The 68,793-nt window shown below is 54.2% G+C and overlaps 1 protein-coding gene and 2 long non-coding RNA genes across 5 annotated transcripts; 2 read left to right on the plus strand and 1 right to left on the minus strand.

Moving 5' to 3' along the window:
• The first annotated feature begins 9,120 nt into the window (after positions 1-9,120).
• Positions 9,121-15,637, plus strand: LOC134145712 (uncharacterized). Of its 2 annotated transcripts, none has more exons than XR_009959668.1 (5): positions 9,121-9,295; positions 9,671-9,867; positions 11,412-11,552; positions 11,841-11,948; positions 15,159-15,637. It is a non-coding gene; the product is annotated as an uncharacterized LOC134145712 (long non-coding RNA). The 2 variants fall into 2 exon arrangements; XR_009959667.1 differs by lacking the exon at positions 15,159-15,637 and adding an exon at positions 12,451-12,523.
• On the minus strand, positions 14,027-26,012 carry GATA2 (GATA binding protein 2). Of its 2 annotated transcripts, none has more exons than XM_062585511.1 (6): positions 25,714-26,012; positions 24,706-25,195; positions 23,357-23,956; positions 20,455-20,600; positions 17,487-17,612; positions 14,027-16,644 (listed from the first exon to the last, which is right to left on the minus strand). In XM_062585511.1, the coding sequence occupies exons 2-6, from the start codon at positions 24,932-24,934 to the stop codon at positions 16,345-16,347; spliced, it is 1,401 nt and encodes a 466-aa protein (XP_062441495.1). In that variant the 5' UTR covers positions 24,935-25,195; positions 25,714-26,012; the 3' UTR covers positions 14,027-16,344. The 2 variants fall into 2 exon arrangements, with proteins under 2 accessions (XP_062441495.1, XP_062441494.1); XM_062585510.1 differs by having other exon boundaries at positions 20,455-20,633.
• On the plus strand, positions 24,599-34,462 carry LOC134145713 (uncharacterized). The gene is made up of 3 exons (XR_009959669.1): positions 24,599-24,813; positions 25,147-25,257; positions 34,354-34,462. It is a non-coding gene; the product is annotated as an uncharacterized LOC134145713 (long non-coding RNA).
• The last annotated feature ends 34,331 nt before the right edge of the window (positions 34,463-68,793 follow it).

A 68,793-nucleotide genomic window follows, 5' to 3' on the forward strand; every position in this document is an offset into this window, starting at 1 on the left:
CAGTGCACAGCCCTGCGCAGTGACTGACAGCATGTCAAGGGAAATTGGCTTTTTGGTGGGGACAGCCTGCTGCAGTGAAAGCCCATATGTTACTGAATTATCTATTTTGATTCCCCTGGTATTATTCCCATGCCTCTGTCACCGCCCCTGCCTCTACCCTCCCCTCAGGCCCCCACGCTGATGCAGAGGTGAAATAAAATATCGTTTCCTTCTGATTTAGCCTTTGTCTCTGGTAATCAAAATGCCTTTCAGGCCCCTGTGGATTCAACCTTCCAGGTCAGGGTAGGACATGGGAAACCCCTTCCCAGCCATTTCACTGTAGATGTCATGGCTGATTCATGAGATCATTCAAAGCACAGCCTGCCACCACCACTACTGCTTCATTTGGTGCTGATGCTTCTTGGCTTGGGTTCTACCTCTTCGCCCCCTAAATCACCTCTCCTTCTGGTGTCTGGTGGGATCTTTCCAACCTATTTCTGGGCTGCTGGGAGACACATGAGGTAGGCTCATAAGGAAAAGTGAAAAAAAAAAAAAAAAAGAGGAGGTTAGTTCTGTTGCAGCAGGCCTCTCTGCTCAGGGAATCAACAGGCTGGGTGAATCTCAGAGGAAGCGTAAAGGTCCTGTTGTCATTCTGCTGGGAAGGCATAGTGAGAAGTGGGGGAACATATGTATACCTGTCTATAGAAGGGAATGACACCAGTCAGCATCACTTATATGTCATTCTTCAGCCTGAAGGTGGAAGAAAAAATGATCATATATATCTTTATTTATTACAGCTCCTCTGATCCTCCTGCTCAGCATTGCCCTGGAGACTCCTCTGAAAAACACCCAATACAGGTCATGCTGGTAAAAGCTCCAGTACACCTCACTGGGGTAAAGGGAAGGTCTGTAAAGGTCAGTACATTCCCTTTCTTTTATTACAAACTCCTGTTACTGTAACCTCTCCTTCCTTGTGCAGTTTTACACGCTTGAGTTGAAAGTGCAAAGAGGCATCAGGGAGATGGAGAGCACTGACTTCACCCTGTAATGTGGAGCACTGGTGAAAGGGAAGGAGCAGGGACTGATGGTGTTTTTGTTATTTGTGCAGTCTCTGAGGTAGGTAGGAGGATTGTGGAAGGACAGGCTGCAGTGTTGGTGTCCAGCCTGTAGAGTCGTATGCTCAGCACTGGTGTCATATCACTGTATTTCGCTGGCCAAATTTGTCCATTGCTACTACGGCTAAATGCGCAAATGTGTGGTTGCAGGGTAGCACTGCTGTGGGTCACGGACCTGCACCAGGAATGCACTCCAGGTGAAAGGCTGTGTGTGCTTGGGGCCTTCACTCACCTTCCTGTCTGACCAAAACTGTTCAGGTTCAGCCCTAGGCAGGGATAGAGCTTAACAGAAAATCATGCAGAGGGCTGAGATGTTCCAGTTACTTAGCAGCAGCGTTAGCTAGCACTGTGTCCTAGTGAAAACTGTCAGGGAGCTGTCAGCCCTCGTTCTCAGACAAGTGTCTATTGGCATAGCTCAATTACTGATATAAGTGCCAGGTGTGTCCTCAGCCACTGCCCCAGTAACCTATGGACGATGAAGCTGGTCTGCTTTCTGTAGGGAATGGGGCAGGGATGCAGGTGGAGGAAAAGTCAGGCGGTGAGTGAAGGACAGAGGCACACACGTGTGCATACAGCCATCTTACCACGGGGCAACGCACGGGCAGAAGTACCATGCGTCTTCAGTGGATGGATTTGTAGGGAACCAGCTTACTGATACTGATTTGGCCTGTGAGGCCCTTCCCTGGATTCTCCTGCAGGAATAGAGTCTTGTCTTTTTTTTTTTTTTAAATCAACAGCATCCTGACTAGCTAAAGCTTTTCAAAACCAAACTGGTAAAACATGAAAATCAGAAGGAGATGGCAAGTAGTGGCGAAGGGAGCGGTAAGTGCCTCCAAGCTGGGAGTGGAGGACAAATGGCCCCGCCCTAGCAATGCTCCCAGCCCCCGTTCTCACCCCCAGGAACATCCCTCTCTTTGGTAAACAGGGACAGGCAGGTTGGCACCTTGTCTCCCTGGACAAAGGAGCTCACCCTTTGTTTTCCTGTGCGACTCCTTTGCAGATGGGGGCTGGAGGATGCCTGAGGGTCTACGTCCAAGGAAAGCCTCCAGTATGCAAAACGGGCCCATGGGCGGACAGGACAGTGCTAGATTTCCTCCTGGGAAAGACCTGGCTGAAATGGCTTCTGCCTCTTGGCACTTTTTTTTTGACTTTCAAAAATATTTTGTAATTTTCCTAACAGAGCCTCTGTTTTTAGAGGATCTGAGAAGGAAAACCTGGGATTTGGAGCCAAACTTTAATTCTGAAATGGGAGAAAGCCAAAATCCTGACTGCAGGAATGTTTGCACACCTGAAAGGTATAAAATCCTTATGCAGCCTTTCTTAAAAGGTGATAATTTGGCCCACAGCTCAGGGAAATAGCAATTTTTTCAGGGTCCTAATACATGTCAATCGCTGCTTCCAGACCCAAGGGATTTATTGGATTTTACTACTGTTGCTTTGCAGGGAGATGACTGTGACAGAGCGAGGAAACAACCTGGCCAAGGCCACAGGAGATGATGATGAGGTTGGTCTATTGGTCAGTTGGTCTATTGCCCACTGATGTGTTTTAAACAGGTCTTCTAAGGCAGTTGTACTGCATATGTGGGCCTCACCTCCACCCACATGCTTCTTGCAGCCTCTTACACCACAAAGACCTGGGCAGTTTCTCCTCCTTTGGCTCCCATTGTTTTGCTGTAGGAGCCCTGGTTTAGCTGAAGCAATTACATCACTGCAAATACTCAAACTGATTTCCGCAGGGTAGGTGTCAGGCGCTGCAGTAGGAGACTCGTGGCATCCTTCCATACCCAGCTCTGCTGTGATTGTAGCTCAGATTTGTCCCTGTGGGTGGGGGAGTCTCTGGGTTAAAACCAGTCTCAGTTGATGGAGACACGTCATGCTGGCTTGGGAGGTCTCCGACCAGCTGGTAACAGGAAGATGCCCACACGGCTGTTGGCATGATTTGTCCCCCTTGTTTCCATTATTTTCCTTCCCTGCTCTGACCTATTATTAACAGACCCACCTTCTACCTAGTCCTTCTGTTTCCCCTGATATATTTGTAAAAGGCCTCTTATTCTCCTTAATCCCTTTGGCTATAATTAACTCATTCTGCATTTTTGCTGTCCTTATCTTTTCCCTGCAAGCCTTAACTGACTGAATATTCTTGTTTGGTTGCCTCCCTGTTTTCCATTTCTACTAAAGGTTTTCCTTTAATCCTTAGATCGCTGAGCAGGCTTTGTACACTTTTATTTCTTGCATTCTTTTTTTTATTTACTCTTCTTTTTCTATTGCACTTTACTTACTGTGCCATGTAAGGACTCCTCTTTTCCTTGCACATTGGTACGTTGCAGGACTTCCTCGCATTGCACCTTACTTGCTTCATTTCTTAATTCCTCTCACTGCATTCACTTTTCTCCTTTGGCACCATGTGGGGGTTTTTGTTTGTTTGCTTTTTTGGGGGGGGCTGCTATAGTGAATTTGTCTTTCCCGCTTGTTAGGTTCCCATTTTCTCAGACAGCTTTTTTCTGTCACCAAGTACCTTCTGCTCTATACAAAATGTGCAAGGTAGATAATCACGCCTTTTTTAAAAAAAAAAATTATCTGTGTGGGATTTATTTTTGAACCAGAAGTGCTCCAAAACTAGGAGCTCCAGCCTATTCAGGAAGGTGGATCTGAGTTTTTAGTGCCCATTTCTTTAGAGTTTGGGTCTTTGTAACCTCGTGGTGCCTCAGTGGTAACCTCAGGACAGCGCTTTCCCTTGCTCCTCCGGCACCCAGGTTCCTCTCCGTCCTGTAGCGCAGCGGCGGAGCACCTCCCTCAGAAACGACCCCGGGGAGAGGAAACCTTTGCTGCTAGCGGGAGGCGTAAAAAGCAGCGGGCTTTTCCAGGGTTGTCCTGCCATGCCGGCCCTCTCCCTCGGCCCGGCCCCAGCCCCGGCACCGGCACCTTGGGGCCTGCAGGGACGCCAGGTAATTCGGCCGGTGAGGACAGCGACAAATAGCCCATCCTTTTGTCCCCACTATTTTGGAAGGAGATGCTGAAGAGACCCCCACCCCCCGGCGGCGAGTCGCAGCTGAACCCCTCACCCGGGGCCCAGCAGGCCCCGGCCGCCATCTTCCACCGTGAGGAAGGGGCCGCGGCGGCGGCTGGCCGGCTCCCCTCCTCCGAGGGGCGGCGGGAGGGAACTAGACGGACCGTTTCCCCCGCTTCCCCCTTCGCCAGCGGCTGTCACTCAGGCCCGGGCCTCGGCGGAGGCGCCCGGCCAGCGGGATGGCGGCGGCGGCGGCAGCGAGGGAGATTTACGAGCGGCCCGGTGGCCGCTTCCTGCCCCCTCCTCGGGGTCTCCCTGCCGCCCGCCCGCCTGCCCGGGGCACGGTCCTGCCGACGCCAGGCGGGCTCCCCCCGGAGCCGGCTGCCGGCGCTGATCCGTGCCGGCCGCCGCGGCTCCGGGCGCTGCGCCCCTCGCGGGCCCGGCGCCGCAGTTCGCGGGGGCAGAGCGGGGAAGCAAGGAGGAAGGAGAGCGGCGGGGGTTTGGCGGGGAAGGAGGGAGGGCGGGAGGGAGGGCCGCCCCGCGAAAGGCCGCGAAAAAGCAGTCGTTCGGGGCCCGGGCACGCTGGCGGTTTTGCAGCTTCCGCTGCCTGATGCACCTTTGCAGCCGCGCGCGAGGAGCCTTCTGAGAAACGGCCCCGGGCGCTGCCGCCCGCGCCGGAGCCTGCTCGCGCCTCCCGTCCCGCGCCCGCAAGGGGAGGCGGCGAGGGAGCTTCGGGGCCGCGAATCCCCCGGCCTCCCGCCGCCGGCCTCGGACGCTGCGGGGCCCGGGGGCTGCCCTGTGCCGCGGCGGGAGCAGGTTTGCCCCCGCGCGGACCCCCTCCTTGCCCGGCTCTAACCCGCAGAGGTCGCACCCGTCTTCATGCCGAGTGATATTTTTCCCCCGCGCTCCCGCAAAGGCCGAGCGACACTTGGGTGTTTCAAAAGGACGTTGCTGTCCAGCTTGTTGCAAAGCTGCGAGCCGCAGCCACCAGCGCAGGCAGTGGTACCCAGGCAAGCTGCGTTTGGTGCCCTCTGTGCAAGGTTAATCCTCAGCTCACAGAAGCCAGACTTAGTTTTTCTTGTGAGTAATTGGGACAAGCGCAACGGAGGCGGAAAGCCTAGCCCTAGCTCTGTTTCACAGTGTATTTGATATTTGCAGGTTCTCTCTTATTTCTGGAAGGTAGCTAGTATTGCTTCCCCCTTGTCATGGATGGAGACGTGAAGGTAGTGGGTAAGATCTTACTCTGATTTCAGCGTAGCTGCCAAGCAGCTTACACCAGCCACCCCAGGGCTGTGATGCTGGTTTTTAGCCTGTTCTGAGCACCCCGGTGCTGCACTGAGGGGGTAGTGTTGCTGGTGACAGAGGCAAGAGTCCGGCTGACTCTCCTGTTTTTAAGCCTGACACTGCAGGCCTTGAATGTGTGGTATCAGTCAGGAACTATGCCTGAAGGCAAGTAGATGTTGTGTTCTTCTAAAGAGGGGAAATCCTGTGCACAGAGATTTCAGGACCTGGTGGCTGGAGTGCAGAATGCGTGGAGAGAAAAGTCCGCTTTTACAGAACTTTTCCCAAGGCATCCAAGGACTCTCACAAACCCGCAAAGCCAGCCCTAAAACCACAACTGCAGCAAAAGAGGAAGAGTCCACAGCAGAACTCAGAGCATATTAAGCCTTGCAAAATAGGTTTCTTTCTGTGGTGAGGTGAGTATGTGTATAAATACATACATACATGCATATAAAGAGAGAGTAGGGTTTGTTCAGTATTTGGACTAAAAGTGAAAGCAGCCTGCAGGAACGCTGTGCAAGGGCGGTGATTGCAGACAGGACGAACAAGTGGAGGGGCTGGATCACGCGGGGGAACAGCCTCCAGAGATGGCTTCACGGAGGGAACGACCAGTCTTCCCAGGCCCTCTACAGTCTAATGCAGCACAAGTAAGGCAGTGCAGCTGGCGTGCAAGCCACAGAGGTAAATTCAGCAAGGAATAAATGGGAGAGTGAAACACTGAAAAGAGAGCACTGAGAAAGAGGAGATAAATAAAAAGATGTCCAACTTATCCAAGGTGATTGAGCCAAAAGGAGTGTAATTTCTATGTGGTACTTCGGAAGAACACAGGAAAAGGAAGTAAAAGGTGCGTGCGTGTTAAAATATAGCTAGCTCTCTAACATGCTAGTACCATCTCCGCCCTTCTCAGTTCCGACACAGCAATTGCAGCAGTGTTGAGTGCAGAGTTGTGCAGGCTCCCATGAAGGCGATATTCAAGGCTGGCCCCAGTGAGACCCCACCTGAGGTGGCTGCATTCCTGTGGATTGAGTCAGGAGCTCCCAACGTTTAACTCTTTCAAGGATGCAGGACCCTTGCCAAGCAAACACAGGTCCCTCATGGACAGCCTTACTGGAGTTGGAATGGCAATGACCAAAGGGGACTGCCAAGAAAAGGAAACTCAAGGAGCCCATGCTCGGACACAGCATCTGTAAGAGCTGCTCCTTCATTTGAGACAAGCTTCTGGCCCACAGTGCTGGTGCATACTTGTGAACATGCCTATGGCACGGTTAGCAATCACAGCTGCGTATTTTGGCTGCTGCCTGTATCCAGCTTCAAGCATTCGTTCTTGGGATGTAGCCACGTCTAAGGCCTTCACTAACACAGACTAATGCATCATCACAACCTTCTGCAAGGTAGATAAATCCTCTCTTTACAGAGCAGAGAGAGGCACTGAGCACCTTGGCCAACAGGTATAGAGCCCATTTTAGATCTCAGGGTTTTGCAGCTCCTGAGCACAACAAAGTCGCCAACTGGATCACTGTAGACAGCACAGCAGAACGAAATGCGCCAAAGATCCCTGTCACTAGCTCACTCTTCATGTACACAAGATGAACAGAAGAGCTACTTTATACTATGTCTGGACTGGAGGCAGACATGCTCTGCTTGGCAAGCCACAGAACTTTTTCCCTGATCATCCAGGCTAGAGATGTGGCTGGAGGTCCCCAAGCTCCTTTAGCCCATGCATTCAGTCTTTTTTCTCAGGGAGTCTGGACAGAGCTGCTGCAACCATCCAGATGGAAGGACCAAAAGATGGCTGAAACCAGGGGCCTCCATCTCCAGGATTATCCATCTCACTTTCCACTGGAGCAAAATTCACTTCTGCATCCTTCAAAGTCAGCCTGCTGTGGGAGAGATGAAGGAAGAGAGAAAAGCAAATAACAAGGGGAACATTTCTTTACATCTTTCCTGGATAGCAGCATCATTTCCATTCCTACTGCTTGCAGGACCAGCTGTGGTTTCTGGCGATGCTGGTCACAGCCATCACCCTCCAGGCTCCTTTCCCTTTCATTATCCCTCTGGAGAACAGGACTCTTGTTAAAAACCCTGGATGTACCACTGTGAGCCACCTCTATTATTCACCAGCCAGTGAAGCAAGACAAGCATACTCTCCCACAGCCTAGGATGCCTCTCTGATCTATAACCAATGGGGCTATCTTTAATGGGATCAGACCCTGCCCTTTTCCACATCCCAGCGGGACAACACCTGCCCACCAGAGAACAAAGAGGAAACCTGTTGTGATGGGAAAAAGACAGCAAGTTCTCCCCAGAGAGGGAGTGAAGCTGTTTGATTAAGAGCATCTTTCTCCTAGCCAGCTGGTTTGCTAGCAAAACAACCAGCTAAGCTTTACCTTCATGCATGAGAAAAAATCTCTGTGAAGCAAATGCCATGACTCCAGTTTTACTCTCCTACATAAACCATAGGATATCTGGGGAAATCAGTGCACAAAAAGATTGTAGAAGCAAGAGGAAAAATCTTTTTACCTAAAAGCAATACTTAAAATGTAATTTTTAAAAGGTAAATTCACAACAGTATTTGAAATGTCGATATGGATCTGCACCTGCAAGGAGATCTGACTAGAAGCTTCATCTCTAACTTGCCCTCCTCAAAATACCAAGCAACTGCCCCAGAAGCCTATTTGTGTACGTTTCTCCTGAAGCCAGTGTTTGCAGGTGTAGCATTCTGGTCAGGTGCTGGTCTCTGTTCCAGCTGTGCCTTCTACGAGGATGTCCTCTAGAGAGTGTCGGTCCTGCTGCGTGCATACGTGCCCAAGGAACGCCCTTTCAGCCACAGCACGCTCAGCCCTGGGGCGAGGAACCAGGACTGAACAACCCAGATCTTCTCCGCAGCAGTGCCAAACTTTAAATCGGACCCTGCCGTCTTTTTCCATTTTTCAAATCAGAGACCATATGGCCTGGCGGCTGGTGTTTATCCCATGACCTGCCCAAAGCGAAACTGGCAACCGAGCATAGGTGCAGGCTCCAAGGGTGTCAGAAGAAAGTTACTGATGGCCCACGGGCCACTTTGTGTGTGTGGTTCGTTAGCCTTGTGCAGAGCTGGAGTGGGAGGACTCGGGCACGGCTGGGGGGTTTGCACGTGTGCGTCCTGGTTTCTTTGGTGCTTTTGTGATTCTGGCAGAAGTGTAAATCTGAAGACAGCTTCAGTTCTAGTGAATCCAGCATGTAACAAGAAGTTCACTTGCAGTTAGAGAGGATCTTACTGTGACCTTCGGTGAAAAAGAGGCATTGTTTTGAATTGTTAAACAGCTGTTAGGTTCCACCCCAGTAATGGTTGCGTTTCAGTAGTGAATAATACAAGCCTTAGGTAAACAGCCGGTAAAATAATTTGGGATCTTTCCTGGGGGGAAAAGCAAGCAAGCCGCTCTACAAAAATAAATTATTCTCTCTGCCTAGGAAATGAAGTGTTCTCCCTTTTATCAGCGAGAGGGCTGTCACACAAAATCTTTTCCCGCCTTTCTGTGCTGGAAACATCCCGGTGCAGTTTGCGACACGCTTTTTGCCTTCTTCGCCTTTGTAGGAAGCAAGAGATGGCTTTAGTTTGGATTCACGCATCTTTTCCCCCTTTTCCTCCTCCTCCTCTTGGGTTCGGCTCCATCCCTTCCTCATTCCGATCTTCTTAAAAACGCCCCCGCAGCCGCCCGCGTATTGTTCTGCGCAGGCACAAACACCGTCCCCTTTCCCGGCGCGGCCGCAGCTTGACCACGGGAGAAGCAAAAGTTTCGCTAAACCACTCCCTCCTGCGCGAAAGGCCGCGCGTCCCTTCGGCGCGCGCTGCGCCTGCCTTGGCGCGGGCAGGACTGGAAAGCGCCGGGCCTTGGGTCTTGGCCTCCATCGGATGAACGATTTCCCGTCGAAGGTTACTCACTTCCTGTTTTCCGTATTTAGACAATCTGGGCCTATGGGGAGGCTTTGATTTGTTGTAAACTTCAGCTGGTTTAAACGTTAAGTCGCGGGAGACCGAGGCGGGGGGGAGGAGGGGAAAGGCCTGGAGACAAATCAGGGCTGCTTAATACTGCGCCTGTGCTCGCGCGCCGTTGTCTAGTGCCCGTCAGAGCCTGTGAAAGGAGGAAGGTCAGGGGCTGGCAGCACGGGGGACGGGGAGAGGGCTGTCCGCAGCGGGCCGGGGCTGAAATCAGTGCGCGCGTGCGTGTGTGTGTGCGCGGAGCAGTTGGGAGCAGCCGGGTGATACACTCCAATGACTAATATCTCCAATGTGTCATTTTTGCCACAGCCAGCTGTACGGAGAGGCTAACGGCAGCGCAGCAGCTCCGCGGCGAAGGCGGGGAGGAGCCTCTCGGCCCGAGAGGAGCGTGCCGTGCCCTTCCCCGGTGCCTATCGCGGCACACCACGCACCGACGTCTGTTCCAGCTTGCCCAGAAGTCTGCTAGGCTGGAGCAAGCCAGCACTCGCGCGTAGCTGATGGCACAGGTCATGCCTTTTTTATGCCTGTTTTGCAAAGGGGAAACTAAGGCACAGAGTGCCGTGACTTTGCTTGCGGTCGGAAGGTAAATGTGTGAGGCATTGAGAACGAGTCCTAACACTAGTGAGGCAGTGGTCTTTCTCCTGAGATGTGTTTTGTCGTGAAAACCACCTTGCCTGTGCTGGTGGGATTTCTGTTGGGATAGAGAAAAATAGCGCACAGCCACAATAGACCGGCGTGCTTGTGGGTGCAAAGTTTACGTGAATGGTTTTGCTCTGTTCTTCTCTATTCATCTAAGTCTTGTCCAAAAGATTGACTTTCAAAATGGGGTGCTTTTACCTTCAATCTTTATGAAGGCTGATGAAGAAAAGATTAGAGGAAGGATTGAAATGCAGCAGGAGATGGTAAACAAATCTGAATTCTACAGTGAAATCCTGTAGGGATTTCCAGGGACACCCTGAAATCACTCCAGCAGAACAGCTTGCTAGAAAGGGGAGCAAAATGCCAACATAGGCAGGTGGGAGATGAATGAAAAGACCAGAGATAAAGAGCCACAACGAAAGCAGCGATGTAATGCTCTTCTCCAGCGCTTGTATCCCAGGGAAAGGAATCTGCCTTGTCCTCTGCCCGATGCAGGGCAGGCAGGAGCAGAATCAACTCCAGAGGAAAATAAAAGCACTAGGGAAGACTTTTAAGTGCCTAGGAGAAACAAGAGTCCACGTTTACCCCCGGCATTGATCGACCCAAATCCAAATGGGTTAAACGTGCTCTTGACCCTCCTGAGCCAGAGTTAACTTTCCTCTAAGCAGCTCTCTGCAGCCTAGCAAGCAGAACCATACAGAGAAACAGGGAGCAGAACACACGCGGGTAGCCCTCTTCTCCCTGGCATTGCCACATAGCCTGGGTTAACATTATACTACCCTGATTCAGTTTTTATAGACCAAACAGTAGCAGTTCCCTCCCTCAGTGGTATGTAGATGCCTTTCCCTGAAGGAGGGGTTAGTTCTCTATTGTGTAACTACCTGTCGACTGCTTTTTTCTACTATTATCTCTTACCCTGCTGAGTTTTTGGTGCTCAGAAATGCAACATAATTCTCACCACAGTGTTTTCCGTGGGTTTCCACTGATGGGGCCCTAGACCTCTGCACCGCACCTTGGCGCAGTCAGAGCAGCAGGTTTAGAGCCAGCCTTGGATCTGTCAGGGACACAGCAGACTGAATCAGGATCAACTGCAAAGCCGACACCAAGGGGAATTGCACCCAAAGCTGTTCAAGCAAATGGTGTTTCTGAATCGGCACCAGCCAGCTGCCCTGATGCTGAGGTTTGATCTGTTAGATCCAGAGCAGCCTGGTTTGCACTCGTATCACCATGCTTAAAGAACAGTCACTTAATCTCACTTAGAAATGTTTACTTGCGAGGACCAGATGGCCCAGGGAGTTGGGCTAAACAAAGCGTTTTACTTCTAGGTCATGCCTTCTAATCCCAGCCAGGTTGGCGATAGATGAACGTATTCACCTGATAGCCACTTTCGGCTTCATTTTTGGTGGTTTAGGCCAGTTTCCAAGGAGAGATGACACACCACAAAATCTCCCCCCGTGTCCTGCCACACTTGGTACTGATTTGACTGTCTCTGTGGAGAAGGCAAGGATCAAATGCTCCGTGGCGCCAGACTGCTTTCTTTCACAGCCTGCAGGTAAGGGGAAGTTGTCCTGCGTCTGGCGGTGTTGTGCCTGCTCTGCAGATGGGCAGGATTTCATTTTGCAAGGCTGCCAGCTCAACTCCTTTTCCCAACATGAATTCCATTAAAAAAATAGGGAAATGTTTAATTGCAATTGACATATAGGCTCTCTCCACAATGAACTTTACACACAATCACAGATAACGGCATCAAAATTAATGCCTGCTTCCCACTTGTCCTGCTATAAGCAATAAACGTTTGGCAAGTCAGTAAATAACAAAATTCTCATGTGGCCATCTACAGGTCACCAGGATACTTAAGAAGTTTGCGTTAATTATACCATGTTTGCCATCAAAGAGGGGATATTAACCCCTTTGAGCTGTTCCAGGAAAGCAGTGGAGTGATTTGGAAGTAAGTAAACAAAATGTTGTCACAAAAAATGCAATCTTTGAAAAAAAAAAAGAAAAAAAAAACAGAAAAGATGTTTCAGGCAAAAACCTCCCTAGACATCATGGAAAATAGGCTACCTTTTCAGCTTCCCTTTTATTTATTTTGTATTTTGACATCAAACACTCCCTGTAACCTAATCTTCTTGGCTTTTGATGTGGCCGTGGAGACATGACAATTAAGCACGGCTTAAAACAATAATCCCGACAACGGGAACCAAAGGCAAGTAATGTCAGGGTCCCCCCCTCGCAAAAAGCCTGTCCCCCAGTGTCTGGTGGCAGTGAAAGGACCATAAATCCCAATTTGTTGCCTCGATATCTGCTCTGCAGATTCAACACTTTGCGCAGAACTTTACGCACTTGCTCCGTTTCCATTCCCCGCTGTTTGTTTTTCTTCCGCTATGTAAAATATCTGGAGACGGACGCGATACACGCATTGCAGAGAGATGGGCTGATCTTTTTCACAGATTAGTGCCACCTGACAAACGCGGGATTACTCGTGATCCGTGCCGCAGGAACCGCCGCCGACCCCGGCCGGAGCAGCTCCCCTTGGCAAGCTGCTGGGTTACGGCCCCGGTTCGGCCAGCGGCGCCGGCCGACCCAGCCGAGCGCCTGCGGCGGAGCGATCCCGGGGTAAGCCTTAATCAACGCCGAGAGCCCGCAGGGGTATGTAATGCGCAACCAAAGCAAATGGCTTGATTATTCTAAATTATTTAAAAGCGATGCTCCTAGTTCTCCCGTTCCCTCCTCCAGCGGCCGTCTCAGGCGTTCGGAGATGGAGGGAGGGTGGCAGAGTTTAGTTATAACTCTGTTTTAAACCTGTGTGAAGATGAGTGTGTTTCTTTTTAAAATGAAGCTTGCACCACAAAGGTAACTGGAACCTCTGCTGTAAACTGCTTTTTTTTTTTTTTTTTTTTTTAATCTATATAAAGGGGTGTTTGCACTGAGCCTCGCTAAGCAAGCTGCGAGAGCCGTTTAACTCGTCTGAGGCGCTGCGGGAAGGCCTCGTCCCGGTTGCGTGTGCTCTCCGGCGCGCATCGAGAACCGCTGCGGCCGGGGAGGAGGCTTGTCCCGCTGAAGAGCGCAGTGTGGAGAGGGCCAGAGCTTGCACGCGCTGAAGAAGGAACTCATGTTTTATATATATATATATATATATTTTTTTTTTTCTTAACGAGTAAGGAGTTATCCGCAAGTCGGCTTCCACAGAAGTGAGACGCAGCTCCCTGCAGGGTCGGAGGAGGAAACCCAAAGCTCGTTAGCAGTTTTCTTGAAAATACTGCTTTAGCAGCAGCGCAGCTCGCCCCCGCCGGGGCCGGGGGCACCGTGCGAGTCCTCACTGCGCGCCGCAGGGCCCCCGCGAGGTCCCGCGCGGCTCGCGCGCCGCCGCAGAGGTCTGGCCATGGGAGAGCGGCCGGGCACCCGCAGCCTCCGCGGTCCCCGCGTGCAGCCCCCGCGCCGCGGCTGCGCCCTCCCCGGTCCCCGCCTTGTCCCTGCCTTCGCGCCGCAGGTGATGATGCCACACGGCGAGACGCCGCTTGCAGGAGTCACAGCAGTGCCCACTAGCCAGCCAGCTGCTTTTGCACATCTGCGCTGCTTTTAAAACTTTTTTTTTTTTAATTTGAAAAATATTCCCCCAAACACTTAAAAAAAAAAAATTTTTTAAGAGTGCAAACTGCAGTTCATCATCCGCAACGTGGCTGCTGCCTTAAGATTTTTAAACCGGTTTAGAAACTTTATCGCGCTCAACTGCTTGACCTCGCTGCCCCAAAACAACTCTGGAGAATGTGCTTTTGTACCTGAACATTTTATACTAAATCATTCTCCTGCTGCTTTTTTTGTCCCCCTCTAGTAGGTTTTTGAAATATCAATAGCCTGCTCTGCATAAAGTTTAAGCTAATAATTCTACCGGCAACAATGACGACAGTAATTTTTCCTTTCTCCCCATTAAAAGTGGCCTGTATGACATGAAGCTGGGCACAGGTACTTTCACAAAAAAGGTATTTTATTATTCTTAGCAATATTCACCTTGAAGGAATATGAGGAAAGCATACACTTTTTACAGACAATATATAAACATGTTGTACATAATTAACAATAACTTAGTTCACTAATCCAAAAATAAGCAAAATTAAAAAATTAAAATAAAAACAGAAAATACTGCAGAATTTTTTTATGCTGATACAAGTACAAAATAATTTAAATCTCGACTGCCGTTGTCTATGCTGCAGTGACTGACAATATATTGCACTTTGTCAACTGTATCAGTAATCCCTGTCTTCCACCCACATCCCTTCCCCACCCCCTGCCCAATGCCTACAGAAATTTGCGTCGGGTACAAATAATGTACAACTGTACCATTGTAAAGGTAAAAAGTAGAAAGGACCCAATTTTTTACCTCAGTAGATTAAAAACTCTTATGATTTCTCCCAATCATCAGTTTTGTTTCCTGTTTATTTCCACTTCTTTACAAAGTGCACCTATATGCCTACGCAGACCAGAAAAAGAAGGAAAGCAGGATTTTCCATGGCTGCTTGGTCCTTAGTTCATTATCAAATATTTGAATTATATATTTAGAAAAAAAAATGAATGTACATCCATTGTTACTTGTTTCATTGAGGTTTTTTTTCTTTAAAGCAGGACTTTTGCAGTAAAGATATAATTGGCTTGATCCAAAAAAAAAAAAAAAAAAAAAAAAAAAAAAGATAACCCCCCAAAAAAAAAATAACCCCAACAACAAAAAAAGTTAAAAAGTTAAAAAAATAAAATAAAAAGCTTGTCACAGAGTTAAGCTTATGTGGTTTACATTATCAAACCCCTCTGCTCATTGGGGCATTTTCATCAGAAGTATAGCTAAATATGTACACTGTATGTTATACTGGAGCTTGTGTTCACGAGAGGCATCAGATCATAACAATCAATAGAATACACTTCACATTGGCAATAGCTTTGTTTTCGGTCATTTACGTACAACATGGTTTAATAATGGGAGATTTCTTTTTTTCTTTCTCTTTTTTTTTTGTTTTTTTTTTTGTTTTGTTTTGTTTTGTTTTTTCATACACAATGCGCTACGGAAAGCGGCCGCTGCGCTTTCCCTGGTCTCATCAGCTGTCGCCGTGTCTGGGGTTTGACGGATGTGTGAAGCTCAAACTGATTGTCTCTCCCTCTCCCCCTCCAGTGAGCGCAGCCTCCTTTCTGCCCTTCCTCCCTGGGAAGTCCACCGGGGCCCGGACGCCCGAGACGGCGCGCGCACTGCCAGGCTGCGCGGGGCCGTGGTGGCCACACTGCCGTGAGTTTACCCAAGCAGCTCATCTGCATTTTTAAGCAACAGCTGCCAACACAACAGAACAAAATGCTTCAACCTCCCCAAGTCTGAGAGTTGGATGTTTTTATGCCCTGCGATGGTTTTGGCCGTGCTCGAAGGTAGCTGCGACCCAGCCTGGTGACCGCCTGCCCCTCACCACTCGCTAGTGCAGGATCGCCTTCCCAAGAGTCTCTTCCCAACAGTTTGACGGCCCTAGCTGTCTGCTTTGAGGAACGATAGGGTAGTGGGGAGGGGGGGGCTGCTTTTCTTTAAATAAATCTTTCATGTTAGGGAAAAGAATGAAGAAAGTGTGTCAAAGTAATCACTATCTTGGGCACATTAAAATCCTGTATTACACCTATATTTTTGCTTTTTTAATCTCGCCTTTTCCCCTTCGTAGCAGATATTTTGGTATGAAAAATAGATGGAAGTTAATCCAGTCCCCCCTCCCTTGTTATGAAGGCAGGTTTTCTTGCAGGGTGGTGATTCCAAACAACAGCACAAAAACATGCAATCAGAGGGGCTGAGGCGTTTTGTGGAAAACAAGAGCAAAATAAATATGACTTTGTGTCTGATTTCATTTTAAAAATTAAGTTTTTATAAAGATGTCCTTTCTTTCCCTCCCCAAACAAAGTCCGCGATAGAAATCCAGCATGTGTGGCTTCCAGTGAGCCGATTCCAATCCTCCGAGGCTGCTAGTATCTCTTTACAATATTCACAGTAATAACAAAGAGAGAAAGGAAAGCCAGTTCCAGCCTCTTCCTTCAGCTTCTGCCACCTTTTGTGTTCTGCTGGACCACTAATTATCAAACAGGTGAGTTCTTCTTTTTCCTTATACCTGAGGGGGCAAAGTGCGTTACAGGCACCACTATGCGTTGCTGCAGAAGACCCATCGTTTGCAAGGTTTTAGTCCAGCATTAAGAGTTAAACCACAAGGAAGCAAAGATCTTCTTTTGCCATCCTTACGTTCTCCTCTTTGCAGAACCTTTTCCTACTTGGTGTTGTCTTAGGCAAAGCCCCATGGTCTTAATCTCTGGGTGGGTCTCTCGGTCATCAGGTTTTATCCCATGGCTGTAACCATGCTGGATGGGTGTGGATGTCCGAATGAGATGCTGGAAGAAGGGTGGATGGGGGTAGGTGTTGGTAGGATGTGTCCAGAGTGGCTGAAAGGGGGCAAATGCCCCATTGGCGCCATGTGACTAGCAAGGGCAGCAGCGCTGAAGGGAGATGATTTCTCCTGCATGCACTTGGACAGTTCCTCAAAACATTCGGAGCCTTTCTTACTTTTCTTTGATTTGTTGGACATTTTCCTATTCCTAGTCTGAATTCCTTCCTTTTTCATGGTCAGAGGCCTGTTCACCTGCAAGAAATGAGAAAATCAGGCTCATGCAGACAAAATGACCTTATTGTGCAAAAATGAAAATATTTGGACAGCCCCCATGTGTTTTTCCTGGATGGAGACCTTTTTCTGGCCAGAAAAAATGGTGTTTCGCTCTGCAGAACTTGTTTATATTGATTTGTTTAATAAAACCACACACACAAAAAAAAAAAACCCTAGACATGAAAAACAAATTGAACTGAATTTGGCAGCTGATGACTCTCTTTCCCGTAGGCTTACCCTCAGTCCTCATTCATTTCCTAATAGGAGAGATCAAACTAGGAGGCACACATTGACCCAAATTCACTCCTAAGACAAGAGCAATCTTGTACGAGTAACCTGTTACTTACAGTTTAAATAATGTTTCAGCATGTCAAGTGATTCCTGCTTAGGTTTAATTTCTTTAAAAAAATAAAAATAGAACAAAGCCTTGAATGTAATTGTTTCTTAAAAAAAAATCAACACAAAGATGCCCTATTGGGATTAATTTTTGCACAGATTGCATTTCAAGTGGCCTCTATGTTTCTAGAGGAAAACCGCACACAAAATGTGCTTAGTTAAAACCAAGTGTTGTAACTCTATTTTGCTTGATTTGCCCAAGCGTTAGAAGCCACGCTAATACATTGTAATGTCACTGAACTTAGCATCACTATGCCTACAAAGAATGGCTGTCACTTCCCAGGGGAACCTCAGAGATGGGGGAGAAGGAATAAAACAACAACCAAACCCTGAAACCAATGAAAGCCCAGTGTGCACCATGCAGTTAAGACATCAATCGCAGCTAGGCAAGCAGCGACACATGAGACGAGCAAATAAATACTCACATTGTGCAATTTATAGTAGAGTCCGCAGGCATTACAAACTGGGTCCCCGTTTGCATTACGTCGCCATAAGGTCGTGGTGGTTGTCTGACAGTTGGCACAACAAGTCCCTGCTCTCCTGGCCGCTGACTAACCAAAAGAAAAGGAAAATTAACAACGTACTGGCAGGAGGAGGGAGCTCAGAGGAAAGGTCAGGTTGGGCTCAATATTGAGGTTGAGTAGAATTAATCCCAAGATTTTACAGAGCATTAAGGCTGAAGGAAAGCTCCTATCAGTTTTACATTTTGTTGCTGCTAGGTTTTTGTTGTAAGTGCAAGTATTCTCCTATGCTGCCTGCAGCTCCAAGCCCCCTGGCACCGTGTGTGCCGGGCAGCAGGGAGGGAAACAATGCAGCTCTTTTTGTTGGGATTGTTTTTAAAAAGAGGGAATGATCTTAAAGAATGTGATTTTTTACCCCTACTCTGGCCCTTTAAAGATGGCCACAAAAGAGAACCAACTGCATTGCTTAACTGGGTGCAGTATTTATCGGAGCCATCACTGAAAATTCAGTTTCCATTTACAAGTGAAAGGGAGAAAACAAAACCGGCTCCAACTTTCTTTAAATATTTAGCAAACCAAATTTCATGCCTTGGAGCAATGATTCCACTGACCCGTCTGCCGCCTCTGTCCCTGCTCAGTTCCTACTCAGTTCCTTGGCTGACAAGCCCTCAAACAACCGTCTTAAAAAAAAAAAAAAAAGAAAAGAAAAAGAAAGAAAAAGGACCTTTCTAGTTCGTTTTGTTCTGCTGAATTGGAGGTGGGGGAAGGAAAAAACACCCAAAGCGTTCACCTACTCCCCAAAACAAGACCAGGAAAAGTAGAACAGCAGGCAGCCTGCGGTGTCTGGAGGGGCCTTTGCGTAGCAGACCCTGCAATAACACATTCCTTGTGCAAGGCTGATACTGTTGGAAGTGTTAAAGATGGACTAATTGCACTACATATTTTGGGAGGGAATTTCTTATTAGAAAGCTTCAGCCATGGCTCTGGAAGTGGTCAGAACACAGTCTGTTCTGTGCAACTGCATCAGTGCTGAGGACTAAATGTTTTCTTAAATTAGCACAATTTACTCTCTAATGCATATCAATTGCATGAATTTCCCCAGGGCCTTGCTCCCTGGGTATTTTTGCAGTTAGCCACCGAGGGATCCCCAGGGTGAACCGCCAGCGAGGCCAGTGCGAAAGCGGGGTGCGCCGCGGGGAGCCGGCCCCCGGCAGCGCGGCAGGCTTCGCGCGCCTCCCTGCCCGCCGGCGCGGCCCGAAGCACGCGCTGACCCCGCGCGGGAGACGCCAGCACCCGTTCTGCTCTCGCTCGCGCTTGATTTACGCCACCGCCCTGTAGCCGCCCCAAGGCTGGCGGACGGCTCAGCAGCTGAAGGCGAGAATCGGACCCTTGGAGACTCACATATATTTTAGTCCCTTCCTCACCTGTGAGAACAGGCCAAGGGCACAGGCAAGGGGACCCCCTGCTGCAAGTACGCTCATGCAACCCGAACGCTTGCCAGAGCTCCAAGCACTGACAGCCTTAATCTGACCACTCTGCTATTGCTCGTCAGATGAACAAACTCCCAAAGATGGCCATCTCCTCTCCCCCACAAACAAGCAAACTACAGCGGGAAAAGGGGCAATAAACAAAAGCCATAAATCAATTAAAAAGCAAAACATTTAAAAACAACAACTAAACCAAAAGCAGCCTCCCTAGTTCCCCCAAATCCCTCGCAGCGAGCTAAGTATAACAGTCTCCCAACACACTGGAAGGTGGAGACCTCTGTTTGCATATTTGAGATGGCTTACTGATATTCAACTATGCTGCTTAACTCCATGGCCTGTCCCATTCAGCCTGGAAAGCACTTGAGCCTGAGAGACGATAATGTTACACTGTTGTCTTAACTTTTTTTCTATATGTCAGTCACTTTAGAAGGCAAGTCATTAAGAAGCTTGCATAGTTGAAATTCTGACTCAGGACAGAAATCTTCTGTATCCCATCCCAATGTTAGAGCAGTGACGCCAAATTTCTGCTCTCTGCTGTGCTCCCAGCCTCACTTAAAACGTGCCCACGAATGGCCAAGAGATTTAGGCACCATAAATCACAAAGCTCCCAAAAAATATATTTATTATTCTTAGCATTTTACGCATTATTTGTGGAGTAGAGTGTATTAGAAATTTCAAAACAGCAAGCATGACTGGCAAGGCTTGCCTATAGAAACTCTCTAAAGCTTTTAGAGTCAGGAAACAGATACACAAAGTTTCCTTATCTTTAACGTACAGATATCCGGATAGGAAACTACTACCAGGAGCTTAGAAAGGACATTTTTTTAAAATCACTCAAATGAAAATACAAAGTATAGGTGACTCCATGGAAAAATAATAGGATTTTTTTTGAAACAGTAGGGGATTGTCTGGGGAGGGAACCAATATTAATATTGCCAGAGACTGTAAGAGTGAAAATTACTTCATGGCTTTTATACAAATAATTATTAAGTAGGGAGCAGTAGCTTTGACTCATCTGATTTGTTTTGCTTTTTAGAGCTGGAACCTTTTTTTTAGCACACAGTGGAGGACATTCTCAGTCCTAACCCTTTCACTACCAGCGTGCTCCCCAAACGTCCCGAGAGGCCGAATGAATGAGGAATTAAATTAAAAGCTGTCATCTGAGGATAAACGGGGAGACGGATACGCGATACAGCGCAAGCATTCCCGCCGGCCCGGAGGCTCGGCGCGCCGGCACGCTCGCCATGGCGCTGGGGAGGGCGCGCGGGAGAGCGGCCCCCGGCGACCTCCGCGCCACGGACAGACAGACGGACGGACCCCCCCTCCCTCCCAGGCCCCTAGGCAGTGCCGCGCCGGGGCTGAGATGCGACACGTTATGCTTGTGCCTGTGTGTGGTCCCCTTTGCCTCATTTATCCCCAAACCCAGCAGAGCAGGAGACACCTACCAGCCTTCGTTTAGGTTTAATGAGAGGTCGGTTTTGACCATTCATTTTGTGGTAGAGCCCGCAGGCGTTACACAGGTAATGCCCGGTGCCGTCTCTTCTCCAGAGAGGGGTTGCAGTTGCTCCACAGTTCACACACTCTCTGCCTTCTAAATGGAAACACGAAGAAACCGGATTTCTTTCTTTAAAAACAAATTCACAAAAGCTTTTTGCATTGTCCTTTAGGCATTTTCCAGAAGTCAAAACAGTGTGTTAATTCAAGCGCAATCAGACAGCAGTGACATCTACAGCGCATGCAGCAAGGATCTTAGCGTTTCGAGAACGCCCAGGCTCCAGCGAGTATTTTAGGTCATGATCGGCAAAAGGCAGCGCTCTCTGCCAGGTGAGAAAGAGTGACACTCGCATTGTGTCGGATGAAAGTTATCGTTTCAGGACCGAAAATGCCCCTAATCCGCGCCGGGCGCTGCTCCCCTCCCGTCCCCGTTTCACTCCGGCGGCTGGATCGTGCCTTCTCCCGCCGCGAATACGCACGCACGCGTGCGGGCAAGCGCGCACACACGCACACACACCTGCACACGCACCAAACGGCGGGGGGGGGGGAAGATTCAAGGAGAAAGGCTTTCTGGAACTAAATCTAAGCCAAAATCCTCCCCCCCCCCCGGGCCATTTTCTGCTTTCCTTTATTATTTTGCTAACGCTGCTGGTAAGAAAGTAGAGCCGAGCAGATCAGGAGTCAACGCAGAATGCCAAAGGCTCAGTTATGATTTTTGTTCTCAAGGCATAAAACTGAAGTTAAGGCTGATTTATATAAGCAAGTTCAGTTTCATCAAACACTCTGGAAATTACTGTGAAAAAAAACGGCTTTGATTCTTTTCTCTTTCCATGATTTTTTCAACAATACAGTTTGGTTTTCGTAGGGAGCAGTTTAGCTTACTACTGTTTCATTATTAGTTTTAGTAATAGACACGGGAAACACAGCGTTGTGGAATGGAGCTATTAAAACCCAGCATGTAACTCCTAGATATCTATTTCTGCCTCAGAAAGCTTTCTGCTAAAAGTTCATTTGCCTCTCTGATGGTTCGGGGGCAGGTCTGCTTAATATAGCAATCTCCCTTAGTAGAGTTTATGCAAATCCTACAGTATTTAACTGCAGAGGAAATTTGCTTTTTTGCTAATAACTGAAGCAGGCCACGTCGAGTTCAGTGGGGCTTGTGTCTCCTTTAATCTAGGGAGTGGGTGGCTTTTAAACAACGCAGCCTACAGTGAAAAATGAGGGGCGCTCTGCGGCGTCTGCGTTTGTAGCTTTTGTCCCTGCTAGGGCAGGAAGCTGCAGGAGTCATCGTGTCGTGAGTCTTAGTTTTCCTACAAAAACACTGAGTGGTCACGAACTTTCCCCAGTTCCTTGCACAGGGGGCTCCCTTACAGCAAAAAAAACTCATAAAACAAAACAAAACAAAAAAGCCCCTTACTTCCCCGCTCTAATAAAATCATTGGCAACTACAGAAATAAAAAAAAGCCATTCGAGATCCATTTATCTTCAGAGACCTAGGTCTTGAATCTATTTCCAAAATCAGTAGGCTTGGACTACTAATTGCCTTTACATATTTGCTGCACTATTAAAAAAAATATGTATACATAATAGCGACTGCATTTAAATAATAGGAAGAGGGAGAGGGTGTTTTTCCCCTCAGAGGAGCCATTTGAAAGAGAGCTGATAAGGTTGTAAAGTATCTGGTATTTTTGTCGCAAAACTCATAAAAAGAGATCGCATTTCTAAATTAGTCTGCTTTAAAAATAGATGTTATGTGGTGTATCCATAAGCATATATGTGCATTGTTATATAAAAAATATATACAGAACAAGTATATATAGCCATTTTATTTTTAAAAGGTGATCTAAACACAGTCCTTAAATGCAGTATTTAATTTCCTTCCACTGCTGAGGATGTTAAACCAGGAAGGCTGGTAAAATCACATAAATTGCCTTAATTCATCTGCCTAGTTGCACAGCTGGTGTGATTTCAAAGTGAGAGCAAAACTTCAGCCATCAGGTAATTTGCTGATTTAAGGACTGCACTTTTTGGAGGAAAGGCAAGGAAGGGTTATGAGTAAGGGAGGAAATCTGCAGCGAGTTGTTAGCAAGCAGAGATGTGTCTGGTTCAGGAAAAAAAATGCGTATTTTCTAGTTAGTGCTGAAATAAGTTAGCAATGACTGGGCACCTTAGTCTTTTGCATTGGTATGTAAACTATATTTGAACTTTTGCTCCTGTAAAATGTGAAGGAAATAAGGCCCTCTGCGATTTTAAGTGGACCGGCCGGGGAAGTTTCGCTTTCATCCTGGGCTGGGGCCTTCTTTCATATTAATGAAGAGACACTAAAAATGTTGAAGGAAGAAAAATCTATGGCTAGAAACTCCTCACATGGGATCTGCGGGAGTTTTACCGACCCGGGAGGGCAAGATCGGGCCTGAGCAGCTCGGGCGGCTGTAGCCGGCCGGGGACTGCTTTTTTCTCCGAGCGAAACGTTTTCCTCGTATAAACCCCTCCTCGTAGAGCTCAGATCTGCCAGCTCGCTCTGCGCTGGTTCCTGTGTCCCTCGGCCCCATCCAAGCAGCCTGCGGGCAGCGCCCTGGGGCTCCGCAGCCACCACGGGCATCCCGGCACCCACAGACGCTTGGTGCGAGCCCCACTGCCTAGTCTAAAACCCCAGAGAAGCGGGACCAAGCGATCACCTGCCCTCAGCCCCGCCGCTGCCTCCAGCCTCGCCCCCGAGGGGCGAGCAGAGCCGGCCGCAGCACTCGCACACACGCACGCACAGCACCCCGCAGGAGGGCCCCAGCCCCGGCCCGTCCACCCCAGGGATGTGCCCGCCGCGGCCTGCCCCGTCACACGGCGGGCAGCACTTACCCGAACAGGACCTGGCCTTGCTTCGTGGCTTGGGGGTGAAGCTGGACGCGGGGCCCCCCAGGAAGCTGCCGGGGTGGAAGAGGCTGCTGCTGTAGTCGTGGGCAGCCGGCACGTAGGAGGGGTAGGTGGGGATGGGGTGGTGGGTGGAGGGCTGGGCCCCCATGCTGGTGAGGCTGCTGCGCAGCGGGCTGGCACTCTCCATCTTCATCCCTTCCGACAGCGACACTTGGTACTTGATGCTGTCTTTGTCCTCCTGCCGGGCCCCGGCGGAGGATGACGGGGAGGCAGCGCTGGTGGAGTTGGGGTCCGGGGACACTTCCTTGGGAGGCGTCGGGGGGAAGCCGAAGAGGTGGGAGCCCGAGTGCGAGGCCGGGGTGAGCGAAGACACAGAGGCAGTGCTGGACGTGCTGCTGCCCGGGTACACGGAGATGGCCCCGGGCGCGCCGGCCGCAGAGGGGTGCAGGGGGGTCTTGGTGAAGGGGTTGACGGTCCAGGGGTTGTGGTGATGGGCAGACAGTGCCGCCTTGCTGCTGTCCAGCCAAGGGATCCCGGGGCTGTGGATAAGATGAGGCCGGCACATCTGACTCCCCGTCAGGCGGGCTGTAGGAAGAGAAGAGCGTTTGGGATCAGCGCGGGGCCGGGGGCCGCTCAGGCCGGCGCGGCCCTGGAAGCCGCCCCGCTGCCAGGCCGGGCCGGGCAGACCCCGCTCTGCGGGCCGGCGGAGGGGAGCCGGCCGGGGGCCGAGTCTGACAACGCGGAGGAGAGCGGCCACACTGGCGCTTCAGCCGCTTCTCCCCGCCGCTCCGAGAGCGGCAGCGGCCACCCGGGGAGGCTCTGAGAGCAGGAGACGGGCAGCTCGGGGCGGGGGGAGCCACGCCGGGAGCAGCTGGTCAAGGCACCCCCTCTCCTCCCACCCCGCTCCTCGAAAGAAGCAGCAAACCCCTCTCTGCTCCATCTCCGAAGCTGCTGCAGCACTTTCTCTTCTGCTCTTAAAAACTCCCCCAAATAAAATCTATCGCTGATTTGAATTGGTCGTATTTTGCATCCGGGAAGTAGCCGCGTCTGAGAAGTTTTAGGCTGTGCACGCACTATTTCCCCTTCCTCTCTCAACCCCCCTCTCCCTCCCCTCCACCAGTGCTTGGTTATCTTTAGGGTTAAACCCACCCGTGCCTCCCTTTCTATCCCGTTTTCTTCGGCCTCCTCCCCCCCGCCCCCCCCGGCCCCGACACCCCGAGGCGGCCCCGAGCGAAACTCCTCGCCTCCGCGCAGGACATCCGCCGGCCCGCACGGAGGAGCCGCGGGCTGGGGCAGGGCGAGGGGTGCCGAGCGGGGCAGAGGGGCGCCTTTACCGTGTGCCTGGCTGTAGGAGACCCTGGCGCGGGCGTGGGCAGAGTTGGCGTAGTAAGGGTTGCCCTGGGAGTCCAGGTGGTTGAAGAAGACATCGACTTCGTCGGGAGGTAGGAGCTGCGCCGGTTCCATGTAGTTGTGCGGCAGGCCGGGGTGGTGGCTCTCGGGGTGCTGCCCGTTGAGCACGGCGTGGTGGGCCATCCAGCGGGGCTGGTCCGTGGCCACCTCCATCGCGGCCTCGGGGCTCCGCGGCCACCCGCCCCCGCGGCGGCGCTCGGCGGGCTCCGGCTCGGGGGGCTGCTCGGGGAGGTGGCGGTGGGGGGGTATGATGCGAGGTGCGGTTTAGGGAGAAAAAAAAAAAGAGTCGGATGACTCGAATTTGCCCTCGGATGAGTAGGGGTGGGGGGAAACGGCCCCCGGAGTAAAGGTGTCCCCTCTGTCAGCAGGAAAGTCGTGGAGGCAGGTCCTGGGAGGCGCCGGGGCAGACAACACCTGTAGGGAGACAAGGACGCGTTAGCAGCTCGGCAGGCCCGGGGAGATGCACTGCCCGCCAGGTTGGCTCCTAGCTGCCTCGTTTTCCCGGCGGTAAATGAATGGGGAGGGGGAAGCGGAGCCCCTCCCCCCTTCCAAAAATATCCTCTCCCCCAAAGTCCTCGCCCTGCGCCCTCCCTTCTCATTGCCCCACAAAATAAACAGAGATCCCATTTCAAACTCTTTACTAAAAAAAAAAAAAAAAAAAAAAAAAAAGCAAAAAGCTTCCTTTTCCCCCCTTCTCTCGCTACAAACGTCAACAGGAGTTTTTCCAGCTGGCTTTCGGGGGGGGGGGAGAAGGAAGAACGGCAGATCCAGTATAACGTACTTATAGTAAAAACTCCGGCAGACACAAAAGGAAAGGGAAGGGAGAAGGAGAGGGGGGAGAAAAAAGAGAAACGGGGGGAGAGGGTGTTGCAGCGCGAGCGGCGAGCGCGCCCTGGCAGCAGCGCGGCGCCCCCCCCGCGCCCCACACTTACCGGCGCCGGAGGCAGGACGCCTCTGCGGGGCGGGCGGCGAGGGAGCCGGCCTGGAGGATGCGAGTGCCGCGAAGAGAGGGGAGAAAGGGAAAAAAAGAGAGAGGAGGGAGAGAGAGGGGAAAAAAAACACACACACAGAGCGAGCGAGGGAGGGAGGGAGGGAGGAGGAGAGAGGGCTGGATGGAGGGTGTTACTCAGATGGCAAAGCCCGCTGCTCTGGCCGGCTCGGTCCCATCCCCGCGCATCCTATATGAGCGCTGGCGCCAGCTGGCCGCGGCGCCGCAGACGGGCCGGGGCGCGCAGGGCCGGCGGCCGGGCCAGCCAATCCCGCCGCCCCACACCGCCCCCGACCGCACCCCCGGCCCCAAACGGAGCCGGCCGGGGGGGCGCAGACCCCCTCCTCCGCCCGCCTTCCCCGCCCGCAGCATCCTCGCCCGGCGGCGCCGCGGGGGCTTTCCCTGCCCGGGCGCTGCACGCCCCGCCGGGGCGGGGATAGGCGCTGGGGGGCTGCGGAGTCAGCCGGGTGCCCCGGGGGCGGGGGGGAATAGATGGAAGGGGGGGGAGCGGGAGGAGAAAGCCGCGGGGGCCGGGGCGTGCAGCGAGGCAGGGCTGCGGGAAAGGGCTCGGCGACGGGGGGAGGTGGCTCCGTCGGGGCGCTCGGCTCCGGCCCGGGCTGCGGCGCCGCCACCGGGATGCCCTGGGGCCGGGGGGGCCGGGGGCAGCGCCAGACCGGCGCGAGGGCGTTAAGTACGCTAAAAAAAAAAAAAAAAAAAAAAAAAAAAAAATCTGGGAAAGCAACGCGCGCGGAGCCGGGAGTGGAACAAATGCCAGCGTGGTCGTTCCTGTCACGATAGTTTGAAATAACTGTCTGAATCGGCAAAAATAAATAAATGCGAGGGCTCCGAGCGGGCCTGGGAGAGGCCGCAGGCGGCAGGGCAGCGAGGGGGGCCGCGGCCCGGGCCGGCGGGGCCGCTCCGAGCACGGCCGGACGCGGCTCGGCCCCGCGGTTCGGCTCGGCCCCGGGCAGGGGCTTCGCTGCCGGCGGCCGCAGCGAGCAGCCGGGCCGGGCTGGGCCGAGCCGAACCGCGGGGCCAGGCGCCCGCGGCCTCCCCCGACGGGGCTGCGGTGCCGCAGCCTTTTCTTTTTCCACCGCCTTTTACGAAAACCCGTTTTAATATTTGCAAACACTTGAACGGTTTTTGCCGCACGGTTGCCGATCGGCGGGTCAGGGAGAAGCGCAGCCCGAATCAACAGGCGCTTTCTGCGGAGTTTAGGGCACGTTTAGGACGCAGTCAGGAGCGTGGAGTCGGGCTCTCCGTTACCCCTAAAAGTGCCGATAAACCCGTCTGCATTTGGGGAGGGGAAAGAAAGGGGGGGAGGAAAGGAAAGGAACAAACACCCACCAGCGCCTGCAGGTCCTGCTTCACGGCGCTCCCCTCCCAGTCCTAAACCTCTAGTTTCCTAGGAAAAGGGAAACGCTGGTTGCAACCCCTCAACTTCCAAGCTGGACGCGAGGGGAGGGCAGCGCCCGAGCCCGCGGAGAAGCGCGGGGGGCGGCGGAGAGCGGCCCCGCGCCCGCCGGGCAGGGACCCCGACGGCGGGGTCGGGGCAGGAGCTGCCGGGCCCGTCGGGGCTGTGAGGGGAGGGCTGTGCCCCCCTCCCCCTGGTGCCCAGGCGGGGGGGTGCCTGCAGCGGCGGGGCGCCGGGGCCGCCCGCGGGCCGGCGGCGCGGGGTGCCGGCTGCCGGCCTCCCCCGGCCCCGCGGCCCCAGTCACTACGACGCCGGAGCTCTGACGTCACCCGCCACTGCCAAATTCGCCAGGAAATGAACTTTTTTTTTTTTTGAAATAATAACAATAATAATAATGATGATGACGGTAATAATAATAAAACTCCCTTTCCTCGCAGCAGAGCTCGTCTGGCCCGAGCGACACGGGGCTCCCTCCCCAGTTACTGCTCCCTCCCCACCCACTGCCCCCCCTCCCCACCCTCCGGGGACCCACAGCGCAGGCCCATGGGGGACCCGCAGCGCGATCCGGCGGGGCAGGCGAAGCCTGGGGGGCTCCGGAGGCTGGGGCAGGGGAGCCGCCACCACTCCCCCCTCCCCGCATCCCCTCCTCTGAGGGCCTTGTGCGCCCCAAACCCTCGGGGATCGGCGGCAGCGAAGGGGCCGGGCCACCCCTCGCCCCCTCCTGCCGCCGGTGTGTGTGGGGGGGGGTCACAAGCTCCGGGCCAGGCGGCAGCTCCTCCGTCGGCTCCCCGGCGCGGAAGGGGCGGTGGAGCCGGCTTCTCCCGGGACGAGGTGGTTGGCTCGGGCAGGCCGGGGACAGGAGCTGGGCAGGGCTTGGTGGGAGAGGGGACGCGGCTCTGGAAGGCAAGTGCCCTCCGCGCTGCTCCCTGCCCCTCGGCAGTGTGTGCAGGGGCGCCTTAGCAGGCCGAAGGGGCCAAGGAGGAAAGGGAAACAGAGAAAAAAAAAAAAAGGAAAGAAAGAAAGAAAAAGAAAAGAAAAAAAGAAAAAGGAAAAGGAAAGTTAAATGGCAGAGCGAAAAGCAAGCGAGCTGTCTAAAAATCCAGCTTCTCCCCCCACATCGGAAGCAATTTTTTTGCCACATGCAACTTCCCCCCCCCCAAAAAAAAAAAAAAAAAAAAAAAAAAAAAAGCTCTACCCCTTAGAATGGATTTGGATTTTTGTTTTTATAAAGAAGGGAGAAAATAAAATAAACCTGGGCGTTTGAAGGTAGGTCTCTCTGGTGCCTCGCTCTGCAGCTGCCGGAGCTGCGGCGAGCCGTGCCCGGTGCGGGCAGCCCGGGGCCGGGGGGGGAGGGGGCCGGCCCTACAAGCGAGGGCAGCGTTTCACAGGGGGATCACCCCGCTCCGGAAAACGGGACGGCAAGGCCGGCTCCAGCCCGGCGGCCGGCGGGCAGCCGAGCGCCTCGCTACGCCGTCATTAATTGATACGGAGGTTTTAATTATTGCCCTGCTGCCAGCGGCGTGGGCCGCGATTTTTTTTTTTTTTTTTTTTTGGGGGGGTGATGATGGGGGAGGTTGGGTGGGCTGTTTGTTTTAGGCAGGTGATAAAATCGCAGTTAACGAGCTGATAATTCGTTCGTGTTTGTTTTAAAAGACAAATTGTAAAGATTAATCAGGCGGCTTGATTTATGGCGAGGCAGACCCCGGAGCGGCCCGGCAAGGGCTCCCTGAAGCCCCCGGGTCGGGTTACCCGGCGGCCGGGGGCGCGGGAGGGAAATAGGACGACAGGGGCGGCGGCGGGTCCCGCGGCGCTGCCCGGCCGCAGCCCGCTCCCTCGGCGCCCTCGGCCGCGGCGGGCCGGGGCCGGGGCCGGGGCCGCCCTGCGCCGCCGCCGCCCCGGCGCCGCGCTGAGGGCACCGCGGCGGCTGCCGGCCTTGCGGCCAGCAAAAGGCGAAGCGCGTCTTTTGGGTCCCCTCCGCACAGCCACCTCCTATTAAAACCCTTTGCAGAATAAATGAGCCCTCCAGCAGCGAGAAACGATTTCTGGTGACGGAGCGGCTTAATTCCCGCGGCTGAGGTCGGCAGAGCGCGGGTATTTCCTCGCGAGGCGGCTCGGAGGATTTTATTTCTTTTTTCGCCTAGTCCTTTCCGCACTGCCTGTGTTTGGAGAGCCGGCTGCGAGCTGCAGCCCTCTGCGCTGCCCGGTGTGGGACACCAGCCTTGCCGTGAAATGACCCATTGCAGCAGCGTGCGGGGCAAAAGCGTCCGGCTGCACGTCTGGGGCTCTTAATTGAATTGATTCACCCACCGGGAACATCAGCAACCGCGCCAGCTCTTGGAAGCAAGCAGCTTAACTCGTCTCCGGAGCCGGCAGCTCAGCCTGGTTCGCACGGCTGGTTAAACAACTCTCTCATCAATTTTACGAAAAGCCTCCGGGGAGATGGTACGCCGGCAGCCAGCCCCTCCTCGAGCCGCGGAGCCGCCGCCGGGCTCCGCGCGGCCCTCCGCGCCGTGGCCCAGCGGAGCCGGCCCGGGGAGCCCCGGCAGCCCGCTGCCTTCGGGACGTGCGCTGCTTTCTTAGCTCCTCGCACGGCACTGCTTGCAAAATCCCCCTTTTCCTCTTTTTCTTATTTCTTTTCCCCACAAAAGGGACTCGGTTTGATTAACTTTGTTATCGTTGTTGCACTTTTTTTTTCAATACGGGAGATTTCCCAGATCTGGAAGCACAACTGGTTATTTTAATTTGATTGACAAGTGATGTCATATCGTTAATGGGGGGGGGGAAGACGACAACATGTTTTAGCAACAGTTAGTAGCGTTGTGTGATGGAGTTGACACCTATGCCCAGGCAGACGCGAAGGCAGAAAACAAATATCCCCAGACGTACACACAGACTATTTATTTACACGCCTGGAGGGTTTCTTTTCGGTTTTATTTTTTGTTGTTGTTGTTTCTTTTGTTTTGTTTTTGACCCTGGGTGCTTGGACGAGGGGGGGGGGAAGTATACAAAAGTATACCTGAATAAGCGAGTCTCCGCTGCAGGGCTGGTTCGGGGCCGGCGGGGAGGACGCGGGGACGGAGCCGAGGGAAACCCGCGTGCGCCGGGGCTGGAGCCGCCGCTCGCTCCGCGCACCGGCCGCCGCTCCCGGCCCTCCGCACTTGCCTTGCGACGCCCCCCGGCGCGGGTGCCCCGGCCGCGGAGAGCATCCTGCAGCCCGCCCGGTTAACGGGGAGGCGGGGGGCGAGAGCTCCCGGGGAACCGTGCAGCAACCCTCGCCCCCCCCCCCCCCCCCCCCCCAGTGCCATCCGCCGCCGCGGCAACGAGCAGCGAGGAAAGGAAGCGGGAGGGGGAGAGAAAGAAAGAAAAAGAGGAGGCCGAGAGAGCCCAGCGCCGGGCCGCGGTGCTCGCGGCAGCCTCCGCCGCCGGGGCCGCCGGGCGGGTCGCGCCGAGCCGGGCGCCCTCCGGGCCGGGCCGGGCCGGGCCGCACCGCTCCGCTCCGCTCCGCTCCGCTCCCGGCCGCGGCGCCGAGGCAGGTACCGCCGCCGCCCCCGCAGGTGGGAGCCCCGCGCCCCCCCCCCCCCCGGCGCCCCCGTCCCATGTAGGGGCCGGCACCGCACGGCCTGGCCGCCCCCCCCCTCCCCCGCCGCCCTTCCTGCCTTGGGTTTGTTTCCTCGGGGCTGGTTTTTGGGAGGGGAAATTCTTGCTTTCTGCCTCTTTTCGTTTTTGCCTCGCTCCTGTCTCCTCATTGCTTGTCCCCCACTACACACCACCACCACCAATCCTGCATTACTAGCACATATTAATGGCTGCTAATAGGGTTATAAAATGACACAGTTACCTCTTAACCACAAGACCCTATTTAAGCTGCATTTTTAAAAAGGACGGCTCGAGGAATAAATCACAGAATACTTAATCTTTCCCTTTTTTTAAAAGTACTGTAAAAGCTTGCTCGATATTCCTCACTATCCCGCAGACCATTTCTGCGGGGCATTTCCCTCGCCTCCAGCCCACCGTGGAAACGGTGGGTCCCAGGCGTCCCCCCCGGCCCACTCCCGCACCCTCGTGCGCACCCGCGTTCACCTGCGCTTTGTCCGCGCTCGGCCCGGGCTCTCTCGGGGCGGTGCGGCCCCAAGCCCGCGCCCCCGGGCCGCCCGCACCCCCGCGTAGCTCCCCGTGGTCCCTCGGCGCAAAAAACGGGGAAGAAAAGCCTCAAGCCGACCCCGGCGTCCGCCAGAACAACGTCTTTTGTGCAAGTTACTAAAGAAAAACGTGTCCAGGGGGAACAGAGGGGGTGCACACGCACACATTTGTTCAGAGAGACGTATTTTTTTTTCAGGCTCTGCCACGAAAAATTTCGTTCGCAGGAGATCGATTTAATTTCCCCCCGCCTTTCCCCCTTTCCCCTCCACTTTTTTTTTTTTTTTTTCCTTTTTTTTTTTTCCTTTGCAAGGTTATTCCGGGCGCAGCTATTGCAGGAGGGAGGAAAGAAGCCAATTTCGCAGGTTTGATTTGTTTGTATATACTTTGCTGGGGAGAGACCAGCCACGAGCTGGGACACGGCTCGTGTCACTCGTGGCCTGGGACCATTCGCGGCTGTCCCCGACCCCCGGCGCAGCCTGCGGCTGCATTTCGCCGTGGCTCCTCTCTGCAGCCCAAGCTGTGAGCCGGGGGGCTTGAACCAGGCCAGGTTTTAGATTTACAACAAAAAATAAATTGCGTTTAATAAAGATGCTCCGTGGTCTCTGGGAGAACAATCCCTGGCCGGCAACCTCCTTATTGAAATCGCTTTTCTTATTGAAATCGCCTCAAATCCAGGCAGGCTCCACTCCTGGTTGCCTTTATTTATTTTTTTTCTTGCCTTCCAGCCTCTGCACCCCAAAGCAAAAGGAGGATAAAGAGGGGAACTTTGCACATACAAAAAAAAGGAAGGGGGGAAGCCCACAGAGAAGAGCTGCCCAGTGCCCGATGTGGCTGGGTAATTTTAAATCATGCAAAGCCCCGTAAAGCTGCTGCACGGGACTGGGACGGGGAGGACTCCCCGGCAGGCAGGTGCAGGAGGAGAGGGAGCAGGGCCCTGCCGAGCTGCCGGCTTTCCGGGGGAGAACAAACCCTCGCATCTTTTTATGCCCAAATCTGCCCACAATGGGAGCGAGGAGATAGGAGGCGGCTGCGGGGAGGGGGCGCGGGGAGGGAGGGCAGCGGCTCTGCGCGCCCCTCCGCCTTCCTCCGGCAAGCGCCTGTCTGGCCGCGCTGGGTGAAACGCAACTTCCCAAGATGGAGATTTAAATAATCACGGCGGCGGCGGCGGGCAGGGGACGCGCGGCCGGGCGCGGCGGCGGCGGCGGGCTCGGGGCCGCCCTCGGGCGGGCGCTGCGGCGGCCGCGGGGCTCTGCCCGGCCCGGTGCCCGCGGGTCCCCCGAGCGGGGGCGGGGGGGAGCGGAGGGAATCGCTCCCGTCGTTTAAAATCCGTGACCACCCGGTGCCCGTTCGTCCCGCGGGGAGCGGCCCCGAGTCCTGCAGCGGCCGGCGCGACACGCCCGGGTCGCTGCGGCTGCGGACCGCGGGTGGCGGCGTGACAGCCCGCGGCGCCGGGGAGGCGCGGCGGGGCTCCGCGCACGCCCGCGCAGCTGCCTCCCTTACCTTGCCACTCTGCAGTCCTCGCCTGTCTCCCAGCTTTCTGCCCCGTCCCTCGAAAGCGCTTCTCTGCCGCTCCGCGGGGCCGCTCCGCCGGCTGGGGAGGGGGCGCGGAGCCGCCTCCCGCTGCGCCGGCCCCGAGCAGCGGCCGCGCCGCGGGCCGAGGGTGCGCGCAGCGCGGCGGAGGGGCTGCTCGAGGTGCGCTCTGCTTAAAACTGGCAGCAGTTTTCGAGCTGAGCCCTTTTTTTTTGTCTCTCCCTCCTTCCCCCCGTCCGTTCCTCCCTCCCTCCCTCTCTTTCCTCTCTCCCTTCTTTCCCTCCCCTTCTCTCTCTCACTCTCTTGCATTCAAGGATGGCACAGCGAGCCACTGTGTATTTATGTACATAATAAGGCAGCTCGTCCCCTCCACTTCATTTGCATCATTACAATATCTGTACAAGCACATCACATTGTCTGTTGCTTGCACCTTTTGTTACGGTTGCTGTCACAGTCTACGCGACTTGACTTTCATATTTTAAATGAATTGCTATTATACCAACAACACATACACACACACACACACACACACACACATCCCAGGCGCTGGGAACCCGGGCTCGGCGCGCAGGGTCTGCAGCCCCAGCCTCTCCCCAGCCGCTCTCTTATTTCAGTGGATCTCAAGGAAGATGGGATGGGGGGAGAAGCTCTGTAGTAAATTATTAGTAGAAATTGTTCCTATTCGTATTATTTTTTTTCCACTCCCTGGTGAAGGGATTTTTTTTTTCTTTTTGCGTTGACCAGCCTGGCTTTTGTATAACCTCGTTTCTCTTCTCCCCCGTGTTTCCCCATCTAAAATCAGTCTTTCGGGCTGTGCACCTGCACGTAAGAGAGGCAGCGGAGAAGCTGGAAGGGGCGAAAGCCGATATTACGCGACGAATCGTTGTCGCAGCTAGCAAAGAAACGGTAAAACACACATCTCTCGTAGCCCATCGGGCAACTTAGCCAGAAAGAAAGTCTTTGGCAGTGCCGGCGCCGCAGCCTCAGCCCCGGCTGGGAAATCCTCACCTGCGGCGTGTTTTCCTGCCGGGGCCGCGGGGCGGTTTATGCGCGGGGGCGGCGCGACCACCGTGCGCGGCCGCGGGGGCGGCGGGACAAAGGCCGGAGCGGCCGGCGGGGGCCCCGCGGGAGCGGGGAACGAAATACGGTTGAGGAACGGAAGGAGAAAAAGTTTCGCGGGAGCAAAATTATCATCATAATGGAGGTAAAAATGTGAGCAGGGGAAAACGGGGGGGGAGAAGCCTATTCTGCTGGCATTTTCTGTCTGTCTTTGTGATACGGTTCGGGGGAAAAAGGGTCCTTGATATGCGGCAGATAATTCTTATCAGCTCCACGCAGCCTATTTCCAAAGTAAGTGTTTTAATTACTCCTCCTGTATTACCCTTCATCCTCCGAGAAAAGATACATCGCCAGATTTATGCAGGGGAAAAAATACAAAAAACCGTGATATTAAAATATATACATATATATATATCCCCATCTTTTTTCCCTTGTGCCCAGGAAGAGAGAGAAGCTGTCACCAGCCGCGTCCAGGGATCGCCCCAGCACGGAACGACTCTAAAACGCGGGGCCGTCGCTCAGGAGGAAAAACTGCTGGAAAAGCGGGTGTTGAAGCCTGCGGATTTTTCCCCAGGCGGGGACCGGCGGGGGGGGGCTCCGGTCCGGGGGTTCGGGGGCTTTTGAGCCTCGCGAAGGAGCAGGGCTGCAAGCCGAGGCTAGCCGTGCTCCCGCCTGCCGCCGGCCGGGCTGTCCCGGGCTGTGCCGGGGCCAGGACACCCCCAAGTGCCGCAGAGGCATTGAGAGCCGGGGGGGAAGGGCGATTTCCCCCTCATTCCAGCTGGAAGAGAAGGATGTTTTCCTCTGCTGCTTAGCTCTCTTACTAAAGATGTCACCTGAAAGTCTGGGAGGAAGGGAGGACCGTGTTCAGTTCTCTTCCACGGTAACAACCATATATTCTGCATATTGAAAAATAAGATAGACAGTGGGGAAAGCTTTTTTTTTTTTTTTTTTTTTTTTTTTTTTTAACAACCTTTTCAATATTGATTCAACAACAACAACAAAAAATAGAGGGAGAAAATTTAAAAAAGAGAAGAAGCTGCACCAGCAGCAGGGAGAATATAGGCTCAGCAACTCTCCAGGTTCGCTTCCTTATTATTACTATCCAGGGGTAATTTTTCATCTCTGCTAGCTAATCTTTGTTCCTTGTGAAGATAATGAATAGCCCAATCCTTATCTCCTGGGCTCCTGGAGGCTGCTGGAGAATGGGGTTGAACAGGGTTGAAAATTGGTTCCAAAGTGCTGCTGAATAAATGGTGTTCCTTATCTCTCGCTTCCAGATTATCGGAACCCTTTCAAAACTCACACAACAAATACAGCCACCGCATCTAATGCATCATTTACCAGAGCAGATCTCCGCGTTTGATCGGCAGATAGGCAAAATCTATGTATTCCTTGCTTTACTTAGTATGCATGGGCGCCGGGTGCGTGTGCATGAGGAGTGCCCCCGCCGGGCCGGCCGGGCCGGGCCGGTGACCCCCCTGAGGCTCTTAGCACACAGGTCTTTGCTGCGGGATGAGCCGGGGGAGGCCAGCGTCCCCCGGCCGTCCCCGAGCAGCGGGGGACAGCGGACCGGCCGCGCGGAGCCCGAGCGCAAGCCGCGCTGCAAGGTGCCGCCACGTCGCGCCTTCCAAAATCGGGGTTTTGCTGCGCCGAGGAGCTGGCAGATTTGCAGAGAGAAAGGGGAAGAGAGGTTTGCTTAACCCCCCAGGCCGGCGCTGCACTCCCAGCCGCGCTCCCGCTCGCGCTGTCCCACGCGCGGCCGCCCGGCCCCGGCCCCGAGCCCCCCGGGCCGCCCCGCGGCTCCGGCGCCGGCCGCGGCTGCGCCGCTCCCCGCGGCTCCCCGCGGCTCCCCGCGGCGGCGGCCCTGGGGCGCTGGGGGCAGCCCGCGCTTGGGGGCTCCTCCCGACCCTGGGAGAGAAAAATAACCCCACGGAAGGAGGGCGCCTTCTTCCCCGTGGGGGCTGGGGGGAAGTCTTTCCCTTTCAGCTCAGAGAAGCATCAGGCTTCCCCCCGCTCCCCACCAAGGTTTTCTTGTTTCTTGTTTCTTTCTTTCCTTCTTTCTTTCTTTTTTTTGGAAAAAAAAATCTTCATAACAGAAAATGCCTTCCAGCCCTGCCCAGTGCAACTGGGGTGTAGCCCCAAAATGAGAGATGCCCCAACCCCAGGACAGTTGTCCTCTTGCCAGCCCCTTCTTTCTCTACTGAGGTCTGAGCCAGTGTACAGCAAAAAAAAAAAAAAAAAAAAAAAAAAAAAAAAAAAAAAAAAAAAAAAAGTGGCATCTTATTTTGCACCACTGCAGCCCACTGCGCCCCCATCACTGCCAGATGCTGGGGAAGGAGCAGGAGGGCTGCAGGGTGCGAGGTGGTGCGAGAGGGGAGCGCTGTGCCCCACAGCACGGGTGATGAGGGCTCGTCCCTCTCCTGTGCCTGCAGATGGAGGGAGAGAAACTTTCGCGGGAACTTGAGGGAGAGCAGCAGCCCTCACCAACCCCTGCCCGTGCTCAGGAGTTTTGCAAATGTTCAACTTGTACTAATTTTTTTTATGGCTGTATTCACAGTTGTTCCTGGTAAAAAATGGACCTGTGTTAGTTTATTAATAACCTAAACATTACGTATTAAAGACCTATGAGTGACACAAGATGACAAAAAGCTGTATTTTTCCAATATACACAAGCACACATTTAATAACCTTCTATTGCATCTCAGCTAGGCCTTCTCTCTGATGGTTCCCATGGCAACTGAGATAAAAAAGCAGCCATTTTCCATATCTCTATGAAAGTCTATTATATTGCAGGATTAGTTCATCTTCTGCTAAGGTCAAACACAAAGTCATACAACCTGAAATATTTAGAATCCATGTACATTCATTTTTTTATATGCCCTTTCATTTTCCACAAAAGACTGGGCTCCTCTGAGGTTTTATTCCCCAGAAAATGCTAAGCAAAGCAATAAAAAAAATTATGATTAGCAGCTGATGAAAAAGTTCAATTGTTTTTTTTCCTAGTGTTTTTTTTCTTAAAAAAAAAAGAAAAAAAAAAAAACTATTGTTGCACAGATAGTGCCTTCTCCATTTATCTCTATCGGCAGCCGTGATTGCAGCCGATACCGGCCGCCTAATTGGGCTCGGCGCGATCCGCGGGCGGACGGCGGCACCTTCTGGCTGCGGCGGGCGAGGCAGCGGCGGCGGCGGCGGGGCCGCAGCCGCGACCCCCCCCTGCAGCCACCGGCGCGGAGGGTCGCGCGGCCGCGGCTCGGCGGGGGCAGGCGGGGGCGGCCCGGCCGCTGCGGAGGCTCCGCGGGGAGCGGCCCGGCGCGCAGCGCCCTCGCGTTTCGCGGCCGCGCGGAGCGAGCGCTCCGGCACGTCTCCAGCGCCGCGGGACTCCGCGCCTGCGGTGAAACATGCCCGTTTCGTTTACTAGCGCAGCTCACCGAGGTTCTCAAAACCTTTTGACTGCGAGTTTCAGCTGCCGCACGCTTGGGGAAAAATTGTGGCGAGCAGCACACGCGTTATCCAAACCAGAGAGGCCGTGTCGCCCCCACGAGCCCTGACCTCCAGCCCGGCGTGGGGACGCAAAGCAGAACCGCTTTTCACGAAGGACTTGTGAACTAATTCAGCTGGGTCTTGGTGACACCTAGAAATGCAATAAAGTAAAACCCGGGCAGGCTTCACACAGTTTGAATGGTGACAGATGTGCTATCACCCATGACAGGAAGAACTATGGCGCTTTCTTTTTCCAAGGTCACTCCTGAAAACCTGGAAAATCAAGAGAGGGAGAGAATCTGTGACTGCGGCCATTCACACTTGTGGTTTTGTTCACAGGTGTCTGCTGCTATGTGAGATTATTCCAGCACCTTTTAATGTGGAAAAGAGGAGGCTCTGGAAATATCCACAAAAAGAACAGAAGATAGGGAATAAAGCTTGAGAGTGTCAGAGGGATCGAAGTATTTTTTTCTTCTTTTTTTTCTTTCTTTCTTTTTCCCCTTCTTCGTGGTTTTCCCTATCCCACCTTCCCCCGGGGGTCCCACAGGGATGTCGCAGTGATCTCCACAATGCTGTGCCACTGTGGCTCTGGATGGGCCAAGCAGGAGTCTGGCAGGGACAGGGAGCCCCAGGCTGGTCCTGGGGTGCCGTGGGGTGCCCTGCTGCTGCGTGTGGTCTTCGAGGAGGCCCGGCTTCTCCTTTCCTTCCTTCCAAGTCAGTTTGGGGTCAGCTACCTCAAAAGAGCGACTCTGGGCTCACGGGGGCTCAGCCTGGCCCTAAGTCACCAGCAGGCAGATGACTTGCAGAGAGGTGGGGTGGGAGCAGGGATTGGAGCCTAACCCCAGGCCTGACTCCCCATCCCATGGGGTCCACACCCATGCAGCAGGGCCACAGGCTGGCCTGCACCCACAGGTGGTTTTAACATGGCATTTGCAGGTAGGTGCTGCACAGCAGCTGCCGCAGCCCTGCCAGGAGCACAGAGCCCAGCTCCTGAGGACATGCAGCAGCCTTTGCTCCGGGCAGCAGAGCTGAGAGCGGGTGACAGGGCCCTCCCCCTCCCCTCCCTTGCACCTGGAAACCCCCTCACCTGGGACTGCTGCGCACCCATAAAATCCCAGCCCTGCTCTTTACCCCTCCTTTGGCTCTGCTTGCTGCTGCCCCTTCCAGCTGAGGGCAGAAAGCTGCTGTTTTCTGCATTTTTAGAGTTAGCTCTAAGCTATGCATTTTTAAACCTGGGCCTGGGTGTCTCCTCTCTCTTTGGAAGAGATGACAGATACATTTCTAGCCTGGTCTTAAGATATTTATTTATTTTTTATTTATTATTATTATTTTTTTAAGAGAAAAAGCCTAAAAGTGCAGACTGAATTGAAAGTTTGGAGAGAAACACAGCCTGTCACCAAATGTAGGTGGGGTGGTTTTCTTTCTAGAGTCTTGTGGTTTCTTTTCTTCCCTACTTCTTTCTCATCGTCTCAGGCAGCAGCTGATGTGGTGCTTGAATGGCTGTGGGCTGCACTCCAGGCCCTGAAAAAACATCCAGAAATCTGTGAGTAGCTGCGTCCACTGGCCAAAGCAGGGCCATCCCCACAGCTTCAGGTCTGTAGCACCCACCTCCTGCTGCTCACAGAGGTGGTGTTGATCTTCTCTTTTGGAAACTCTTTGATTTTATTTATTTATTTATTATGAAACCTGTTGCTTGTGGGGCTTGGCTGAGGTTGAGCTGCCTGCGTGGTTTGCGGCAGGGGTGCTGCGATTTGCTCACTGTGAGCCCTGCTGGGTGCATGGCTGGGGCAGGGTGCGAGGAGCCCTCAGCTCTGCAGCTCAAGCGAGGGGGGGATGTTCAGGTGCTGCTGCCTCTGCCTGGGCTGCCAGGAGCACTGTGGATCTGTGGTGGATGCTGCCCAAGCTTGACATGAAGCAAAAGTGGAGAAAGACCAGGTCAGGTCAGCTTTGTGATGCAAATATTTAGGCTCTTTTCAGTGGGCAGTTATTGGCTATGTAAAGTCTGGAAGTATGTGGGACTGCCATAATATGGCTTTTTTTTTTTCAGGAGCAAGGCAGGCGTATGCAGGAAGAAGGGCTCCCTGTAAGCTCTGGGGTGCAGGAGGGACTGCTGTGCTGCTGAAGGGATGCTTGCAGCTCCAGCGATGTGCCTGGGGGGGGACGCTGTCTGCTCCTCTTCCCTAGGCGCATGCAGCTCTGTGTGGTTTGGGACTCGGGGCGGTGGCTGATGCCCCACTTTGGCCCCCCGTTGTTTTTCTGTCTCTCTGTGACATCTGGTATGTTGCTGTGAGTTCCCAGAAAGAGGCCCTCATGGAGGATGTCAGGGTAGGAAGCAAGGAGCTGACCTTGCTATAAAAAAGCAAGAGAAATGGAAATATTTCAGAGGGTTTCTAGCAGAAGCATCTGGGAAGAAAATCTCCTTGTTCAGCTTTGCTCCATCAGGCTGTCATGGGCAGCTTTGTCTGCTAATTGTTCACTTAATTCTGCACTGGAGATGCTTAATTTATCCTTGCTTCCCTTGCTGTGTCTGAAAAGATCTTGTGGAGTCTCAGAAGCGTTTAGGGCCTGTTGATCCTGCATGACTTCATACTTCCCTGGCCTCTTACAGAGATGCCAACAGCCCTGATGCTTGCGGGTGCAAGATATTGATCTCAAGTGGGAAGCTTGAGAGTTCTAGGCCTGATCCTGCCCTGACTCCGGAGCAATCCTGTTAAATCCAGCAGAGCATTTCCAGATGCAGAGCAGCCCTTCTTTAAAGGGGGAGTCTCTTGCAAATCACTGTGCCCAATCTGGGCTCTGAGTAGGGTCTTGCAGAGGGATGAAACCTTCACGTTGCATGATTCCTCTTTGTGATGGAGGAGGTATAATTATTTGACTGTCAAGAATCAGCTTTGCTTAAAACTTGAGATGAATTAATGCTTTAAACTGTCTTTTTTTTTTTTTTTTTTTTTTTTTTTTTTTTTTTTTTTGCAATCAAATGTGACATCAGTTTAGCACCTGCACTCTTTTTCTGTTATGTGGGAATCTTCACCTGTTTTGGCACATGGTGAGAACTTGATTTAAAAGGCTTCTTTGTTGTTTTTTCCCTGTTCTACATGATCCTTCCTGGCATTGTGGGAAATACTAGGCTGTTTTGCGTGCCTGGAAGTGAAGGGGCAGAGGAGAGGATGGGGTGTGTGAGGCTGTGTTAGATATTTTGGAGAATGACACAAAGAGCCCATGTGAAGTCTAACTCAGGGTAGACCCACATCCTTGAGGTCGGGATGCTCACAGTAATATTAGCCTTTCTTGGAAGCGATTCCCCTTCTGGGACGAGGTCTGGATGGGAAAGGGCTGCATGGGGCTTGTGTGCAGGTATCTGCAAGAGGAGGCTGGGCTGGGAGGCAGCAGGCAGCGATGGGGATTGAGATGTATGGATAGTTCCTGGCTGGCTGCAGGGCAATTGCTGCAGTCCAGACTCTTCCAGGCTGTTGTTTGCTGGGTCGTGGCTGACAACGTATCTCAGGAAACCCAAACAATGTATCTGCTGCAAACGCATAAATCATCCCACGTCCTGTCTACCTGAGCCCCGGCTCTCCTGCCGCCCCGGTGTGCAGCAGGCGCCGCTCCGGCTTTGTCCCGAGACGTGCCGAGCCGGGGACGCGCTGACAGCAGGCATTCAACGAGCGCAGGGGTTCGTTAGCAGCCACTGGGAGCTAATGATTTCAATGATTAACGTGCCGAGGACAAGCAGCCGCTATTGACTTCAGCTGAGGTGCTGCCATTGTTTGAGCACGTTGTTTTTTCGCTGCCTCTTGCAGAGGCGACTCTGGCCTGACCGTGGGTGGGGGCAATGCCGTGGCAGTGGCTGACACGGGGCGGTGAGGCTGGCGTGGCTGTATCATAGTGACAAGCTCCTGAGCACAAGATCACAAAATGACTTTGTTTTCCACCTAATAAATTGTGGGGAGACAAGAGCTGATAGTGCAAAGGAGCCTTCCATCTACTTGGAGGCCAGGTCTAGAGACTCATCTGAAAAAATCAGCCTGCACTGGCTCTGCCCTTGCAAGTGAACCTCGTGCATGTTGGAAGGAGGCTTTATTTGCTGGGCCAGAGAAAGTGAAACATAATCTGCAAAGCAGAGCTGGAGCCTCGCTTGCCCGCAATGCTACGCATGTAATGTACGGAGGAGCAGAGCTGGATCCTAACCATGGTCCTTGAAGAAGCCTCTGCAGCTCTGAGCAGCTCCCTGGCTTGAGCAGAGCAGCCCTGCAGAAGCATGTCGCTGTAACCCTGCCCATGCCATCGTCAGGCTGGTGGGTGGGCACGATGCGTTGACCTGGAAGGGCTCCAGGAAGGCCTTCCCCATTAGACTAAGGAGGCACTTAACGTAGGGAGGCAGCGCATGTTGTCCTTGACTACTGTGGGCTCTTAACACCTCCTGGAGCATCTGGTCAGAGACACCACTGGGGACCGGACATTGCAGCGGGGGATGTCGGAGCTGATCCATCAGTCAATCCCTGCATTGTGCAGAGGTGTAACATACACCAGCACAGCATATACTGTGCAGCGTGTGTGTCTGTGGATATAATATTTATTTAGGTGTTGGAGGTGAAATTAATCTCTGATGTTTCCCTCTGGGTTGAGCCTTTACCTGCTGCCCCAGCTGAAAGCTAACACTGCTTCTGCAGAGCATGGGAACCTGCTCCTGGCAAGGTGGGCGGCCGTTCCCCTTCCTTTAGGGGAGAGGCCCTTTCTCCCTGCACCCCCCTAGTGAGCCGCTCACTCCCCTTACCCTTGCTTCTGCTCTGCTGCCGGGGTCTGTGCCAGGGGTGACTCCCTGCTCTGGGCGCCACTGCGCAGCTGAGCATGTTGTGTGTGTGCGAATTCCCTCGCTCCCGCTTGGCTTCAGGGAGGGAGAGTGCCTGGGATCTCTGCCTGCAGCCGCCCGGGCCGGAGAGGCTTGCAACAGGGACGCTGGCCATGTGGCCGCCGTGCTGTGACGGGTCCCAATCGGACTGCTTTTGCCTCGGTTTCCAAAGAGGTGATCAGCCAGCGCCGCCGAGAGCTGCCTTGCTGGGAGGTGGCTGCTCTGCCCCTTTCCCTTGTTTTTCCTGGCTCTGTTTTGGATACTGGCAGGTGACTTTGGACAGAAACCTGCCCGGCCCATGGCAGTTATTGAAATGCTTCCTACGTGGCTGATAAAAGCAGCCTGCAACCCGAAATAGCCGCTTCCAGTGCGGCAGGAGCTTCGCCAGGAAGCCGGCAGGACTGGGTAACTCGGAAGCCGGCCTGGCCGCGGGGCTGGCGATGGAGGCGGCCGCTCGGGCGGCGAAGCCAGGAGCAAGGTGTGAGCCTTGGCAGCATCCTGCGTGGCAAAGCTCTTCCTTGACCTCTTAATCTTGATCCATGCCTGCCTGGCTGCTCGCAAGGCTCCTATGCGGAGATTATCCCTCATTTGGTTACACAAATGCACTTGGTCGAATGGACAAATTTCTTCATAAATCACTTTTTTAACAAAAAAGGGAAGAGAAGGGGGGGGCGGGAAAACCCAACCTTTGTCTTGGTGGCTTGTCATGCTTGCCTTTAATTGACAGATCTTGTTATTAATGTTTTCCAGCCACCTCTCGTCCAGGGCTCAAACCTCCCTTTTAAAGTCCTGTCATGTTAAAAATTGACGTGTGTTGACTTTGGCCTAGGAGAAGCTGGGCCCTGGCTGTAGGTAGGAACTGCGTGTTTAGTCTGGCTTACATTTTATTTTCCCCTTTCATCAAATTAGTTCAGCTGTATTTTTTTCTGAAAGAAAGAAAAGAAAAGAAAAACTGTTTGACAATCTGAGGCTCTGGGTTAGAATTGCAGCATTGCGTTAAAACAACAAAAAATAGCTTACAAACGTGGTCCGAGGCGGGCTGGGGCAGAGATGGGGCCACCGGAGCAGGGGCAGGAAAAGCCACTGCGAGTAAACAGGGTTTCCGAGGAGGAGAGCGGTGGTTCCACTTGCAACCCCACAGCCCCTGCTGTTTGTTTGTTTAATTTATTCCAGTTAGGGTAATTGCGTTCAGCCTGGCTAAAATTAGTGCTGGGTCAGGTTTTCTCCTCCTCCTTTTGCAGCCCGCGGTAGGCAGCAGGCACCTGGCACGTCCCACCCCGGGCAGCCCGTGGAGCCGCTCATCGTCTCGAGGGAAGTTTGTGAACTTGCAGTCTTGCAGATTGACAGCGCGGGGGCAAAGGAAACCAGTGGGATTTTTAATTAAGCTGCCCCTCTAAGGGTGTACATTAGTAGCATCTCTCATCCCTTCTTTTTGCCATTTTTTTCTGTTTTTGCACCATATTGGATGCTGCAATATCTGACCGCGATCCATGTCACTGGCTGTCTGGAGGCAGGCTGCTGGGCCGTGTGTCCTTTGGCAGCTGGTGACTCCTGTTACTGGGCTGTGACCCTCTTTGGCTCAGCCAGGTATGTGCTGCAAGCCTGGAAGGATGGCTGCCAGCCCAAACCGGGGCTGGAAAGCCAAGGGAGTCCTGCTTTCTGCTTTTCTTGTGGCAAGGAAGCATTCCTGCATCCTGGGGAAGGAGGTTTGTCCTGGTTCCCGTGGCTCCTCGTGGTGTTTCCCAGGGAGCTTCAGGGGTTAAATGCACCTGACATTTTGGTGCTGCTGATCTAACCCGTAGCAGCTTCAGCTTCATCCCCTCCCTGGGTCACTGAGAGCCAGTGAAGTGCCAGCTGCTGTCTCAGTGCCAAATGGAAAGAAAATCATGAATCCTCTGGAAGTTAATGCGTTCGTGTCATCGTCCCGCCTGCTTGGACTTGGACCTTGCGGGGCTCTGCCTGGGGGGATAAGAGATCCCATCGCAGAGCCCCGAGCGATGGAAAAACCCTGGTGGCCAGCAACCATGGGAGGCTGCAGCCCATGTGCCACCGTCCCCATGCAGGAGGGGTCCTGCTCACAGCGTGGTGGCATGTCCCTGTGTCTCCCTCGGGGCTTGATGCCATGTGGCAGGATGCAAACGGATCCCCTCGCCCTGTGTGGCACCCGTGGGACTGCAATGCCCTCAGGTGCCACCCCGAGTCAGGGTACAGAGCTCCTGCTGAAGCTGTCACTAAATATCACATTGGTCCCCAGAGCAGGGTGAGAGTGATCCTGCCCCATGGCCTTTCCTTTCCACAGCCTCGATCCCTCTCCGGACGGCCGGGCTAGGTGCTGCGCCCATGTGTGTGAGGACTGAGCCCCTTGCAGAGGGGGGTGAAATATTTTCTGACAGCTACTTTTGTAACATTAGTGAAATCAAAGCAAAATGCATCAAAATTCCCATTAAGACACATTTAACTTCCCTTGTTTCAAGACAAAGTGTCTTTGCCCGGAGGCAGGTTTTGGGTTTGCTGCGGAGGCCGTGGGAGACTATTGGATTACAGGGCAGTGCAGAGCCAGATTTTGCTCTCTTTGGGGTAAGGGCTTTTTCTAATCAGGATCAGTTTAATTCTGTCATCTGAATTATTAGTTTGGCTCCGTTTCTGGCCTGGGCAGGAAGGAACCCGCTGCTGGAGGAGGGAAGGTAGGTGGTGAGACAGCTGGAGCCCCGAACGGCTCAACGCCTCCGTGCCTGGGTCCTCCTCTCTGCGTTGTGAAAATCCCATCTTTATGCTCCCAATGACAAGGGTGGAAAACATGAAGCCTTCGAAGGGCTTTAGAGCTGTGGATTGAGCCTCATCATAACATAGCTCTACCACAGATGAGAAATCTCCTAGTTTACAGGTGGGAAAACCGAGGCGTGGGGCAGTGACCATCTGCCTCCCCTGAAGCCCTGAAGCCCCTTTGTGGTGAGGAAGAGGAGGCAACGTGGAGCTATGGTTCTGCCAATGCTGGGCCGCCCTCGCCTCACAGAGAGGTGAGATGAATTCCTTGTGAAATAAAGGAGCCTGCAAAATCCCTCCTTTCCTCCTGGAAAAAGCAGCATCACTGCATCCTGGCTCACGTGTCAGGGGAGGTTGTTTGGGCCTTACCACATCCTTGCTGTGAAAAGGATATATTTTTCCCATTTTTCCATCCATGGAGGGGAAAAAAGGATTAAAGAAAGTTTTCCTTATGATTTCTCCAATATCCTCACTCCTGGTGTCACGTGTACTCCATGTCTGACCCCCATCTCCAAGCAGCTCCAGACGCGCATGCAATCCCATTGACTTTGGCCCACAGCCCCCTGCAAAGAGCAGCTTTGCTGCTTCACCCGCTGGAGGGGCATCAGCCCTCATCAGGCAACAGCAGTGATAAGGAATAATTAACTGCTAGTGCATGTTGCTGATGGCCTTGTATGGGGAGCGTGATGGGGAGTGTAAGCACAGCCTGGTTTGTGGCAGGAGTGTTGGTGCTTTATCCTTGGGAGAACAACCAGCTCTTGTGCTTGGATGTTCCTAGGTGAGTTCTCAAAAATAGGAGGAAGATGTTAACGTGATGACCTTATTTTTCTTATTTGTGCAGTTTAGGGGAGAAGGGAGCCTTGCTTGAACCCATAAGCTGGATACCTCCTTGTCGAAAGATGGCATCAGACACTTGAAATCAGAGGATGGATCTGGGCGATACAAGATGGGACTAGCCAGACCACAAAGGTGCAGATGATGAGGCTGAGGCTTACAGGAGCAGGTAAAGGCTCTAGCGAGTCTCACTTGGAAAGGGTGAGCAAATCCCCTAGGGAGGGTCCTGAGGGGGCCATATGCGCCTACACAGGGTGATCCCTGCTCCTTGAGCTGTATGGGCATGTGTAGACAGTGCTTACAGCTGGATTTGTCTCTGCAAAATAGTGGGAGGCAGAAATAAAATGGCAGATGAGCTTGGTGCTTGATGTGAGTGTGTGGGAGACCATACTCCACCTGGAAAAACGGAGCTCTCCAGACACCCCTAAGGAAAGGGGTGCTGTGAGTAGAGGGCTGTGCTGGGCAGTTGCAGGTTAGGGCTTTTCCTGGGGTCCCCGGCTGAGCTGCCCAGGCCCGTGTACCAGACTGCAGAGGGAGCAGAGCCATGGCTCGCAGGAAGGTAGATAATCCGGCAGCCGGGCGGGTCAGGGATTCACTGGCAGTGAGCAGGCTTAAGAGACCCATAAGAGATCTTTCTCAGCAGTGAGCAGTGTTGTTCCTGGGCTGCTAACATCCATCCTGCTGCCAGAGCACTGACTGCTGCCAGACAGCACTCTTAGACCCAGGGACTGAAAAATGCAGTGTAGTCCTCTAATGTTTACCCTGAGGTGAGAGGCAATTCCCTGTCTCAGGACCATGCGACATCCGTGCTTAAACTCTGTCTTCCAGTTGTGCTCAGCCCATGGTGCTTTAGGGAGGTTTGAGCCTGGGTAGGGCTAAAAAGGTTTGGCAGAGCTGGGGAAAATGGAAGAGATATAAAAGACCTGGTGAGTCCTTAGCAGAACTACCACTGAGTTGTGTATTACCAGGTTTTGATAAGGCATCTTAAACTTGTGTCCTGTGGCGCCCCAGACGCAGTCAGCATGTGAAGTGTCTTCAGGTTGTTTGTTTTGGGGATGAGTAGACTGCTTGTTCCCTGGTTGAGCCAGTCCATGGGTAGGTGAAGAAATCTGGCACAGGGGATGGAGTCAACTCTGGGACTAGCTCACTTGTAACTCAGGACCGGCCCCACATCAGTCAGTGTGGGGGTCCTGGGTATGGCAGAGCTGAAGTCCAAGGGGAACAGATGCTGATGTCATTGTTTGGGCTTGGTTCCTTCCTGGCATGATCAGTGCAGAGTATTGGGACTGATGGAGACACTGCTGTTGGCTTTACAATGCCTTCCCGGAGCTGGATGCCTGTGCAGTGCTGATGGCCACGTTTGTGGAGTACCAGACCTGTGCTGTAGCACAGACAGGCACTGGCCTGGGGCGTTCTGCAAGGGGTGCTCTCTGCTCAGCATTTCTGATGTCATCTGATCCCCACTGTCAAGTGCAGGCCAAAAAGGTTCCCAATGTTTTTGGTTTTAGCCACTTAGCTTCTGAGTATCTTTGAAGCCTTGGCTCCATGCCTGGCATAGCTTGTAGTGTCTGGCCCCAGCAAGGGGAGGTTCTGCAGCAACATCTCCAGGGGCTTTTAAAGCTGTTGTGTCTATCTGCAAACGGGTGCCTATCTTGGAATGGCAGTTTTGTTTTTCTCTGCATGTTGGTGAGATGGGGTGCTCGGCATAAGAGCTTGTGCCAAATGCAATCTTGTAACCCTTCACATGCAAATCATATGCAAGAACCATGGTTGGTATCCTGAATAGGGTTGGCCTGTCATCTTGCTCCTTTCCCGGTGGCTAGTTTTAGCTTGTAGAGTCCTTTAGGGCCCTTGGATACTCTACATCAGATTATCTCTCTTCCCTAAGTCAGGAGCTGATATCTGCATGCCTGAGTCCAGGAATACAGTGATTCTGGAGTCATCATTCCTCTATCTGATAGAGTCAGCTTGTGGGTCTTTCATCAGGCCCCAAAATTGACCTGAGAAGTGCTTTCATAATAGAGAAACTAGTGTGAGATGTGCTAGCAGTATGTCTGCATTTGGGATGGTGCTGTGTGCTTTAAGACTGTTTGAGGCTGTGAGATGTGGTGCGAATGTGTGAGTTGATGCTGAGGGCTGCTGTTTCATTGAGCCATTGCTGTGGGCTCCTATCACGGAGTCTGCTGGGGCTGGATGTCTGGGACATGCACAGGGTACCAGGCCAGGCTGATGCCTGTTTGCAGAAATCTCCTTCACCAATGTCTGCCACTTGCCAGCCCAGCCTTGTGCATCTTGGACTCCCTTTTCCTTTCCTGCTAGAAGGAGGCTGAGGGGATGAGAGATGGAGTTAGACTCAGGATGTAGAAGCTTGCAAACTGCTAATATGAGCCCTGTGGGCACCAAACCTGTGTTCCTGAGGCAGCCCTTCCCAGGGTTATCAGCTGGGACAGCCGTAGCAGCCACTCAACAGCTGGCTGATACATTGGTTGCTGTTCAGTACTCCTTTCCTGAAAGGAGGTTGGTGTCACCTTGAGTCCCAACTTGCAGCTACTCCTTGTGAGATTATGGTCTCTGCAGCTCCTGTCCAGGTGTTTTGCAGTGTTCTGTCATGCACCCATGAGAGAAGAGGCCTTATCCCCATTGCTCTGGTGGAGAAGACCTGTGAACAAGCTTACTGCACTGCTTTGTATTCAAAGCTGACTGGTGCCTGCTTCCCTCACCCCAGGGTGCCTCACCAAAATAGCTGCTATGGAAAGAGGTTTGTTTGACTTTTTTCCCCTTTTTCTTTCTTTTTTTCCTGTGTTCAGACTTCCCCAGACCTCCTCGGAAGGCTTTGGCATATCATCCTACAGATGTGGCATAGAAGCCCTAGTTGCAAAATATATCCGGCATGGCAGTTGGTAGTGTTGTGCAATCTCCATCAACTTACGGAAACCACTGTGAGATACTATTAAAGAGAGACTCCAGCCCCATCCATCACTCCAGCCGCAGTCACGTGTCCAGCTGTCAGGCAGAAGGGCATACACAGACAGCACAGGGGCTGTAGGCACCATGAGAGGTTTCCCTTGCAGTGGGCGCTCTTGTGTGTGGGCAGATGGGATGGGACTTTTCCTGACACCCTTTGCAGCTCAGACTGTCTGTTTATATTTATGTTCTACCACTAAATATTCCTCTTGAGTGTATCTCTGCTGCTGTTTTTATGCTGTTCTTGTGTACCCAGCTGGCTTTCTTCAACTAAAGGGAAACCTTTGGCTCTGCAACACCAAATGGGAAGCAGAGCTCTACAAGTTCAATTCGCTGGTGATTGCCTATGGGGCATGTGTGCAGAGAGGCTCCTGAAGGCAACTTCTGGGTTGATGTTGGGACACTCCTTGTCCTGCAGATCGTGTGAGTAGCTGTCCCAAATAAGGAGGACTTTGGCTGCAAGGAGGCACTTGTGTAACAGCCTAGATGTCTCCTGGATTGGCAGCAATGATGGGGCTGCAGGGATGGCCTGGGCATGGGGACACAGGGCATGGGCCTTGCCATGCCCTCCCTGTGCTTGGGGCATGTCTACACAATGCCAACAGCTGGACAGACACCAGCAAAGGACATGGTGCTGGTGCAAGAAGCCATTGCTAAGAAATGGCACCTGCTTGGCACCACGGGTGCTTTATCACAGTGACTTGGTTGCACCTTGTTGTGTGGCACCTCCTGGCCCAGCTTGCTCTCTCTTCCGAGTCACCTCTCGCCCATCTCAGCCTCCGCAGATATATTAAATCCCCAAAGTCTGCCCAGACAAAATTGCTGCTGCTCCATTACTCTGCTGTCAGCATCCGTTACGCTTGTGAGAATCAGGCTCCAAATCGGAAAATAATAAAGATGATATTATGAGCAGAGGGGAGAGGAGATTAAAAAACCTGTTTAAAGAGCCTTTTGGTCCCTGTGCTGTTTATTGCACATCATAGGTTTGGGTTATTTTTGTTGTCACTGAAGTTGGACTTTTAATTTTCCTCTGACCATGAAGTGACTGACTTGCAATTTCCCCATGGCTCTGAGAATTAAAGACTTTTTTTTTTTAAAAAAAAAAAAAAGAAACCCTTTTAAGTACCTGTTGCTCTCCAAGAACAGCTATTGATACATTCGCTGCTTGTCAAAGTGCTAATTAAATCCTTTATTTGCCCAGACCATAGTCATGGTGGGCACTGGGTCAAATCCTGAGGCTGAGCCAAGCTCCAGGGAGCGATGATGGAGCTGCCTGGCTGGCAGTGCCATCGCTGTGCCAGGTTTCCCACTGGGAAAACACTGAGCAAAGCAATGGTGTCACTGCAGGGAGCGGCCAGGGAAGGTCTGGGGTTTCGGCACCAGGCTAGTTCTTCGTTCTCCTTGTGATCTTGCTGTAATTCTTGCATTTATCTGGGGCGCTTTTTTAGTTTTAGACTTGATTTACTTTCCAGGGTGCTTTGGTCAATTTTCACCCTTAATGTCTTTGGCTAACAAGCCTGCTGAATTTTGCAAAAGGGTTTTCATGCCCTAACACGTTTGTGCTGTGGGTTGGCGGCACTATAAAGGGAAGGTATTTAAGTCCTCCAGCCAAAAATGCTGTCTTCTCCGCACCCCCTGCCAAATACTTTATCTGTGTTAGTTTTTTTTTTCTTTTTAATTAATGGCTAACTCGTGTCAATGTAAAGCTGCATATGTGAAGCCTGGATGCTGTGGGGTGGGGTGAGCAGTGCCAGGTGCTTGTACTGGTGCTGCTGGTAGTCAAGACTACCTGGGATGCCTTGTTTTAACTGCAGGTCTTGGCCAAGTCAGCAGAGTTTGAGGTGAATTTGGGAGCTATTGTGCAGCAGCTCTCCCTGCAGTGCTGGGCAGGACCACCCCTGGCTGGCACAGGGGCTTGGTCTTGGACATGCCAGCTGGGAGGGACCAGAGGAGGTTCCCAGCCTGGCCTAGAGCAGCTCAGCTCTGGCCATGTCTCACGGCCCCTCTTTCCCCCCCCCCCCCCCCCCCCCGAGGATGGGGACTCCCTTGCTGTCCTGAGGATCCAGCCTTCTGCTGAAGAAGCAGCTGGTTGGGATGAGCATAGTCCTGTGCGTGGCTCCTTTAGGGCCGTGCCTGGGCATGGGGCCTCTGGATAAGGTGGTGCAGCAAATGCATCGGCCTGCGGGCCTGGTGGGGACAGACGGACGTAGTCCTGGCCTCCCCACACAGCAGAACTGCTGTGGGTGCTGCTGGGATGACTGATGTGCGTCTCTGTGTTGGGGTTACCACCCTGAGCTGTGTGTGTGGCTGTACCTGCCCTGTGCGCACACGCAGAGGGAGCTGGAGTGTGCAAACCCACCTCTTCAGCTGCCATGTCCTTTTGGTTTGCTGTTACTTCTCTCCATCCCACTTCCCTGGAATTAGTGTGGGCAGAGCCCGGCTGCCTTCCCCGGGGCAGAGGGGCCGCCTGAGTTGCAGGAGCCGGAGATGTGCCCTGGGTGCACCCCTGCTCACCTGCTGACCGCGTGCCACCGCAATGCAGGGCTGCGCTGGCAGCCCCAGGAGCGCTCACCACCGTGGGCTGTGGCGGTGGGAGGAGAGCAGAGCCCTGCCTTTCCTCCCGGTCCATCTGTTTCCCCAGCTCATCGGGAGCCCTGGTCTGGGACTCTTCCACAGACTAGGTTGCACCAGCCCAAAAGAGGTATAATGGGGGAAAAATTCTTTTAAATCCATGTGTTTCTAAAGAAAACTCCAAGCTGAGCTTTCCCAGCTGGAGGGTAGGGGACGGTTGCTTTGTAATCACTCCCAGCTTACTGTTGAAAACATTTTGGTCAGATTTTTATCAGTGCCTGAACAGGAACAGCCTTGAAGGACTGTCTCTGGGGAGATTAGGTAGTTGCCTAGTACAGCGTGAGCTGCTCCTGCCTGTCCAGCTGAGATGCATTTCAAGTGACACTGATTTGGTTTCTGGCTGGGGACCGGCATCCCTGGTGTTTCAGGACCAAGCCGGGTGGCCGCTATCCAGTGCAGCTGTGCAGGCCATGAAGGCTGTTAGCTGCTGGGTGATGTCTGCGGTGGGGTGCTGGTGTGTGGTTGATGCCTGCTCATGGCTGGATCCCAAGGAGACATCCCAAGTCCAGCTGAGCCTGTGGACAGCTGGTGCATGTGAGAGCTGTGGGGTTGCTTGTTCGAGGTGGGGTGGGATACTTATCAGCAGGCAGGTGGCATGAGTTTCCTCATCCTCAAGGAGTGGTGCAGGAGGAGAAGGGTGAGGAGGCTCAGAGCTGCCATGCAAAGGAGAGGACTGGTATTGGGGATGGGGCTTGGGCTGCCTGGGGTGGGGCTGGCAGGGCCTGCATGGGGAGAGGTCCCTGCAGCAGAGACGGGGTACAAGGCAACCTGAAGCTAGAAGTGGCAATATTCAACTGATGGTGGTTATGGCTTCCCCTGGGGAAGGTGGTCGGGGCTGGGAGAGGAATCTGCACAACAAGAGGAAGATGCTGAAGAGTGAGAAACTGCAGGTCCTGGCTTGTGTGGAGGTATGATGGGGAGGAGGGGGGTGGAGATGCCCCCTGAGGAGCAAACCTGCGTGCAGGGCTGGGCAATGGAGGAAGGGAAATGAGGAGCCACGCTGCTGCGACGTAGTGAGCCACAGGCAGCCCGCGTGGTGCTCAGCTCCGGGAGCACGGCCTGCGGGGACGGACCATCCGCTCAGCTGGTGCTGCTGCGGGTGAGCTGGGAACACACTGAGATTTCCAGAGGCTGCCCTGGAAAGCCCAGGTGCTGAGCACGGTGGTCCCGGACGCCAGCAGTGTCTCCTGCTGCCTAGGCTCCGTGGCAGCTCTCGTGCCTCCAAGTCCCCTCTCTGGTGGGGCACAACGGGGATGAGGGCTCTTCCCCACCAGCGCCTGCTGCTTTGTGAGTCCATATGGAAAGAGATGGAGCCCTTTCCTACCGCAGGAGTGCAACCCAGCAGGGAAGCAGGGAGCAAGGCTACAGGCTTGTGCCGGCTGTGGGCCAACTGCAGACTGCTGCCGGCTGGGCCGGGCACTTTGGAGAGCGCTTGGTGTTTCCAGCAAGCTGCTGGCCTGGCTCAGGGGCGCGCGGGAACTGGGCAGGAAGCGTGCAGCGGGGCTGCAGGAAACTGGCCGCGGAGCTGCCAGCGCTGGCCAGGCCGCCCAGCATTCCTGCGCCGTGGAAACCCGAGTCTCGCTTCCTGCGGCGTGCCTGGAATACCTCCGCTCGGAGGCAGCGTCCCTCAGCTGACCCGGCGGGCCGCGGGAGCCCTCGCTGGGGGGACGGGAGCAGAGCGATGCTCGGCAGCCGCGGGCCCTCGGGACGGGCACGGCGCAGCCAAGCGGCGTTCCCGTGGGCGGTGATTGCCTCCCTGCCCAGGCAGAGGTTGGTTGCTTGGTGCAAACAGGAAGATGGTTACACAATGGAAGATGGTGAGACGAACCGCAGCCAAAACCCGCCGGCTAGCTGCAGAGGTGGGCGGCATGTGCTTTTAAGGTGACCTCCCTGCGGAAGCAAGCAGTGCTGCAAGGCGATGGTTCGCAAGTGCTGCAGAGCCAGAGCTCAGGGCAATCATGCTGCTTGCAGCAACACCTTCGTCCTGCCTCCCAACCGAGTGCTCATCCCACGGCGCTGTGCGGCTCGCTGCAGTGCTCTCCTTGGCCCTGGCATTGCTGCGCTCACCTGAGCCCTGCCGTGCCTCACCGTCGGCAGCAGACCCAGCCAGAAAGGCTGGCGTTGTCTTCTCTCCCCTCCTGCAGCCATTGGAGAGGCCGTGGCCTGTTGCCATGAGCCCTCCAGCTAGGACTTTGCCCTTTCCTCCTGCTTTAAGCTCCTGCTGAACTTGTCTGCAGTCCAGCCCAGTAGATGAGGCCCTGGGATTTCCTGGCACACCTTCTGCCTCAGCTGTGCTTTGGGTGATTTTCCTGTGTTAAGGTGCTTGAGTTTTAGCAGGTAAGATCTCAGCTGGTTTGGTTTTTGCTTTTTCTTTGTGCTTTCCTCCTAGATCCTTGCAGTTCCCCTTGCTTATGCCTGTGGGCTGTTTAGGTGCCATTTAACCAAATCTAGACCTGGCACTGACCCAACAGCATGTTTCTGGAGGTGTTTTCAACTTTGTTCTCATAGCTCATCAGGTGAATTCAATCCTTTGCAAGTTGCTAGTGCCCAAGTTCACTGGCTTTAACTCTTCCAGCAGAAAGCCTCTCCCATGGCTGCATCCTGCCGGCTTTGTTGGGAGACCGGTGGGGAAGGCTGGCAGCACACTTAAAACTGCATGGGGCTGCTGGCGCCCGGGCTGGCTGCCACTGGTGCCGCTGGGACCTGGGTTGGAAACGTGGCACCGTGGGAGCTGCAGTCTGATCTGGGGGCACAACTGCTGCCAGTTTGGATTGGGTCGGAGCTGCTGATGGGTTGGTTAACTTGTATTTTCAGGTATTTGAATTAGCAGTTTTTTCATGACATGTCCAGCTTTATGCAAAGCTGGATTTTGTTGGTTGTGTTTCTTGTAACAGAGGTCTAGAAAAGCCCAGAAAACCTCTGGTTGAATGTACCAGGGAAGACGGTGCATCAGCCACTGGATAGTCGCAGGCCAAGGCCCCTCGTGCAGACGTGGGTCCTGCTCAGAGCCTGGCAGCAGGGACCCAGTAGCTGGATGGGAGCCAGCCTTGGATGCATGGGAGTTTGGACCAGAGATTTCATTCTTGTTCTTTTAAAACATGTATCAACATCTGTGTGTGTGTGTTTGTGATCACCTCCCCAGGCTCACACTGCCTTTTCCCTCTGGCTTTGGGCATCAGGCACCTGACACAAGATGTGATGCTGCAGCGCTGGTGGCAGCAGGTGTTGCTCTATTGCCTTGTTCTCTTTTCTGCAATACGTGAGTAAAACATCTCTCCTGGGGAGAGAAATGATCATGACAGCAATTCTGGATTGTGCACAGTTTTGTAAGTGGAAGTAATAGGGGCAGGACAGTCTCAGGAGCAGCAGCAGCATCTGCTGCCAGCCTTAGCGTTAAGCTGTGCCGGCACACTTGGGACTGGCAGGGTTAAACTGGTAAAGAGGAAAACCAGCCTGGTAGAGGTGAGGAAAAAAGTCCCACTTGGCAGTTGACTGGGTAGAGAAGGAGGGCTGGAGCTGGCGTTTGAAGCTCTGACTTAGGCCAGTACGACGCAGAGGTGTAAGCAAGAGCAATCGAAGCCCTGCAGGGAGCAGTAGGGGAAGAGCTGATATTCTCAACCAACATTGCTAAGCCAGGGAAAAGCATTCTGCAGGCCCAGAAAAAAAAATACTTTTCTTTTATTCTAGTATTATTCTAGGCACACTAGTAAATACAGCCTGTCTCTTTGCCGTAGGGTTTTTCCAGAGTAGCTCTACCATGGAGAGAGTTGTTCCAGTTCAGCTTGCAAACTCCAAATGCTTTTCCTTTGGCAATCTTGGTATCTAGGGGTAAGCCTGCCAGCTTAAACCTGGCCTGTTGGCAATTACTGTGCTTTCTTGACTACCTTTTGCTGAGCACCTGTAAGTGGGTTGATCCTAGCTTAAAAGCCCAGGTCTAGCTGGGAGCTTCCCCAAGCCTGTCGATGGGCTCTGGTTGCTCTCTGTGGCACTGGGAAGCGGCTTGTGGGAATCTCGTGTTAGCATGATGCCAGTGTTTGAGTCCAGCTCTCTGCTAACCGCTGCCAAAGGGAGAGGGAAGGTGGGCGATCGCCGCTGTTTCCCGTGCGGCCGCTCTCCCGGCTGGGATCGTGGGGCCAGGCAAGGTGCCGTGCCGAGCACCGAGCCTCCGTGCGCATGTCGTGGTGTGCAGAGTGCAAACAGCAGTAATTAGTTGCGCAGGCCTCCTCGGAGAGAATAGCAAAGCGGAGCCGGCGGTGTTTCCAGGGAAGGAAATCCCAGTGCTTCGTGAGTTCCAAATAATCCCAGGCAGCACGGAGCAGGAAGTGCTTGTTAGGAAGGAGCAAGGAAACAGAGCCGCTGCCTCTGCCCAAGCAAACTTTTTAGGACCGGAAAGTGGGAGTAGAAAGGCGTAAAAGTGCTTTGAGCTTTTGGAGAGGCTTGCAAGGGGCAAGGGCAGAAGGAGCAAACGCTGGTGCAGCACTCGAGCTGGGGGGAGTGCGTGTGTGCATGCCGCGGAGGGGAGCTCATGGTAGAGCGGCTAATTAAATAAGAAAGGCTCATCTCCGTGCCTGTTGGGTAAACTCAGCAGGGATATTGCAAAAGCAAATTCCTCCCAGCGAGTGTAATTAGGGGGCCGGAATTCCTCCAGTTCCCGGTCCGGGCCACGGATGCTGCTAAAGCCATCAGGTGGAGACACGGGGTGAGGGGCGCAGGGGACCGCATGTCCTGTGGAACAACAGCCCCCTCCCGACAGGGCAAGGATTTCAAATCAAGGCTTGACATAGTTTTCACTGATTATTCCAGAGTGGAAAATACAGGTTTAGTGAAACAGGCTCCCTCCCCCAGCCTGGATCACATGGTGGATTCCTCCAAGGGGAAGCCCGGAGAGAAAGCTCTAGCATCAGAGGTGGAAATAGGACTGTGGGAGTTTGGGCACAGGTATGGGGAGCTCTAAATGAACAGGATTTGGGACATGTCCACTTGTAGCTCGACAGTCCCGGCTGGAAACACTACTGTCCTGTTACCCCATCTTCCCTGCCAAGAGCACCTGGTTGAAACCACTCCAGATCAGCGCTGACTTCCAGCAGCTTATTGCAGCAGGATGTTTCAGGGCTTGCCTGGCACGTATGTGCCAGTGTTGCCTTTGTGGGTGATGGAAGATGCTCATGGTGGATGGTGCATGGAGACACATTTCTGCCTTGGACCTGGGGACACCAAGTGCCTCTGGAAATGCAGGGCCCAAGGGGGTTGTGTGCTGTGGGATGGGATGGGACGGGGAGAGCGTGGGGCTGGCCGGAGGGCATGGAGGGAGAGTGGTGGGTTGGGAGAGGAAGTTTGGGGGGAGGAGAAGGGTGAGTCTGGGACCTTAAAGAGCAATTAGTCAAAGCAGAATTGTTTTTCTAAATGCTTAATGAAAACAAAGAGTGGGGCATGGCCCAGATGGTGCCAGGGGATCAAATAAATGTCGCACTCAGGAAGCAGCTGCTACTGGGAATGTTTCCTGCCAGCCCTGCTGCTGCTCACAGCCACTTTTATTATTTGTTATTTTTCAGGACTGCAGCTGGGGTTTCCCTCCAGCTGTGTGGAAATATGCTTAAGGCTGGGCTATGCAAGAGGGGTGAAGGACTGGTCCATGGCCATGGTGGTGGGCAGCCCTGGGGCATGCAGGATCCCCTCTGGCCTGGGGTCCTCCCTGCCCATCTCTTGCTGGGTGCCCTGTTGGCATCTCTGGCCAGCCTCCTCCATGGTGAACCCTCTCATGGGGCTGTCCTGTCCTTTGGCCTTGATCCAGCACCTTCCTTGGCTTGTAAGACATGTCTTTATCTCGTGTAGGGTTTTATCTGCACGTAGTGTCTCATCTCCCTACTGAACCCAAGCATTTGCATGTGGGGATTCAACCTGCCTCTGCTCCCAACCTGTAACTGGTGTAAATGAGGAGAAGTCAAGAAATTTGACAAAAGCAAATGCTTCCAAAATTGTTTTTCATCTGCTTGCTGCTTTTTGGAGCAGGGGGATTTTTGCTACAATAACAAGGGCTAAAAGATCTTGCTTTTAAAAAATACAAACCACAACAAAAAATACAAACCAGAAGTCCCCTAACTCCAACAGCTGGAGACTTAAGAAAAGCACCAGAGATAGAGCCAGACTCGCTTGCTAACTGCAGGTTGGCAGCACAGACATTGGTGAGCCCAAGTGCTGCAGTAAGTAGTGGAGAAGGGACTCTGGGAAGGGAGCTGGGAGGCTGGCAGCGCCCTGATGCAGGGGGTGGTGGCTGGATGCAGGGAGGAATCTGCTCGGTCTCGCCTGCTCCAGCAGCCCTTCTCCTTTTTCCTTGTGAGCACAGGACATGCCAGGCTGTTCTACGCAGTCCAGGTGTGAAAGACGAGGATATGCCAGCCCTGGGGGTTTGTTGTTTTTTCTGAGGCTGAGCTGCTTCTGCCTGCACCATTACCTCTGTCCCTGCCTGAAGGCTTTGAAACATGCTGGCCAACAAAACTTGGCAGAGGGGCAGGGATGACAAACCTCTGAACGCACAGAGTCCTCCTGGTAGAGGGAAGAACCTGCTAGCGCTCCGGAGGCGGGAGAGAGGGCAGCACGTGCTCAGCCCCATATTAGACCGCCGTGGCTCCAGGTGGGTGCCTCACTTCTGTGGCACAAGTGAGTTGGGGGCTTTGCAGGGCTGCTATCCCAGGCCACTGCGACCACAAAGCATAGGGACTATGGCAGGATTGGGGCCAGGGGCTGGCACAGGAGGAGCTGAGTGTGTTGGTGGAGGGCTCTGCGTGCGTACGTACGTACATGTGCGCTCTCTTGCCCAGCAGCAATCCCAGCCCTGCCCTCCCTCAGTGCCGGGGGTCTCTTGGCCCAGGGCATGCTCTCACGGAGGCAAACCCGGATGGAGGGATCACTCAGGGGAGGCAAGGGTGGGGAAGGAGGCATGCCGGGCTCTACTGGTGTGAGAGCTGGACCCTTCCCCCACGCTGAGAGGTCTCCCCTCCCAAGTGAACAAGGGGTGCCACTCTCGTGCCCTGTGTTCATCTCCTTCTCTTTGCTTTCCTTACGTGGAAAAGATATTTGCAAAATATGCAATGTTATGGTACAGCCTGATCTCCAGAGGGCTCATTTTTCACCCAGGTACTCCTCTGCATGCCCCAGCAGCCTGGAGGAAGAGTATGAACAGCTTGCCAAGGTTCATGCTGAGATGGTGACTGGGCTGGCTTTAACCCCTGGGCTTTCCTGCTGGTCAGCCCGGGACCCAGGGGTCAGCAGCGGCTCTAAGGGCCACAGGCTGCTTCCCAGGTGCTCCAGCAAGGACAGGGTTGAAAACCTTGGCACAGGCTGCCAGGGGTCTCGGAGGGGAGATGAGTATGGAGGTGGCTGGTGTGCAGGGACAATGCAAGGTGTCATGGCTTTGCCCAACTCTGGGCAAGAGGAAGCTCACCATGGTCTGGCCAGAGGGATGAGGCAGGCAACCCTGCGTGCCTAGAGATTGCCCAGCTGTCATTGCCAGGTTTTTGCCAGCTCAGGCTGGAGTCATGGCTTCCCTGCCTGTCACAACATGCACTGGGACTTGTTCTATGTCCTCAGAGCCATTGATCTGCTGAAGTCATAGCCGATCAAAGGGGCAGCTTGCTAGAACAAAATGCTGGGTTACTTCCTCCAGTGATGCACAGGCTAGTTGGGGCAGCCACTTAAAGAGTCCAGATGCAAAAGTGGAAATACTTTAATTCCTTAAGTTCTCAATTTCTTAAATAGCTGCTTCTGAGAGAGAAACTTGCAGTGGAGGCCAGGCAACAGTTAGATGCTAGAGATTTTTCCAAAAGAAGAAAAAAGATTCTGATAGATGATCTCAAACTTCTGCTTCTCCCCACGCATTCATTTTAAAAGCTTGAGTTCCTGCATTTCCAGGCTCATGAGTAAGCTTGGCTGCTAGAATAATTCAGAGCACATCAATTGCTCATCTACTGATTGAGCGCAGAGCAGAAGCCCAATGGGCTAGTCTGGTTTGGTTTTTGCACATCAACTGGGAGAGGGAAATGATGGCAAAAGAGAGGGCCCCTGCTAGCCAGCCACAACAGCCTCATTCCCTTCGGTCTTACATTTCTTCCAATGAACATTTCAGTAGTTAATACAGATTTAAAAAAAAAAAAAAAAAAAAAAAAAACTTTGCTTGGCCAGAGAAGAAAGAGCCATCTAACTGCGCTTCTCTTGTAGTGGAGAGCATGCTGTGGTAGCTGTGTGTCACAAAGCTGTCTTCCTGCCTGGGGAAAAGGAAGCACACGAATGCGGGAAGATATTTGTCCCAGGTACCTGCTGGTCTTGGAGCCATGTTGCCTTGGGGCAGGAGACCCTCAAAAGGTTTGCAAGGCTCTTTTTGGCCTTTCTAATGACTCGAGAGGTTTGCTGTTTGGTGGGGATGATGTCAGCCATCCTTTCTGTCAGTTGGACTGTACTCAATGATGGCTGAATCAACCCTGCCATGATCCTCTGAGAAGGCAGAGAGTAATGGGGGTAGGACAGTTGGGCTTGAAGAGGCTGTAGAGGCGTGACCATTACTAGCAGCTGGCTGGGTCCAGAGCACTTGGACTCTGTCTCAAAAAGTGACAGTATTTGGATGGGACAGTGCTTGGCCCCCGAGAAGCTCAAGTAGGGTGTTCAGAGCAGTGCTCCCAATTGGGACCTTCCTGTGCTGATCGCTTGTTAGACACATTGAACCGCTGCAAACAGCATCACTGCCGATGCACAAGAGTGAAAGGAGACTGGCGGAGAGTGGAAAGTCACCTGGTGGTGGGAAGCATAAAAAGGGCCGAATGAATGGGTGCTTCCCACCCTCCCCACCCACTGCTGTTCCTCTCTGCTGTCCGGAAAAAAACAGCTCCCCAGGTAGAGGAGGAAGCTGGCAGTGACGATGCACTCCGGATGTCACCGTGAAATCAGGGCAGCTATTTATAGGTGGCTAATTGATTAGGGCGGCCACAGCGAAAGGAAATGACTTTCAGGAGTGACAGAAAATGTCCGTGCCCAGCCAGCTTTGGAGAGGCCTCAGGGAGAGCAGAAAGTCCCCAAGCAATTGAATTGCTTTAGGGCCGAGCGCTGCAGACAGGAAAGGGCTGACCATGAAAATCCCTGACCACAGGCACTGAAGCCTGCTCTTGGGCTGCTTGGGTGAGCAGAGCCAGGGCTAGAGTCTTGTCCTGATGGGACTAGGTGATCCATCACACTCTTGACGGGTGGATCCTTTTCTGGGCCCTGGCCTTGGCAGAGTGAGAAAGGACAGTCCTGGAAAGAGGCATTTAGCTGGGATAGCACCTGGCTGAACCTGGGGTATGTCTGTGCTGTTGACCTGGGAAAGCCCGTAGAAATGCCTGAGGCTGTTTTCTTCACAGAGGCAGGGCTCTCCTACCATCTTCTCTATAGCCATCTCCCAAGGATCTTCATGCCTTTCCTGAGCTCCAGGTGGATGTTGTGCCCCAGAATGGGCTCTCAGAGTTGATTCATTAAGGGCTGTTAAGTAGATTTGATACTCATCTTTGAAGCCTGGAAACACCAGGGCAGAGGATGCCTTAAAAGTTGTTAAACCTTCTCCTAGATGGGACATTTCTATTCTTTGGCATCTTGAGCTAGATATGTTCCTACCAGCTACAGCCTGGACTCACTGTTGCTACTGGACTATTCAAGTTACAGAGTCTCAGAGCAGTTGCAGCTTTTCCCAGGAGTATCTCAGAGGCTGTTGTCAATCTCGAGCAAACCTAGTCAACGTCACATTCCCCTGATGGGGAAGAGCCCTTTCTCTGGCAATCCTGGTGCAAGATAAGTGCCTAGGAGGATCTGGCCAGCAGCAAGCCCATCTCTGCCCGTGCCCCAGCTTGGCGCAGCGAGTGTGCTGAGCTGGTGTGAGCAGCAGGAATCCACTGTCTCAAAGTTCGCTCGTTTGGAAATAGTGCTCTTTTCAACGGTTCTGTTATCAGATGGAGCATTTCCTTCATCAGTGTTAATATCCATGTAGTGAAACAATGAAAGGGCTTCCTATCAGTTCCAAATAGGACGTGAAAAGCTCTCAGCGTTAAGAGTAGAGGATGCTGGAATAGGGCAATGGGAAACGCCTGAGTCACTGAAATGCCTCTTTGATTCCATTAGTCTGATATGTTCAAAAGGGAAGAAGAAAAAAAAAGAGAGAGAGAGAGTGGAGCTAGTTAATGATCTGAGGGACAGAGGGCAGGAAGGACCAATGCTTGCAGCACGGTCGCTGCGAGGAAGGAAAGGCACCGAGGGCCGTGCTAGCAGGGGCTTTGGAAAGTGGTGAGCGTAGCAGAGAACTTCGTGCTGCAAATTGGGCATTTTGTTTTCAGAGAGAGGGGAGGTGTGAGGGGTGAGTGGAGATACCCTCCCAGCCGAAACCAGCACCTCTCCTCCCGCTGCCCTGGGCCCATGTGCACCGGCCGGGACCAACTTGGTGCTTGCGGCACTGCAGGAAAGCTTCAGCAGCAGCGAGGGTGGCAGTGGCTGGTTGCTGTGGTGCCTTTCGCAAGCAGTACGGACTCCTTTTGAAGCAGGCAGAGATCAGTTATCAGTGTTTGGCCAGGAGCAGCATGAGAGCAGAGTGCTACTCCCGCTCCTTCTGCGACTGACAGCCGTAGCTTTGGGCGACTGATTCCCAGAGCTGGATTGCAGGTGCAGCAGGCAGCAATGGGCATCCTACATCTACCTGGATGAACGACTCTTTGGGATGAGACATCCCAAGCCCAGGAAGCTTGCCTGCAAGCTGCCCTTCTGTCCTTTATCTGCGGCCTGTGGATTTTAGGCCTGTCAGTCCTGTCCAACTGATTAGCTGCAAAAAAAAAAAGAAAAAAAAAGAAACTTTAAATCACTGTGATTTAGAGGGCCTTCCAAACACCACAGACTTGGATTAGAGGAGGGAAAAAATGCTTTGCAAAGCATCCAAGGTCACAAGCTCGCAGCATGGAGGAGTGACCCTTTTTATTGCTTATTCTCCCAGCGCGGGAAGGATGTGATCCAGGCACAGGCTCCACTTGCACTGGAAATTTGCTTGCTGCTGGAGTGAGGGATTTGCTGATATTGGGCAGCACCTGCTGTCCTTGAGCAGAACGAGCAGAAGATCCCAAACCTGAGACACCCTGGCTTGGAGGAGGGCAGGAGGCCAGGGCAGAGCAGTTGTGGGCCGCTCTTGTTCTGGGAGCTGAAGGTTTCCTGGCTGGGACCCACAGCCAGATGTAAATCTCAAGGCCACTCTACAACTATGCAGGCAGTGACTGTGCGACAGGTCAGGGACTGGGAGCAGATTTTCCTTGTTACAGGAAGAGCTGAATGCTGCAAATGCTTTGGGCATATCTTTATTTTATCTGGCTGTCTTGCAAACTGTCCCTAATCTCTGGGAGGCAAACACCCCGAGGGGCATAACGACAGATGCCTCACTGTTCTCCTTGTCGAAGTCCCATGATAAAATGAGGTAGAAACTGCAAAGAAAAGGAAGGGGGAGAGCGGTGGGAGTCAGAGCTGCTTCTTCGTGGTGGTGAGAGCGCTCCCCAGGGCAAGGCTCGACGCAGAGCATCTCCAGTTCCCGCGAGGGACAGGGCCGCCCTTTGTGGAGGGCGAGACAAGAGGCGGCCGGCGGCCCGCTGACAGCCGAAGCCAGCCCCGCGCGGCGTTGAAAAGCGGAGGGAGGCCGTGCCAGCGCTGGGGGGAGCGTGCCGGGGGGCAGGTTCGTGCACAAAGGGCCAGCCTGTCTTCACACCTGCGTGGAGGCTGGGGCGCTGACAGGTGAGGCGAGGGGCATGATGCCACCGAAAGAGGCACGTCGCTGGGAGGCAGCGCGGCAAGGCACCACGAGGAAAGGCAAGCAGCATGGTGACAAGCGACGTGCTGGGTCTCGAGCACCCAGCAGGGAAGGCAGCTGGGCGGCGGCAAGGATAGGCATGGCCGAGGCGCGGAGCGGGGGGACAGGCACCACGTGGAGGGGGGTGGAGGGGAGCTTGGGCTGTCCCAGCTCGGCTGGTCTGCAGTGGGAACAGGAGCCTGAGCCAGGGCTTGAGTAAAGACTTGGAGAAGTTCTTGGGAAAGGCTTCCCTGCCATCTCTACCTTCACTGAAAATATATAGCAGCCCTGGCCTGTGAATCGGGTCTTTCCCAGAATCTGCTGAAGACCCAAATTGGGCATCTCTGTGGGTTTAGAGCTATTTTTCCTCCTTGTCAGCGTGCCTGTGTTTGAACGCGCCTTTACTGTGCCGAGGACCCCTCGGCTGCCTGCAGTCTGCCCTGCATGTGTTTATGCTGTGAGCCCTTGGCAGGGCTGGAGTCCTGCTGAAAGCCAGCATGGACAAGTTCAGGTGAGCCCTCAGCAATGGCTGTTCCCCTGTGTTTTGGTGAGTTTTGGCTTGGGGCTCTCCTGGGAGCCCATCACTAGCAAGAAGGGCTGAGCCTCAGCTACTCTGCAGCTACTGCAAAGTGCACCAAAACACACCAACGCCAAGAGTGCCAGCACTGACCTTGCTGGGAGAAATGCAGGCCGGGGCACAAGGCTTGTCCAGCACAAGGGGCATTGCGGCCTGTGCCCCTGGGCTCCCCAAATCATCCCTTTCCTGCAGGGGGGCAGAGTGCTGCCACCTCGCTGCAATGGGGACTGCCAGTCCCACGGCAGGGGGCTGGGGATGGAGAATCAAGCACATCCACCAGCTTGTGAGCTCAGGAGAGCTTTCGCTCTGGGTGGAGAGAGATTCTCTGGGCATCATCACCTCCCTCCCCAGCTGTGCAGCGGCTCTGCAACCCCTAGAAGGGGAATGGCTCCCTTGGGCCGTGTGCCCTCCTTCCCCTGTTGTCACGGGGGTGCCTGCAGGTGTGGGGACATGTGTCCCCCTCGGGCGCTGGCTCTGAAGCTGTCTGACCCACCGCGCTGCTGGCTCGCGTGGGGGACCCCCGCTCGCGGCCGGCTCCGGGGCGGCGCTTTGGCAGTCTGGCCGCGGCCTTCGGGTGCATTTTAGCGGTTTGACTTAACGAAATCCAACTTCGGCGTTTGCGCATCTTCCCCGGCTGCGCCAAGGCGCGGGCCGGGAGCTCCGCGCCGCTGCCGCCTTCGCCGCGCTGCAAAACTTGGCCGAGGCCGCCCCCGCGCGGCCGAGGCCCCCGGCCCCGCGCCCCCCCGGCCCCGCGCCCCCCGCGCCCCCCGGCCCCGCGCCGCCCCCTCCCCGCACCCCCCCGGCTCCGCACCGGCCCGCGCTCCCCGCACCCCCCGGCTGTGCGCCCCCTCGACTCTGTGCCCCCTGGCCCCGCGCCCGGCTCCGCGCTCCACTCCGAAGGGAGCGAGGCCGTGTGGCTGTTCGGAGCTCAGGGTTTGCTGGATCAGTCTCTGGGAGAGCGCGTTGGGATGTCTGCAGTTCTTTTCATTTGTTTATTGGGATGTTTTCCCTTCCTCCGGCCTCTTTTTCTCCCTCCTCTGGCCTCTTCGTTCCCCTGGCTTCCCATCTGCTGAACCCCCACCTCTGTACAGCAGCCAGCGGGCTGGCTGAGACGTGGTGCAAGCGGTTCAGCTGTTCCTGAGCTGCGTGTCGAGACCTTTCTCTGGAGCGGAGGTGTGTGGTCCCTGCAGCTCTCGTGGCATCCCCAGCCCTGGGCAGAGGTCCGTTTCCCCCACAGGCTCCAGCCCGTGGAGTCAAGGGTTACAACAGACCTTGGTGTTCAGGATCAGAGGGCTGCAGAGCCATCTGGCCTCGAGGCGGGCAGCTAAGAGGGGAGCAAAGGGGCCGTGTGGCCCTGGGAGGAGCCTGCTGGCGCCAGACCCCCGAAACGGGCTCCGTTTGGTGCTTGCGTGGCCCTACTGTGGCTGCCAGCGTGGCCCAGCTCGGGACCTCAGCGAAACACAGCGTGTCCCTTTCCTGTCCCAGCTGGGAAGGGCTGGGTCCCTGCCAGCTTTCCTGTTTGTGTTACGCCCTGCAGGCTCCCGAGCAGCCTTTCTCTTCCAGGGCGGGAGGGAGAGGGGAGCAGAGATCCCCTAGGGGTGCCCACAACCTGCAGGGCATGGTGACGCCTTCTCCCTTCCCTCTGGGACTGCCCCTGTGCTCCTGTATGGCTCCCAGACAGCCCCTGGGGTGCAGTCGAAGGTGGGGCTTCAGCCAAGCAACAAGGCACAAAACCGAAGGCGAGAGGGGGCCCGTGCCCTCCTGCAAGGCAGTGGGCCCTGCGAGACTGCTCCGCTAGCTGGGCCAGCGTCGCTGGAACAGTGCCATTGCCACCCCGAGGAGCTGGGCTGTCCGGGGCAGGCAGGCTGTGGCGAGGTGATACGGGGCTCTTCTCTTTTAGGCTGGGATCACGGCCGGCCGATGTGCCGGGAGGAGAGTCTGTGGAAGCACGTTCCCAAGTGGCACTCTAAAAAGCCGCTTATCTGCCTGGGGTCAGGAAGCCCTTTTGCACCCATGGCTGCTGGCCTGCTCCATTTAAGCCATGAACATCCCTGCGCAGGGGCTGTTCGGTGGCTTGTCCCACCTGGGGCTCTGCGGGGAGCCTTTCCTTCCTGGCTGCGGCATGGGAGCAAAGAGCTGACGGGCTCCCAGAGCCCCACAGAGGGCAGGAGCAGCTCTTGCCAGCTGAGCCTTCCCGGCCGGGTGCTCAGTTCGCTGCAGGACAGCGGTGAGAGATGCCTCCTGGCGCTGTCAGGACATGACGAGTGCGGAGAGAGGCTTCCAGCCCTGCCCCGTGGCCGGGCCGGGAAGGGGCTGATTTCAAAGCGAGGTGCTCCTCCTGGCCGCGGGGATTAGGCAGCTGAGGGCTCGCATTGTTTTCCCAGGTTGCGGAGGGGTTGATGGCAGGCAGGATTAGTCTGGCACAGCTTCCCTGTGTGCTCTAGGAGGCACAATAGGACCTTGAAGAGAAGAAGCTGCACAGATGACAGATGAGAGGAGCATCTCTCAGCAGCCGCTGCCTCTGCACGCACGTGGGGTGCGTGCTGGGCTGTCGGGACAAGTGCTGCTCTGCGGCTCAGTGCCTGCCAGGAAACCCTTCCCTTAACCATGTGCCCAGGGACTCCTTCCCCCACGCTGCTGGGCCTGGGGCTGCCAGCGGCCTCTCCAGGGTGTGCAGAGCAGTGGCAGAGATGTGGTTCCCTTCTCTGCATGGAGCTTGGAGGGCAGAGAGAGCACATGGTGGCATTGAGCATCCCTGCTGCAGCCAGCGCTCTTCCCTGAGGCACATCCACATCTCCCCTTCTCCCACCCAAAGCCATTGCTGCCATTCAGGACATCTAGAGACCCCTGGGACGCTGGGACAGGGGCACCTGTGCAGGCCCAACAGAGCCTGGGAAAAGGGCGCATGCAGATAAACAGGTAACAAGTGCATAGGGAGCTATTTCTTTAAAATTTTAATCATTTGTGATCAGAAACAGTCAGAACTCTAAATCAGTGCAGTTAGAAGCTGAAACGTGGAAGTCCTGTGAGGCAGTGGTGATGTACATCCCTCGCAGGGCTGCCGCCCGTCAGGGATCTCCCTCTCCCAGACCTGCGCCCAGCATCGCGGGCTCTCACGGTGGCCTGTGGCCATGGCATGCTCCAGTGCAGCGGTGGAAAGCGTCGTAACAACGGGACTCGGCAAACTGTGTGGAGAGCCAGCCGCTGGGTGGCACCTCCTTCCCAAAAACCTTGCCTTTGGATGGGCGGCCCAGGCCTCCTCGGGAGGGGATGGGATGCGGGTGGGCTGAATGCTGCTCCAGCAGCAGGGCTTGGGGTCCCTGCATAGGACCCTTTGCCTTCCCTGCTCTCCTGCTCCCATCCCCTGGCTCTGTGCCCCAGCTGACTGGGTGCGTCTGGTGAACCAGAGCAAAGTCTTTTCTTCTGGAAAGAGGAGAAGCAGTCGGCGGGAGGAGAGGTCTTTCCTTGCCCATTCAGTCACTACAGCAGCCACGCTTGTGCTACCAGATTTTTGCTGAAGTGACTGGGAGCCAGGTTTAAGCTCAAAGAAAGACGTGCCCAAGCCGAGCAGGGGCAGGCTGGCAGCCCAGCACCAGAGCACGCCGAGTGGGGTGCAGAGCCGCGCCACCAGTGAGCTGCAGTGATTGCCCAGCTCGCGGCAGAAACCACAGCTGCGCGCCGCCCTGCCGTTGCTCGTCCCTGATAACTCGCTGCCGAATGTGAGCGTGCGCCGTTGCCTGCCCGGCCCAGCTCTGTCCGCGGGGGTCGTCCCCGGACTGGAGCCGCCCTGCCGCCTGGGGCAGCCCGGCCTCCCGGGGGTGCAGCGCGGCTCTGCCCGGCAGCGGTCGGTCCGGGCTGTGCCTCGGACGCGCCTGAGCCACGGGAAGAAGGAAGACGGCCACTGCAGAGCAGGCCCAGCAGAGCCACGCAGCCTCTGCCTTCGCCACGGGCCACCACGTGCCATCGGAAGTCCTGCCAGCCAGGCTGAGAACCAAGGAGACTCAAAACACCTCAGGCTTTTTTGTACCCTCTCCACCCCAGGATCGGAGGCCTGGGACGGCCTGGGACGGTGAGGGCAGACCGGGGCTGGGCTCAGTCCGCGGAGGCCGAGGGGGATCGCGGTGCCGGCGCGCTCTCACGGAGGCCGCGTGAGCATCCGTTAGGCGCCGCGGGCCAGGCCCCAGCCCTCCCCGGGCTGGTGCGCCCTGTTTGTGAAACACACCGCGCTTGCGGTTGACCAGAGCGCTGAAATAAGCCCGGCCGGAATTGGTGCACTGCTCTGTATCCTGATGTGGTGAGCTCAGAGCGGCACGGGTGGGGGCAGCCCCACTGGGGTGACTGGTGGCAGGGAGCGCGCCGGGACGGCGGAGCTCGGCACCGCCGGCGCGAGGACCGTGCGCAGGGCCCCGCGAGGCCCCGGAAAGCTCAGCCGGGCACTAACGGAACTGTGATAAAAATGAATGTGACCAGGACAGCGGCGCGGGGGAGATTAATGTCTGATTGTCAAAAGGGAGGAAACCCGGGCGGACAGCACTCAAACAGATACTGGAACGTGCTGGGGGGGCCAAGGCGGCAGATGCTGCTTTTCCCGGCATTGCTGCAGCTGCAGATCCGCATCTCCCCCTGCAGCCTTCAGAAGGAGAAGAGGGGACGAAGGGTTTGTCCAAAGCGTACGTATCACCCTTGCCAAGGCCTGTGCCCCAAACGCCCCCGTCCCTGCAGGTGGGGGACCTGCCCCTCCGGAGCGGCCCCAGCAACGACATTAGCAGCGCTTGTTGCCCGACTGCTGCAGCAATCGCTGCTGTGGGTCCCTGCCAAGGCCAGATTTCCTGGGTGCTTCCCAGCAGCTGTTTAACCATTCCCACCACCTGAGCTCAGGTGTGGTGGGAGAGCTCCTGGCTGCAGCAAGGTGCTTTGCCATAGCTACCTGCAGTAACAAATTGCCCTTGT

This window comes from Rhea pennata, chromosome 12 (genome assembly GCF_028389875.1).
Source record: "Rhea pennata isolate bPtePen1 chromosome 12, bPtePen1.pri, whole genome shotgun sequence".
Taxonomy (NCBI): Eukaryota; Metazoa; Chordata; class Aves; order Rheiformes; family Rheidae; genus Rhea; species Rhea pennata.

What these genes read in the sequence shown, in the direction of transcription:
- GATA2 (XM_062585510.1), bottom strand. Translation starts at nt 24,934, where the DNA reads ATGGAGGTGGCCACGGACCAGCCCCGCTGGATGGCCCACCACGCCGTG. An exon ending in CAAGGCCAGGTCCTGTTCGG is followed by an intron (nt 20,634 to 23,356) that starts GTAAGTGCTGCC and finishes TTGTTTTTAAAG; the next exon opens with AAAGAAATCCGGTTTCTTCG. An exon ending in TTAAACCTAAACGAAGGCTG is followed by an intron (nt 17,613 to 20,454) that starts GTAGGTGTCTCC and finishes TCTTTTGGTTAG; the next exon opens with TCAGCGGCCAGGAGAGCAGG.